We start from the raw sequence: 72,089 nt of genomic DNA, 5'->3' as shown, positions 1-72,089 counted from the left end.
AAGGATATTGACAAGCTGGGACATGTGCAAGCAAGATGATCAAGGATCTGGAGACCACGCCTTATGGAGTACAGTTGAGACAGTTGGGTATGTTTAGCCAGCAGAAGAGGAGACTCAGAGGAGAGATGATAGCCAGCTTCAAATATCTAAAGGGCTATCAACTGGAAGATGGAGCAAACTTGTTTTCTCATGCTCTGATGGGTAGCACTTGAACCAATGGATTCAAGTTACAATAAAGGAGAATCTATTTACTTCAGGAAGAACTATCTGACAGTAAGAGCTGTTAGACAGTGGAATGACTTCCCCCGGGAGGTTGTGGACTTTCTTTCCTTGGAGGTTTTTAAGCAGAGGTTGGATGACCGTCTCTCACAGATGCTTTACTTGAGATTCCTGCATTGCAGGGAGTTGGACTAGATGACGCTCTGGGTCCCTTCCAGCTCTACAATTCTATGATTCTATGTCTCCAGAAATAGCCTTGGGAATGGAACACAGTTCACTGCTCAACCCAGCTTGCTTCACTGGTCACTGGGTACAAAATCATTCCCTCTGGTTAGTTACGGAGATTGCAGTTCTCTGTTAAATCGCTAAAATATGAGGTGCAATCTGGGCCATCAGTCTCAGGTCATCTGGGCTCTGTCATACAGACTAGTCTGGGGATATCTATGGCAGCGTTCCCCACCCAACCTGGTGGCCCCCATGTATTTGGATTAGAATTCCCTTCAGCCCCAGCCAACATTGCAGATTGTAGAACTGTACTCCAAAATATCTGGAGAGTACACAATTGGGGAAGGCTGACCTATAGTATTAAAGAATTTCCACAGTAATTGCCTCTCCTGAGAGAAGCTATGTAACTATAGTTCTGTGAGTGGATCTTTAGCAAAGAATTTTCAGCTGTGACCAAAACATCAGCTACAATTCCCAGGATACTTGGCAGGGGAACTATGATGGTGGTAAGTTTGGTATAAAAGCATTGCAAATTCATAGCATAGGTGTATTCAATATTGTAAAGAGCTTCCACACAGGGGAAAAAATCTATATCAGCTAACAATGACCATGTTGGCTCTACTGTGCTAACAAGTACTAGTAACATTCATTTTCAGTTAAGAATAAAGCTTTGAAGGGCAGACAAGGAGCTAAAATATTGTGTCTGAAGGTGCTATTCTTCAATAGATATGCTTTCTCCAACCAACGGTGTAACTAATGTGGTTTTCTTTCTCATTCTCACAAACTTAGTTTTATCTCTCCCTTAGAGATCCAAGTCAGAAGTACAGTGGTACCTCGGGTTAAGTACTTAATTCGTTCCAGAGGTCTGTTCTTAACCTGAAACTGTTCTTAACCTGAAGCACCACTTTAGCTAATGAGGCCTCCTGCTGCCGCCACACCACCAGAGCATGATTTCTGTTCTCATCCTGAAGCAAAGTTCTTAACCTGAAGCACGTTTTCTGGGTTAGCGGAGTCTGTAACCTGATGCCTATGTAACCTGAAGCGTATGTAAACATGAAAAACAATGAGGTCTTTAAAAAAGAAAAAAAGAGCAAGGCTTCCAAATGCATGCTTGTAAAACTAGTCCCCCACCCCAATAGATTTTCAAATGTTTCTTGTTAGTCAGTAAACTCCATACTTGCTCCTTTTTAAGGCTAGAGGTACACCAAATGTTCTGTTTTCTGGTAGCAACTACAGAAATTGGTGGGGTAGACATCTCCTCTTGCAATTTTTTTTGGTCTGCTTTTTCAAGATTAAACTTTTTAAAAATTCTGCCCAGCGCAATAGTTTCTGGTCACTTCCATTTCTTTAGTTCCTCTGGCTGACATTTCTTCCTCTGCCTGGATTAGTCACATTGCAGATTCCACTCAATCAGGGACCATGTAGTGAAATGGATGATGCCACACTACTCTGTGGCCAATCAGACTTAGACAAAGCCCTATTCACACATTATACAGATGTGTACACGCCATGCTTGGTTAGTCCTCACGTTTTGGTATAAAACAAAGTGGATGCCCAAAGAAACCTGTTAAAGAAAAATAGGCTAAACTAAAACATTACAATCAATCTCACAATGAAAGCAGCAGCAATTGATACGTCAAAGAACGAAGATCTGAGAATAAATTACATGTTATCTCCAAGAGCAAGTGAGGGCAATGTAATTGTATCAGCAAAACATTTTCACAAAAGTGTTGGAAAGTCACTAAAAAGAGGTGGGGGCAAGGTTAGCAAAGCTGATGAAGCCAACCAAAACTCTGAGCAGCTTATTTCAGAAACCATAACATCAAGTCCATATTGGCTTCTTAGGACATTTTCACAAGGCTATTCCAGGCAGCTTTTGTTGGCAATGCTTAAAAGGCCTGTGGCAATAACTTCCCATGAGCTTGTTTGCTGCTTTGATGTGTAACTGACAGATACATTAAAAAAACAAACCCAACAACATATGGAGAAAAAAAAAACTCCTTAATTGAGGGACTGAAAGGTTTGGGGGATTGAGAATGAGCTATAGACAGCTAGATTCAAAACCTACTCAGAGTCCAGCTGACCAACTGAGTGCTATTGCTGTCTTATATGTGTTCTCTAACCTATGCAGAACGGATTAGTTTCCTTAGCCAAGAACCAGCGGGGAGGTCTTTATCACAATGATTGCTGGCATTAATTACATCTTATCACAGTGACAACTGACATTAATTGGTTTTAGTAGAGGGTGGTGTTTGAGCAACAAGTGAGACACTTCCCTTTTTAAAACATTTAGTTCTGGAAGCCGAATATGGATGGAACCAGTTTCTTCCCAAACATAAGCTTCATGACCTCCCCTTGTGAATGTAAATAATCAGGTGGTCAATGTGGATAATAAGGCAGTCAAATGAATTGCTGAATATTTATGGGATGTTTTATGCCAGTTTGGGACATCCCATGTGATTTCCCCCCCTCAGCTGAATATTGCTGTATATTTTCATGTGATATCCAAGGATGTTAAGTTTCACTATTTTGATTTTCATAACAGATAAGTGCTCAGATTTGGATGTGTTTCAGAGCCTGCATACAATGCTGTTTCCCATCTGATCATTGGCATGAGGCAAAAGCATTTTTAGAGAGTTTCTGAGAATCTGAGGGAATGTTTAAAGGACAGAAAAAGAGGGGGAAAAACACACAAAAACAGACACCCTTGGCCATCTTGCTGTCACAGGGCAAGATCAACACTGCACTGACAGCAATTATCTATTGAATTTTAGGGCACCCTGCAAATGAGACGGAAAAACAGAAGTCACTTTCGAATCAGAGCTGGAAGGGATCACAAGGGTCATCTAGTGACTAGTTCCACCTCCTGCAATGCAGGAATCTTTTTTGCCCAACATGGGCAAAAAGAGATTAAGAGTTTCATGCTTTACTGATCTCTCTCTCTCTCTCTCAAATAAGACAAAGGCTAACTGACAAAGGAATAGCAATGAAATAGGGTTGTAGGGAGAAGTCAACACTGTTCCTTGTTTCTCTTTTGCAATATGGTACTACTGGCACAGACAACCCAGAGACCAGGGTTCTGATGCCTATACGCACATAGCACGAAGGGGGAAAGACCTTCAAACACTCAGGAACACATTGTAGACATGTGCCAGAGAGCCATCACAGCTGCATGCTTCACATACCCTCCAACATTTCTCCAATGAAAATAGGGACAACCTATTCAAAAATACCAATAACAATATTACTATTTATATCCTGCACATCTCACTGGGTTTCCACTTTGGACGACTTCCAACATAACTAAAAACATAATAAAACATTAAACATTGAAAAACTTGCCTATACAAGGCTGCTTTGAGATAGCTCGGGGGTCAGCTAAATTCATACCCTCCAACACTTCTCCAATGAAAATAGGGATCTCCTACGGAAAAGCAGGATATTCTGGGGTCAAATCAGAAACTGGGACAGCTTCTGTAAGTCCGGGACTGCCCCTGGAAAATAGGGACACTTGGAGGGTCTGGTTGCAGATGCCCCACTCCCTTTTACTCCTTCTGTGAAGAGAAGCAAAACACAACTGCCACTCAAAATATGAATTAGTTCTGCGGTAATATATTCAGAGATCAGTTTTATCACTCCTGATACCCATAAAGTACACTAGTCCCCCTGTCCATATCTGAACTGCAGCAGGTGAGAGTATTAGGGCCAATACACTTGAAGCTGGTTGCCCAAGTTCAGGAGCAGGATTGGCTTAGGATTCTTCAGCACCCAGTAGCACTTGCTTTTAGGAGCAGGTACCTCTCCCCCCTCTGTTTCAACACTAAAGCAATAGTCTGGCAGCCTTGAGAACGGCCTCTGTAGAACCACTCCCTGAAGGAGTCTGCTAGGAAAATTTGGTAGCCTCTAAAGCTGAGGGGAGTTTGATAAGGCCTAGGGAACAAAATTCATTATTCTTCCTTCATTTATAACAGCACATTCTGCAACTGACTAGGCTTCCTCTAAAAGGAGAGCCAGCCTTGTTGCAGTAGTACATTAGGAAAATAGTGGCCAATGGCCAAAAATGTGCATTTGAGACTTAATAATGGGTGGATGCAAAGCTGCACAAACACCGTGAGAAGGTGAATTGACACTTTAAAACAACTCCTGGAGAAGAAACATTGTGAGAATTTGGAGGACATGGTTCCACACAGCATTACTTTCTATGGATAAGTGAAGCTTCTGACATCTGCACAGGTTGGTTTAGGAAAACACTCCTGGATACTCCTGGGCAGAAAATGTGATCCAGGTCTCATTTAAAACCACATCTATCAAATTTGCACTTTATGAAACAATATGCCACACAGCTAATTTTTGCAATTCGCACTTATCCAAATTTACTACCCAGCTTACCAACCGATGTTTACAAGAATGCATATATTAGGGGAAAGTGTGCATACAAATATATTGGTGAAAATAGCTCACAAAAATTAGGGGAAATTGCTTTTTAAAAAAATGAACTTTACCCAAAACTATAGAATGTGTTTATTAGAAGAAATTAGCAATAAAATGCTGGAGAATTTTCATATTTAAAAAATAATAAATAAATAAAGTCCACAAATTACTGCAAAATGGGGATAACTGAATTTAGGGTTGGAAAAATAAGAATTTGAAAGCACCCAAATTTACAAATCCTTCAGTGTCTACTCCTGAATTATTCTCAGTCAGTGCTGCATCTCTGAAGGTCTCTTTTCTACTTAAGTAAAGCATTCTGAGGGAAGCCAAAAGGGTTTTGCTAAGACTAAAACAATTTCTCAATGGAGTTCCACACATGAGATTTTCCATGTAATTTACAGTGCCTGAGAAGAAATGCAATATTTGTTTGTTGTTTACATCCAGAAATGACAGCCTCATAGCAAGAGGGTGAAATCTCTTTTTTCAAGGCCTGGCTTGATAAGCCTGGAAGGCATTAACTGCTGTCATTTCAGCTTTTGTTGTTGTTCTTATTTACACACACACACACACACACACACACACACACACTGTTCCACACTTCTAGAGCTTACCGTTTCATCTTGGGACACAAACTGTAACTTCACAAACTCGTTTTCTTAACTATACAAACTCATTCTGTTTGAGTGTGTGTGTTTGTGTAGCCTAGTAGGTAACCATAGACAAAATAGCCTTGAGCAGAGTTCATCTGGAGGGAATGATGGATGTGCATTTCAAAAGCAAATAGTGTCAAATAGTTTTGCACACTTGCCATAGCTTGACATTCATTTCAAGCCTAAGGAAGAACAATAAAAGCAAATAAATACAGACCTTGAAAATCATACGTAAAACCTGATTATCTTCCACAGCAGAAGCTGAGGGTTGGATTCTGTTTAATGTGTCATATTTTGCTACACACATCACATTCACATTTCTTGTCCGGATAGTGGCTTTGCTCTTTGCCAGATGCTTGGGAAAGGGCTAAATTCAACCTCCCAAATTCTCATCTTTGCTCCTTATCTTCCCTCCATACGTGTTTCTCTGTGTGTAACCATAGAGATAAGTCCCAGGCTACCACCATTCCACAAACATAAAAGAGAGTACTTCATGCTAAAGAATCCTCCAAATTAGCTCTGCTCTTTTTGGTGGGATGATTGAACTGCTTGGCAGATACTGGAATTACTTCTGAGCTGCCATTAAACTTTGCTAAAGCAGAATTTTAGACAAATTTGGAGGGCACTCCTGAGGCAACAAACAGGGATGAAGCAGCTGCAGTACACAACAACAACAATAATTGGTGATATACAAAAAACAACAACAGTATCCTTTGTTCCCAATGCATCTGAAAAGAGATGCAATCTTTGCAATACTAACAAGCCAGTTGACACTGCATGTTCCCTCAGGCATTGATGACCAATAACTATAAGGTAATACAGTGAATTTAAAGCAATGCAGTAAGATGTCATCGGTCGCTGTGATGTTTGGGCAGAAGAAAGCTTTTGAAACTCCCAAATGATCGACCAGGAGGGAGGGAACATGCCAGTCGGGCATGTGTCTCTGCCAGGGTCCTACTCGAGAGTAGGACGAGCTCCTGACAATACCATGGCCAATGGCATCAAAAGGCAATGTGAGATCAGGAAGCAGGAGCAAGGTCACAACTCACCTGTCCCACTCTCTGCAAAGGCAATCCAACAGGGCGGCCAAAGCAGGCTCAGTCCTGTAGCCAGGCTTGAACCCAGATTGGAATGAACCTAAATAATCTGTGTCTTTCAAGAATGGCTGCAGTTGCCCTGCTACAACTCTCTCTCCCATCTTCCCTTAAAGGGGGGTATTTGTGTCTAGTCAATAGCCATTCCAGTCTAAGAGGTCCAGTCTAAGGTTTCTTCAACAGTGGCTACACCAGCGCCACTTACAAGGCAGTAGGGGACATCCCCATGAGCAATGAATCATTAACCAAGCTCTGGACCCAACCATTCACCTGCTGGATTTAACAAGCCAAGGAGGACAGGGGTCATTAAGGCACATGGCCATCTGGCATGTGGTATTGCCACCACCTTCTCCACATCAGCTGAATGCATAGGGTGAAATGGACCCCACAACACATCCTCTGTTCTGATGCTGGGTACTTCAACCAGAGCTGCAACAAGAGCAGAGTCAAGATTATTCTGATACAGAGTGGCTTCATCTTCCAAGTGTGTAGCAACACTTTGGTCACAGTGGATCTCTGAAGGGATGGTGGGAGTTGCACACCAGCATCCTGTGGAGGGCACCATCCTGGCAATCTCTGATACACTTCAAGAGTAAGTCCTATTGAACCTGATGGGACTTTTAAGTAGGCATTACTGAATTGCACTAGTAGGCTGCAAGGCTCTATTCTTAATACACACTGAGTCTCGGTGACTTCAGCAATGATTTTCAAAGTATGATTGTGCGATAGTGTTGGATATGCTGGCTGCAAACCTACAGACACTTCGTTGAGAGAAACTTCCATTGAACTCAATGAGAGAATGGTGCGTTATGTGGGTGGAAAGCTTGGCTAAATATCTCCGCTGTCCCTTCCCGACTACTCAAGCATCTTTGTTCAGCAAATTCCATGTCTCTTGGAGCAGCTAACAACCCAAAAACAACCAGGCCAATTTTCCTTGCTAAATATTGAAAGCATAAATTTTGAAAGCCCTTACAGATAAATTATGGTATCTGTTTACAAGACCCAATGGACCGGAAAAGGAGGAATGTGACTGGTATTTTTTAAACAGAATATGTATTAAGACTTGTCAAGCAGTTTAAATTTCATTTTGTCCTGTGAGTGCTTCAGAGGTTAAAAAAAAAATCTGCAAGATAAGACAGTAATATCATTTTACTGTGTTAAAGACACCTATTAGTCATGTCCTGAGCAAATAGGGATTTATGACTCAGACATAATTCTTCCAAATATGCCGGCTGTTCATAAAAGGCAGAGATATATGACTCAAAAATAACATTGAGACAGGAATAATTTTACACTTCACTTTGCAACATTGACTTTCCTCCAAAATGTATGGCAAAATCTCCATCCTTTATGAATAGGTTTCTGTCAAGGCTGCAAATTTACAAGTCACACTTCTAAATCAAGTGAATCTCTTGAATAAGAGAGAGATCAGTGCAGATATGGATGAAAGACATACGTAATACATGATCGTTATTTCAAGTAGCTGTGCACGCCTCATAATTTGAAAACGATGACGTGGCTCTTGCATATAGGCTCAGATGTCCTTTGGTGCCAGGTGCAGAGAGTTGGGAATGCTGGAGATTTGAATGGTAAGCTTCATGACCTGGAACATGAAGCTTAGTGTATGACATGAGGTTCTACGTGTACCCAGGGCCCTCTTCAGACATCAGTATCTCTCCCTGCAATTGGCAGGCAGTATAAAGCCTCTGGATTAGTTCTGTGCCAAAATTCATCCTCAGATTTCTCAAAAGTTTTCTTCTTCTTCTTCTTCTTCTTCTTCTTCTTCTTCTTCTTCTTCTTCTTCTTTTTCTTCTTTGCCTCATTCTCAGGGCACTGTATAATTTTGATGGTGCAGGATTTCAAGCTCACTTCATCATTGTGAGGTGTCCAAGGGTGGTGTTTTTCTTTCAAGTAAATATTTTTTAAAAAGTAGAGACATCACCTTGCCAACAAAGGTCCGTATAGTTAAAGCTATGGTTTTCCCAGTAGTGATGTATGGAAGTGAGAGATGGACTATAAAGAAGGCTGGTCGCCGAAGAATTGATGCTTTTGAATTATGGTGCTGGAGGAGACTCTGGAGAGTCCCATGGATTGCAAGAAGATCAAACCTATCCATTCTGAAGGAAATCAGCTCACTGGAAGGACAGATCCTGAAGCTGAGGCTCCAATACTTTGGCCACCTCATGAGAAGAGAAGACTCCCTGGAAAAGACCCTGATGCTGGGAAAGATGGAGGGCACAAGGAGAAGGGGATGACAGAGGATGAGATGGTTGGACAGTGTTCTCAAAGCTACCAGCATGAGTTTGACCAAACTGTGGGAGGAAGTGCCTGGCGTGCTCTGGTCCATGGGGTCATGAAGAGTCGGACACGACTAAACGACTAAACAAGAACAACAACAAATATTTTTCAAGCATTCTGCAGCTTGCCTCGTGATCTGAAAAAGTTCCATGGGATGAGTTGCCTAATGATATCTTCCCCTGAATTTTAATTGAAGCACATAAACCTCAGTAGGCTGCAGAGTGGAGGCAACTGGTGAAATGATTTGTAGAATGGAACATCTCAAAAGCAACATAAACATAACAAAAGCCCCTCGACAATTTCACTGGGGAGAGGTGGTCCTTAAGGTTATGGGGGTCCTCAGCTGCATAAGGCTTTATATGTCAAAATGTATTATCACAGGTATCAATGAAACCAAAATAAAAACAAGACTCCTACAATCAAGACCTTTAAATATATATATATATATATGTATATATATGTATATATATATATATATATATATATATATATATATATGGATGGAGATACTTAACCATCCAGCATATAAACTAGAAAATACACTTAAGCTTTTTTTATTAGGTATAGGGGGTAGAGAGATACCGAGACAAGATAAAAAAAATGTTCTTATATGCAAATAACTGCAGCAAGAATTTTGTTAGCCCAAAGATGGAAACAACAGGAGCTACCAACAATAGAAGAGTGGCAGATGAAAATGATGGACTTTGCAGAACTGGCAAAACTGACGGGAAGAATCCGGAACCAGCAAGACCAAGCGTTCCAAAAGGACTGGAACAAATTTATATTATACAGTGGTACCTCAGGTTACATACGCTTCAGGTTACATACGCTTCAGGTTACAGACTCCGCTAACCCAGAAATAGTACTTCGGGTTAAGAACTTTGCTTCAGGATGAGAACAGAAATTGTGCTCTGGCGGCGCGGCAGCAGCAGGAGGCCCCATTAGCTAAAGTGGTGCTTCAGGTTAAGAACAGTTTCAGGTTAAGTACGGACCTCCGGAACAAATTAAGTACTTAACGTGAGGTACCACTGTATTTGAAAGACAACTGTAAGCAATTAACATCATTAGCAGGATTATCTGAAGATCTGTAAGGTGAAATTGCTACCTATTCAGGTTGAGTAATATAATATTTTAGGTAATGATGTAACAAGGATAGGAAACAAAGCGAAATGTAAAGATGTAAAGTTTACATTTGTAAACCATTAGATGAGAGGGAGGGAAGTCATTAGGCTCAGTCAAGCCAAAGAGATAAAACAAGAGGACACGATGTTACGTAATGTGATTATATGTAAAACCAATAAAAATCATTTATTTTTATTTATTTTTAAAGATTCATCCACACTATACATTTAAAGCACACTTAAAGCACACGGATATCCGAAAAAAATACTGGGAACTGTAGTTTGCCCATTACAGAACTATATTTTCCAGCGCCCTTAGCAAACTATAGTGTTCAGGATTCTTTGGAGGAAGCCATGTGCTTTCAATGAATGGCATGGTCTTTTTCTAGCAGCTTCTACCAGCAATTCTCACATGCAGTGATGCTGTAGTAACTACTGTTGCAAGAATTATCCAAAATGAAACTTTCTATATCAACTGGAGACAAGTGTCTTTGCAGTTCGATACTATGCAATTGCCTTCCAATTATTAGAAACATTCTCACTTTGGATAGTTATAATTGTACCCCTTGCATGTGAGAATTGTTGTTAGGAAAGGTTTGTCTACTTTCTTATAAACTCTCTTTATATATTTTCATAAAAAAAAAAAAAAAAAGATGGTGAAAGGCAGCCGCACTACAATCTGTAGCCAATGGCTGAGTGCTTGCTGCTTTTGTTAATTACCCACAATGTCTCAATGTAGAGCCGCTCTTAGATATTACAGTACATATATTTCAAAATGTGGCTTCCTGGCTGCATATTGCTGAAAAGGTAGGGGTGCTTGGAACAGGTGCCAGTACTGGTGGACTCTGTTGGTTTCCTGGGATCCTAAGGGTGTCAAGGGTTGGTGATGAGCCTGTATGGATGACTGCACTCTTACTGGAGAACCCCAAGTCAGGAAGTGAAATAGAGCAAAAAATGGAAAAGGAACCCAACACATTTAGAATATCATCTTTCACAGCAGAGTTTTGAAAGCAAAAAATGAAGTTGTTCATGTTAGGATAGATTTATTGCTTTATTCTTGGCGTCCGGCACGCTCCCCTGCACTCCTCTGCAGGTCGTAAAGCAATTAGCAGAATTGCACAGCGTCCGTGTAGAAAAGGGCAGTAAAACAGTCCCACACGTTTCTTCTTTCCTAGTAGCACTTTATTTGCTCAAAAGTAGCATATTTACAATCAGGAAACACCATCTGATTCAAGTTGCATTTTGCGTCCTTCTCTCTGCGTCTCTCAGCTTGCAGCTGCGTAACAAAGCCATGTTCACAGGGCTGAGCCATTGCCCCCTTCAGTTCATTCCTAGGAGAGCCTCTGAGGAACATGTTCAAAATGTGTGAGGCTCGATAAATACATTTCTCTGCAGCTTGGTGGGGGTCCCATCTGCAGTCCCCCACCCCAGCCCCAACTGCACTCTTACTGCCACATAATCTCAAAGTGATCTGGGAAGAAAGGATTTCAGACAGAACTGTTTGTGTTTCCCTGTATGTGGCTTTAGGAGGGTAATCAGAGTGTGGTCCTGTCTATTCTTCTTCTAATGCCACTCTGGGATTATTGCCTGAATCCATAGGTTCTTGCACATAGTTGGCTACATATTCACGACTGTAGAATAGATTATGGCCTATAGGTTGGGGGCTTCAAGAGGTAGCCCAAGTTTACAAGGGGGAGAATTCAAAAACTTGGGGGGAGGCTGTTTTATGAATGTAAAATCTCCCCGAGGAGCAATTTCCATGAGGACAATATCTTTATCAGGCCAACCAAAATGTGACAAAATGGTGTGTAAGCCTTTGAGTGCTTCAGAACTCCTCCTCAGATGAAGCAAAAGAAGAGACGGGGACTGGTTGAACCTGAGGCCACGGGGATCTTAACACATCCACACCACTTATTTTAAGAACATGGCTTCCCTCAAAGAATCCTGGGAATTCTCACAGAGCTACAGTTCTCAATGTCCTTAGTAAACTACAGGTCCTAGGATTCTTCAAAGTCAAAGGCTTTTAAAAATATGGTGTGACCTTAGCTACAGTCTTAGAATGAACTGCAGAATAGCTCTGGCTTTCTTGCCACTTTCATGCCCTGACATTTTTTGGCCCAGTTTTGCTACTGCTCATCTTTTTCTGTAAGTGTCATATGGCAAACACCACTACAGAATAAGGTTACTTTCTTCTTCTTCTTGGCATGGGTGATTTCCGCTTCTTGCTGCTTTCTGCAATTGTTGAGGACTGCAGAGAATCTGTCTGTCATATATCCCTGTTCTTTATTTTCCAATAGAAAAGGTACCAGCCTATTATATAAGTGTCATCTGAATTGCTGTCTTTCTCGCTTTTGTTCATTGAGAAGCATACTGGCGTCTACTCCATTTCCAGATGAATGAAATGCTTGACATCCTTTGCCAGTTACATAGCAACTTTTAGGGGGTGGCAGCAATGTGTTTACCTGTTCCCTAATTTTGCATTACTTTGATACTCTGACCATCACATTGGATTGTCCTCATGAACAATTATTCCATGTGGGTTTTAGTCCAACTCTGAACAAACACCTGCCTGTTATGCAAACCCTGATTACTGATACTTTTCAGGCTTAGCATCCTTGCATTTGTTCTGGTTACTCCTGGTTTCCATGCCCATAGAAATATCTTACATTTTATTTTGTAAAGTTTGCTGCTTGACAAAGCTTCCTCCTTTATCCATGCCATATTGCCGGGGTTGACAAATGGCAGATTCAGACATTTTTTCTTTTTCTTTCTCTGCTTTGAGATTGTTAACAGATGGTAACAATCTGTGTGCAATGTGGTCTTCGAATAGGCTTGTTGTTGTGTGCCTGGACAGCTTGCCAACTGCCTTATAACAAGTCAGACCCAATGGTCCATCTAGTACAGTGTCATCTATACCAGTCTTCACCAACCTGGTGTGCTCCAGAGGTTTTGAAATACAACTCTCAGCAGCAACAGAGGCTATTCAGACGCATCGGATAAGGCAGCTGGGTTGCTGGGCCTTGAGAATCTGCCAAGCATAATGCAAAGCCCTGGGAAAGCCAGTAGATGTTGGCCAAAGGTGCCAGTTATGAGGGCAGTTGGAGGGGGCAACATCACGCATATGACATCAGAAAGAGCCAGGGAGTGGAGCAGAACACAGCAGTTGCTGTGGGCAGCCCAATTGTGGGCAGCTCCTCCTTTGCCTCCTCGTGGCACTGCTATCACTGGGAGGCTGCTTTGACCCTCCTCCCCTCCGTGGCAGAAGGAGAAAGAGCCGCATGACACATGACTCCATGTTTCACCACCATGTTTTTTGGACCTTGGAGAGGCTCGGCCCCTACCCCAAAAATATTTGGGCCCCCTAAAGGGCAGGGCCCCCAGGAGTTGGTGCCCCCGATGTTGGCCTTGAAGCTCCTCTTATCTGTAAACAACAGATAAGGGGTTGCTAGCCTGTGTCTGAAGCTGTTGGGAAAGCTTCAGCATGCTATAGTAACTTATTGATACCTTGGTGTTCTTCCACAAGTTCCATTACGGTGGTCTGTTTATATGTGCGGACTGGGAGGAGAGATTCACTTGGGCCAAGAGAGATGTATAAGTGTGTGCCTCGTGTGTGTGAGAGAGAGATGTCTGTGATCTGTATTTGTAAGGCAAATGTGTGCATGTGCAAAAGTAGGTGTGATGGGGCTAGATATAGATATAGATATAGAGGTACTGGAGAAGGTTCCTTGTGGACTGCAACAATATTGATGATTGGGTGCCATCAATGTTGTGTGATCGCCACAACAAAAACCAGCATGACATAGATGACATACCTCAGCAAGTAGGCAGTTGTCCAGGGGCGGTGGCAAAGGGGACTGCTCTCTCTCTTATTTTGTGTTATGCCATGCCCCCTGCCCCAGCAGCCATTTGTGTTATGTCACATTCCCAAGGAAGACATTTTGTGACTGGTACACACAGCACTTTCTCAGAATGTGCCAACTGGTCCAAAAACGTTGGCAACCCCTGAAATTCAGGCTAACAACAAGAGACAACAAACAAACCCTCCCCCATTCAGCTTATCCTGAATCCCATTCAGCTTATCCTGAAAAGTATTTGGGCTTCTCACACACTCCTGTCAAAATCTTCTCTTGGAGTTTTTGGGGGTTTTTTAATGAAAAGCCCCACCATCTCCTCAAGAGGCACAGACCTAAATGTGCCCCTGGTAGGATCATCTTGGACACGAAGGTCTAGAAAACATCTAAAAGTTCTGCTTTGCTAGAGCAACAAGAGCTTCCCAAGCTCTAGCATGTTCCAGTGCTCCTAGATTTTGGCTTTCTCTGATCCTGCCTCCTGATTTGTTCTTTGGTGCTGACTACTGCCTAATTCCTCAGTCCAGCCTCCTAGTTTGTCTTTTACTTTCAACATGGAGCTCCTTGGTTCTGACTTCTGGTGTCCCTTTTCATCCTCACTTGACAGTCCTGATTACCAGCTTTGCCCCATAGTTATGGGTTCTTGACTCCCAATTCACTTTGGGTTACTCTCCATGGCTAATCTCTAAACAGAGACTCAGACGGGGTGAAGCCCAGTTTAAAATGTGCTGGACCTAACTCAAACTAGGGACAGATTTTGGAGTGGGGGAACTTTGCATTTTTAGTTTCCCCCACATCTGACATATCACACCATCATTAGAATTCACCATTTCTTTTTGTGGGCAAAGTAAGATAACAGAAAGTGAGGGAGTTTTGTTCAGGAACTGAAATATGTTGATTTCAGCAAACTCTTAGTAGTTCTTCTAAATACTATTTACTTTTAACTTCATGGTGTTGACAAGAATCAGTTATTCTGAAATCTTTTTAAACATAACACAAAAAGTGACCCAGCTTATCAAGACTCTTTATCTATTGCAAGATTCACCCTCCCATCTGTGGAAATTTATTGTGTGAAATAATTGAATGCCAAGAGGGGAAATCATTTTAAGTTGAATATTCTGATAGTTGCTCTTCTCCTCTAAAAATAAACTGTTAGGACAACTTAGTACAGTTTCATTAAAAAAACCCTCAGTTAATATAATTGTATTTTACTTCTGAAATTTATGCTCTCCTCTATAACTGAGAAAGATTATCATAGAAGCTTACAAAAAGCTTGTGAAAGATTCCATGCAATTCCAAATAATCAATAAATAAGTTTTACATTATTTAAAAAATGTTGTTATAACAGAAAACCAAAGGCTCCAAAAACAGTGGAAAGGAATTAATTATGCAACTCCATTTTTTAAAGTTAAAAAAAGAAAAGAAACCAGTCCACAAAATAAAGTGGTCAGCTTCTCTTGCAGTACCAAATGCCAACCTGAATAAAAAAATCTAAACAAACTTTTTTTGCAGAACTCAACAGGTGTGCTACTCTGGCCAAAGAGTTATATAAGGATGAAATCACTGTCAAGAAGGTATTGGATGTGGGAACCACCCAGTTTCATGGTGGGGCATCCGTAGCAGGACCTCTCTTGAAGATCTCACAGGGAAGAGAGATTCCATTGGATATCAAGAACGAGGAAATTTAGGGCTGTAATGGTCAACTCAAGCATTTTGAGTTGGGCACCAAAACTAAATGATAACCACAGCAGTACTCTAATAAACAGGCTAGTATGATTGTTCCCTACCTAGTACATATCAGTAATCCCTGCTGTTGTATTCTGGGTTGGCTTTGAAATTTTCTAAATACTTTTCATAGGCACTCCCAAATCGGATGCACACCCTTAGTTATAAGTCTGATATAGACCTATCTTTTTACACACCATTACATACCCTCCAACATTTGTCCAATGAAAATAGAGACATCCTAAGGAAAAGTGGGCCATTCCGGGATCAAATCAGAAATCGGGACAGCTTCTGTAAATCTGGGACTGTCCTTGGAAAATAGGGACACTTGGAGGGTCTGTGAAATCTAATGACTTTTTCAGTGCAATTAACGATCTGCACATTCCCCTAAAAATAACAGAGTAGCACCCAAGAGCAGAAAAATGAAAGTTATTCGGATTGCAACCTGAATAGTATGGCTATGTGAATGTAGCTGTAGTGTTATGATCCCCTAGGATTTCCTCACCCTACGATCAGTTAACATATGACCAAGGCCTTTGACCAGTTCCAGCACTTTTTTGATTTTCAAACTGCTATATTAGAGCGCTGGCTGTTTCTGTGCTGACAAAACAGCCTTTTTTTTAATACCCAGCTCTCCCACTGTTCGCCATTAGCCATATTTCTGCTGGAGTGTCTTTATCATCACACTTCTTTGCTAGCACTTAACAACCATCATTATTACCAGACACAATATAACCTCAGTAGAGTGGGAGGTACTGCATTTTAAAAATGCCCTGCCCGGTTTTAAAGAAAGCTGGGAGCATCTGACTCGGAGCTGACCTATTCCAACAACTGTTATTAATTCTTCAGGTGTCATAAGTAGCTTGAGGCTACACATAAAAATCATTTACTCTGTAAAGCTTATTAGTTGCATGGTGTTTTCAGTTACACAAGCAGAAGCAGACAGGGGTTTCATGGGATTAAAAAGCAAATATCTCCAAGGAGAATTAAGCTTGTTATGTATTGCTCGTTAATGTGTGTCTTTCACTCAGGCTATTGTGTTTTATCAGGATGATGTATTTTCAAAGCTGTTGATTTAGAAACTGCTAATGATTTCTCGGCTGCTATTACAACTTGCCAAATCACTCAGTTGTCTTTTCCCACAGACCCGTAGGAAGAATTTAGTTAACACCACAACAGAACCTAATGCCTTGACAAGAAACAGAATGCTAAGCACCCTAGAGATGCAGCAAGAGAATTGCAGGAGGGAAAAGACCTACCTGCATTATGAGAGCTTTCCGCACTAATTCAAACTGATGCATCAAGGTATAAGCCTTTCACACCTTGAATGAAAATGCAGACCTTCCAAAGGCAAGGCTGAGAAAGGATGCAAAGTCTGGGAGATCCCACTGGCATCAAGACTGGGAAGCAGAACAGAACAAATTGTACATACATCTGTACAAGCCAAGAGGATTTTAGCTCAATACTATTATATTATTCACTACTTTTCTGATCTTTCATCTTGTCCTTGACTTATTAGAAACACATTTACAATGTAGGTGCATTAGAAGGACTCAAATCAAGCTTTCCATTGCCTCAGCAGAATATTTTAGCTTTGGTTAGCAAAGAAATTTGGGTGGGATTGGTTAAAACACTGTTACACGCCAATCTCCATGTTTCTCGCCTCACCAAATTCGGCAGGCATGCAAGCCTTGTGTTTTTCCTCCTGCTGCACCCCTTTTCCTGGTTACCTCCCCAGGCACCAATTTAGCAGGAACACAAGGGACCACTGTGGGATGTAACATCACAAAAGCAGTCAGATACAACATTTCCTGTTTGACTAGAGTGGACACACAGGGGATTGTTGCTCCAGCCAGGAGGACTTCCTGTCACACCTGTCGGGAGCATCCTCCCCCTGTGTGTGACTAGGTAGATGGGTGTGACCCTGGGAGTGTTGGGATACTGCCAGGGAGACGGAGGGATCAGGCAGGCCTCCATGTCGCCTCCAGACGATCACCAGTCTCCCGTGGAACAGCATCAGTCAATTAGCGACACGAGCCTCAGAGACATTCCAAGACTCGTGCACACCCTTTTCAGCAGTCTCCACAACGGAAGATTCAGACAGGAGAGCATATTTACTGCTTTATTCAACGTAGATCAGGACAAAGGAAAAACATGACTGCTTGCCTCCGTGTCCAGGAAAACAGCCAGAACAAAAGCTATATACAAAACTGAAACTCCCAGTGAGCAGGAAGTAAATAGGCATGTGACACACAACAGCCTGTTCCCTTTTTAAGGTGGAATGGAACTGTTTCCCAACAGGGAGATCCTATAAAAGGGCTGGTCATGCTGCCATCTTTCTCTTGATGCCCTTTTCTCTTGACTCTCTCACTCTCTTGACTATATTGATGCCTTTTTGCTGTCTGCTGGTTATCAGCCAGCAGCACATGGGCTCTTTCCTCACAAGAGGATGAACCCATACATTTTCTCTGTAACTGTAACTACAAGCTAAAGCCTGCCTTCTGGATCACACTGTGGACTGGATGTAAGTAAACCTTATCATTACTTTAAAAGAAGATTACTGTGTCATTATTGTTTTAAAGGGGAATAATAATAATAATAATAATAATAATAATAATAATAATTTAATATTTATACCCCGCCCATGTAGCTGGGCTTCCCCAGCCACTCTGGGCAGCTTCCAAGAAAATATTAAAATACCGTATTGCATCAAACATTAAAAGCTTCCCTAAACAAAGGAGACTTACCAGGAACAAATCCAATATGGACAAGCCAGACTGGATTGCTTAACTCAAGTGATTCTCACAAATCCAATCAACTGGCTTCCTGCTATGTACATGGGAATGTGCTCTGCTACAAGCTCACTAACGTGAGTCAGGAAGGATAATATTAAACAATATATCCTCTCCTACTAGCCTCAACATTCCCACAACCACCACCTTTTCATTCAGGACTGATTCAATAAGGTGCCAGTTGCTCTCCTTGCATGCTCTCACACACTTCTAAGTCCCCTTTGCTCCATCTTTTACAGCAGGCTCCCCGTTTCTGTCCAACTCTGAGGTGCCATCTTCCTCTGGCCTTCAGCTATCGACTACAACTCTTTGCAGCCCAAGCGCTTCAACTGCTCATCCATGCTCTGGACCTCTCCAGCCACCCTTCCCTTTTGGATGCCTTAAGCGGCAAAACAGGATGTGCCGACCCAGCACTGGAGTGTGTTTGCTCCAGATACGCAGAGGCCTTACTGCTGAGTGATGCAAACATTTGTATAGACCCCCACATATGGTATAGCCTGAAAATACAGAAGCTAGTCACTGTTCATTTGAGGTATGATATAAATGAACACAAACACCATGAATGTTTGTCATTGGCTAGGATGATGGGGGGGGGGGGGGAATGGCATCTTCTACAGTCCTGGCAAGAAGGCAGAATGAAGATCACTCTCATGGCCACTCCTGCAGCTCTGGAAACACAAACATGCATGCAATGCTTGTTGCCCATTTAAAAAAACTACTCAGTACTACAGCAATAAAGCAGACAGAAAATGGGAGCTTTAGACCATTATGTAAAGCAAGGCCACAGCTCAAGTGCACCCTCTGGTACTGTAATTTAAACTTTCTTTGTTCACTGATGAAATTTCTACTATTTATTCATTAACTTATCCTGCCTGAAGGGAGATATATATATATATATATCCTGAGGTTACGAAGTACCTGGGTGTGGGGAGGTCTCTGTAAAGTACAACACGAAACAAATAAATAAAATACTCCTCACTTTGAGCACTGAACGCCAAAGGCAATGCAGAACCCAAAACTTCAGCTGGGAACTGATGCCAAACAAGTCAAACAGTGCCATTCAAAGCACAGAGCCCCAAGGACTTCAAATCCATACTGTGGACATATCAGATCCCTTGCAGTTGCTTATCTGAGTGAACAGCTTGAGATGTATAGTAGCAATAGGTCTCGGAGATAAACAGGGCGTTTAAAGATTAAAACGAGATTTTATAAGCTTGCAATGGAAATCTTGGCTTCGAGATGGTATTTACTAAGGGGCAAAGGGGAGACCTAAAAGTGGGAGCAGCAGCAAGATAGTACAGGCTAGGCCTAGAAATTGTATGAATCATCAGATTTTGGATCAAATCAAGGCTCTATAGGAGAGATGCATCTACAAAATGAGACAAGTTTAGAACTCAACCAGTGGCGGCTTATAAATCAGGCCAGATGTAAATAAATTACAACTATTCAGTGCTTTTTTTCCTTCTTCAGGGGGTACACAATGGTACGCAGTACTGGCACCCCTTTCTGGGGGGTCTTAAAAAGTTTGACACTTAGGTGCCAGTACTCACTGTGAAGTTGTTACACTATTTTTCTAGGGGGGGGGGGAAACACTGCTCCTATTCAATTGTACGAGCCACATTTCCCCCCAATATTTTATTAATGTATATTTTAAACAAATTATGCAACAAAATATACAATAGGCATTGTATTCCCCCCCCCCCGGCCTTATATTTAAATGCAACACAGTTCAACATTATAATGTAGCTAAAGCAGGGCTGTTCCTTACTTAGTTGCCAAGCCTGAGACTGAACATCAGTACAGTACACAAATCCATGTCCTTCGCCAGCAGTTGGGCTCTAGGAGAGCTTTGCAATAATGGAGGACATAGATTAAAACACAGCCTTGCATAGAAACCTGAATATTACTTGCAAAAGGAGTCACATGTTCTATGACATAAAATGTTTTGTCTTCTCTTCTGAGTAAAACTGTCAACAAAATGTTAATGTCTCCTGGTGAATATTCAGCAGGGACTCTAGGTAAATTGAGGCAAACCACTCACTCCCCTTCCCACTTGCAATATGGGGAATAATGACTTAGGTTTCAGGGTGCTTGTACCTGGAGGGCTCAGTTCAATGAATCCCAAGTTGTACAGACCTAGATTAAATGACCTCCAAGGCCGATTAGTGGCATAGGAGAGCTGAAAATAATGTCAATATATTTCACATTTGGCAATCAATGCTCCTTTTTGGTTTCAGATAGTACATGAGAAATCTAAATAGCCTGGGACACAAATTTTCATGGCCGTCTAGCAGCCTTGGTTGCTCATTTACCAGAAGCAATGTATTTCAGGTTAAGTCCAGAAGTGTATACTGTTGTTGTTTTCACCCCTCCCATTGACAGAATCTCCTGATCTGATGTTTTAAGAAAGGAGGGGGCGGAAACTGCTCTTCTACTCTTCCGCTCCTGACTGACTGCCTGACTCTGTGTGTAGAGAGAGTCTTATCTATGTAGTGACTAGATGGCTGAGTGGGAGATGTAGCACTCATGCAAGCCAGTAGTTCGTTAGTTTGTAGTACCTATTAGAAATAAAAGGAGTTATGTTTCACAGCTAGCTTCCGCGTTATTTATACTCTGCGTAAGTCTGGTGCTCACAATGGACAGCTGTGGGTCCAGTGCACTGGGACCTGCTTTCCAGGATTGGAAGATCTCTGAAAGTGCTCCAGTTGCCTAGCCAAGTCGGGGTAGAACCAGTTATTGAGCCCAGTCGCTGACATCGGTTGAAAGGCGTACTGACCAAACTAAGACTCCTGATGTATATTTTGCTCTAAGAGACTTAGTTTGGTCAGAAGCGAATATACACTTCTAATACTATCAATATATATATATATAAACCACATTCCAATACTATAAATGTAACAAGATTACTTAACATGCAGCATCCAATAACTAAAATAGCAAGGGGGTGTCACAGTTTCACCTTAGTCCTAGAAACACCCCTCCCTTTTTTCCTCTATAAGAGGATAGCGAGAAAGGCATAGAAAAGAATAACACCCAAATAAAATAATTATATTCCCAAAGTGGTTTATCTTGCAGTTCAGTTCAAACATTAGAACCCCCAACAGGTTTGTTTGTTTTTTAATTTAATTTCTTCAGGAACTTCTGTTTTCCCATAGTTTTGTTTACATTTTTAATGAGGTTGCATTCATAATGGATTCCCCAAGCCCTTTCAAACACTGATAATGTAGGGGCGTTGTGAGAAAGCCTGTGTTACTATTTCCATCTCTGCAAAAAATGGAAGAATACAATAGTACTGGAAGTCTCCCAAGAACAACCTCTCTTGGGGTTTCCATTTTAATTTCACAGAGCCAAGCTAGGCTGCTATTGATCTTCAAAGACAGCCTCTGAACTCGGGGATGGTAATTCAGAACAAAGTGAATACCAAACCCACTTTGATCCTCTCTCCGTAGTCAATATTTTAGGGATGTGTTAAAACAAAACACCTGGCAAGACCACGTGAGAAGCCCAGCAGCAATCTATGGACATCAGGCTTCTTAAAGGAGCAGCTTAAAATGCCACAACCCTTTTAACTTCACAGGCACTGCTGCTGCCACCAGCATCCGGCTGCTAATTATCTGAAGCACTGGCTGCAACTCCACAGTGGGGACCCCTGAATATGTTTTGCTTCCATTTAAGAAGTTTTATTTTGCAGAACCTAACTGCTGTTTTTTTAAAAAAATAAAAATAAAAAAGATTGATCACTGAGCAATAGTGCCTCTGTGCTCCTTGAAAAGCTCTGAGATAAAAGTGTAAGACACAACTTCTGAGTCTCCTGTCCCCGCTGGTCCCTTTGCTTATTCTCCATAGGCAGGAACAAAATGTGGGTGAAACAACCAGTGCCATTAGATGCATTAGAGGCACAGTGGCTCTGAGTTTGAAAAGCAGGGATAGGATATTGCAGATATTAATATTGTGTAGCTTGAAGCAACTGGATGCACAAAACAAAACAAAACAAAACAAAAAACCTGACTCCTTTTTGGAATAAGGCATTGTCCAGACCCATTTGATATTATCCAAAGCCTTTACTTGCAGAACCCCCTTCAAAACAGCACAAAAGATAAAAGAAGCATCCAAATAACTCCATACAATATCTTGGGCAAGTCCAGCACAGGTTCATCTTTTTAAAAATAAAATTAATTCCAAACACACCTAGAAGACAGCCTCCATTTTGCCTGTGGGTGTCTCCTCCTGGAGAGCTTCATTTACATCCTTACTTCCCCAGAGCCTGAGAACCAAGATCAAAGGCAACTCCTTTTCAAAATGGAGATTTGCAACCAAATACCTTTGTTACCTGATCTAAGGTTAAGCACTCATGTGTTAGCTGGCAGAAAACAACAATGGTTAATTATCAACCCATCAAGGAGTTCAGAGACCAGTGGATTTTCTCCATGTTAAACTTTTTCAGCATTACACATAGACATTCACTATTTTAGTGCCAATTAAACAATTATAGTTTACATAGAGAACTTCACACCCGGGGGCTCTTGGAAGGCCACATACCCTCCCAAGCCACACACTCACCTGTGCTGCCCCCCCCCCATTTTTACCTGTTGGGAATGTGCCCTTGAACTCTGATAATGGCTCTTGCTTGGCTAGATGAAGGACCAAGATTGCCTGGATGGGATTTAGAATGATGCAGTGCAGTAGTACCTAAAGGAGCGTCTCCACCCCCATTGTTCTACCCAGACACTGAGGTCCAGCGCCGAGGGCCTTCTGTCGGTTCCCTCACTGCGAGAAGCCAAGTTACAGGGAACCAGGCAGAGGACCTTCTCAGTAGTGGCACCCACCTTGTGGAAAGTCCTCCCATCAGATGTCAAGGAAATAAATAACTATCCAACTTTTAGAAAACATCTGAAGGCAGCCAGAGATGTTTTTAATGCTTGATGTTTTATTGAGTTTCTGTATATACTGGAAACTGCCCTGAGTGACTGGGGCAATCCAGTCAGAAGGGTGAGGTACAAATAATAAAGTTGTTGTTGTTGTTGTTGTTGTTGTTATTATTATTATTATTATTATTATTATTATGGCAAGAGGGGAAGCAGTGAGCCACACTTTCTGGGGTGGTCCTAGAGTGACACACTTTATCACCTAGCTCTGAAGTTTTTCTAGGAAGTGTAGACAGGGGAAGCAGGAACATAGAGGTCCATGCCATGGTGAATGGTGTGAATCTCTTATTTTTAAAAACACAGGTAAGAGTGGAACAACTAGGGTGGAGGTGAGTGGGCAAAGACCCGCCTCTGCCGCCCAACAACACCTGTAGTATCGACCTCCTCCCCAGTGTATCTGGCAGGAATTCTGGGCTCACATTGAACCAGGCCCTACTTGCGTCTCTCAAAAAAAAAACATGCACTTCCTGACAGCCAACAATCCACCAATGTAAAAACCTTCACTGTGATGAACAGATTAAGTGCTTCATGGAGCTGCTAATCACCATTTAACAAGCTATTTTCAACCCAAGTGAGAGGCTACTTGCTTAACATTCCATGGCAACCTTATTCATAATATTAAATGGCTCTATGGCTGGGCTGAAGAGGGTGAGGATTAATAGAGTGAGTTATCACATAAATAGAATCTTGGTCTGAAATATGCGATAGACAAATTCCTTTCCCACAGCCTGGAGACATTCATTGTTTCTCAGTAGGACAAGTGCAGGTCCGAAGAAATTCTAGTACCACTGCTATACTAAACAGATGTAACTAATCCTGTCTGCCTAAAACATGGAATTAAAAGCAGACTCATCAGTCATATGAAAACCACCACTGAAAGTTCTGGGGTTCCATCTGTAGACATTGCCCTTGCTGCCCTGTCCCAACACTCCCACAGCTGCTCTTTGATGTTAAAGAACTTCCTTAATATCACACTGCCTATTTGGAGACTTGTTTCCATCCCATCCCAAGCATGCTTTGGATTTATGCAAAATAAATCTGTTTGCTACACAGTGCACAAGAGTAATCCAACACAAGTCTAAAATGCCAGGGAACCTGCAATACCTATGTGAATATTTGCCATGTCCGCCATTATGGGAGTGTTAGTAATTTATACTCATGATGAATCACCCTTCTCACTTGGAATTAGTTGGACCCTTAGGCAGGAAAAAGATGCCTGTCGTACAGGAGGGAGAAGTAACAAGGCCTTTGTGACTTATTTGACCTTCCAGGTATGTATTACACAATCTTGTAGGGGGTTGAAGGGCTTCTGAAATATGCGCTTCCTTTTAGCATGCCATGACCCTTAACAGTTTGAACCATTTAAGTTGGGAATTCTCAAACCATAGAAAAGGCTTTAGGTAACCTACATTCTTTGGTCAACAAGATGCCTGCAAGCAGGACCTTTCCAGCAACTGGTGCTCAGAGGCATACTGCCTTCAACACTAATGATCACTACTGTATCCCTGAGTTTTCAGCCATTCCTAACATTTCCCACGGTTTATGAAGTGAAAGCTGACACCCCAATATCAGACGTTTTGGTTGCCCTATCAAGGTGCTTGTTAAATATTTCTGTGGAGGGGCCTTCTGTCCCACCACTTCCACCCTTGACCTTCCTGCGTTGAGTGGGAAGCTCCGAAGGAGGACTGTAGGCATGTTTGGCTACAATCCAGTCCGACCTACAGTCAGGAATCGTGTGCAGGGAATGTGTTTACAGCCTCTCTTCAGACTGTCCTATGTCTATTATAAAAGGTAAAGGTAAAGGGACCCCTGACCATTAGGTCCAGTCGCGGATGACTCTGGGGTTACGGTGCTCATCTCGCTTTACTGGCCGAGGGAGCTGGCGTACAGCTTCTGGGTCATGTGGCCAGCATGACTAAGCCGCTTCTGGAGAACCAGAGCAGCGCACGGAAACGCCATTTACCTGCCCGCCAGAGCGGTACCTATTTATCTACTTGCACTTTGATGTGCTTTTGAACTGCTAGGTTGGCAGGAGCAGGGACCAAGCAACGGGAGCTCACCCCGTCGCGGGGATTCGAACCACCGACCTTCTGATTGGCAAGCCCTAGGCTCTGTGGCTTAACCCACAGCACCACCCGTGTCCCTTTGTGTCTATTATAGATATAAGCAAATAATGCCTAAATAAAAGGTAAAGAGGTAAAGGACACCTGGACAGTTATGGGCTCCTTTATGGTGTATGGCACTCATCTCCACTTTCAGACCAAGGGAGCCGGCGTTTGTCCGCAGACAGCTTTCCAGGTCATGTGGCCAGTATGATGCTTCTGGCACAACGGAACACCATGATGGAAGCCAGAGCACACGGAAATGCCATTTACCTCCCCGCCGCAGCGGTACCTACTTCTCTACTGAATACGGCTACTGTAACACATGTACATTGCAATGGCATGCCACATTCCTGGCATTTAGATGAACTGCCGTTTTATACAGTTGCTGATGTGACAGTATTTTTTTGTTTACTGTTCGCAGGAAAATCTGCTACCTAACCTGAGACCTTGTACTTCTGATGATGTGCTGTGTTGTACATTTCAGATAAACACATTTGACAAAAGCCATCTCCTCTCCTGTCCTATCACCTGTGCTTTTTGTACATATAGCCGGCATGAAATAAATATTACAATCTCGCTGTCACAATCATTAACAACAAAAGTGGGGTGACAGCCAGGAAGGAAGCGCTTGCAAGAGGTAATGGGCAAATGTTTCATAGCACGGCATTTGACAATATAATGTTACAAGCACGTGGTGGAAGCTAATCTTACCCCTCCAAATCTAGCCTTCTCACAGCAGTTTTGAGAAGCCAAAGCTTATACCAGACACCTGGTAGCTGAGGTCTGGCCCTATATTTAGGCAGACTGAGGTGGCTTTTGTTGGGGCATGCACAGACTGCCCATCCTAATACCACTGCAATATACCAACAGGGAAACACCAAACAGTTCTAGGAAGAGTCAGTCACTTTACAGACATTATATTGCAGTTTCAGTACATACCATTGGAGATACAGCCTCCTTACAGCAACAGACTGGCCAAGAGTTAGCTTGCCTTAAGGACAACAGCATCTATACTGTAGATTGTGCTTAGTCACTCCTAACTACCTGCAGGTGCAGGACAAAACACACCCAAATTAAACAGCACACCAAAATTAACCCTTTCTTGTCATTTTTTTTTGCATGCACAAACCCTTACACATTAACAGCTTTTGCAGTCAGCTGATCTTAGTTGTCATGAAAAGGCAACAACCACAATGGGATTATTCTAGGACACTTACTGTCAGGAAAGGAGACTCACAGCATGTTTCTGAGCACAATTCAAAGTGTTAGTGCTGACCTTTAAAGCCCTAAACAGCCTTGGCCCCATATACCTGAAGGAATACCTCCACCCCCAGCGCTCAGCCTGGACACTGAGGTCCAGCTCTGAGGGCCTTGTGGTAGTTCCCTCACTGCGAGAAGTGAGATTACAGGGAACCAGGCAGAGGGCCTTTTCAGCAGTGGCACTCGCCCTTTGGAACGCCCTCCCATCAGATGTCAAGGAAATAAACAACTATCTGACTTTTAGAAAGCATGTGAAGGCAGCACTATTTAGGGAAGTTTTTAATGTTTGTTCTTTTATTGTGTTTTTAATTTTCTGTTGGGAGCCACCCAAAGGCCGGAAGGGTGGGGTATTAGTAATTTTTTTATATATTATTATTATTATTATTATTATTATTATTATTATATTTAGGGGCCAAACTAAGTTGACCAACACTTTAGCATTGAGAGACATGGAGAATTACTGTTCTCCCTCAGGATAGCCCAAGGCCACTGGAGGTGAAAAGAAAGATGGTGCCTCCTGACCATTCCACGTATAGAAGCTAACTGGACTGACAGCGAAATCGTATTTCAGCACTTGTAATGGGATAATGTTATGAATCTGGGAGTTGAAGACACCCTGAATTCTTAATTAAGGTTGGGATGTTAGAAGCAGGAAACAGCCAAGCTTGTGTGTATTTAAGATAGCTCCTAGTGTGTTTTAGGGTATAGTAAGAGGTGTGGTGGGCCCATCGATAAGCCTCTGATATTAGCATATGTGAATGCAAATTTAGTCAGTCTGAAGTCTTAAATTGTGACCCCTCCTTAATCTTCAGAAATTAACATGTGTTTGGCATTAATTAAATTAGGCAAGCTCCCTTGAGATTATAGCCTGGGAAGGGATAAACAATTAGGAAGTTCAGAGCATCAAAGGCACTAGGTGTGAAAATTGAATAGGCTTTGTCTCTCCCTCAGGAGATAAAAGCTGAGGGTTTAGACCAGTGGGTTGGAGTTAGCAGAGATGCAAGCTAGAGAGGAGGTCCATTTGAGTCAAGGCTATGGCTATTGAAGAAGCAGTGACCTTTTGGATGCCAATGCTGGAAGCCCCTCTGCCTAGGTTCAGGTTGTAGATATGTGTAAATAAACCAGATATCCTAAGGACCCCACAGTCACCGCCGTGCCTCATTTGTCCAAAAGGAAACACAGAACCTGGGTTAAGGTTGTTGAATGGTTTCTTTAAATGTAAAGGTTCATCATTGTTCCACCCAATGTGTATGTCTTTAAGGGGCCAGAGCAAGGGCCAGAGCAAAATAACGAGACCCAGCATTACAGCTGTGAAACATAGCAGGTGCTGCTGAGTTGTATTGATTAAGCTGTGTCAGCAACTGGGTGTAGTATATAAGGAGCAGCACCTAGCTCTCCCATTACCCTGGGGGATGGGTTGGTGGTTGGGTCATGTTTGTTGGCTGATGTATTTAGTGTAAATGGAGTTTTTGTTTTTGTAATTAAAACCTTGTTTAAGTACTTTTTGAGTCCCTTTTTAATGCATGGTCTCCCCAGCAAGCTCTCTGCAGCGCTACCATACTGCAAATAGCCAACAAAGGTATGCCTGGAACCCCGGAACCGTGGAGATTGGAGTGGCATGCAACAAAACCATACTCGGCTACATCTGAGGTTGTACACTAGTTCGGGGGATGCAAGACAGGCCATGTAGCATACATTTTGTCCTCCAATGGAATGGATTGGCCTGGAAGGAGTGCTCCAGAGGAAATGTCATGGGGCTGCTGTTCCAGTCCTCTCGCCTCCAACCCCAGGGTCTGCCTCCTGTGGTAAACCCCTCACTTTGCCTAATAAGAAGGTGAGTCTTGATTATCCAGCATCAGAGGTCTCCAGCATTCTTCCTACTGTGCCTCTTCATTGGACGAAGGCAAGCCTGGTGCAGTGCTGTTATGCAGAGATGCTAAATGCAACCTTTGCTGCTTTGGGACTGACTGAATGATCCAATCATACCTGAGGCAGAGAGATGGAAGATTTACCCAACCCCTGCGGAGGCTTACGGGAAGGAGACAAGACCACATGCAGAGACACAGCCAGCTGCCTCCATTGCGGGAACAAGGTGTCGATCGCACAGAAACCTTTAAATATTTATTTCATTTCTTTAGTGCTGCTCACTGACAGCTTGTCTCACATCACACCATTCTGCTCACAATTTAAAAACACCTGCCTTTTTACAGCGGGGCAAAATGTGCTCCTATCAATTTTGTGGCCCCATTTTCAGGCTGTGAAATGTGTGTGTGGGATTTTCAGGACTGGGGTGGAAGTTCCAGGGCCCAAACTCTCTAGGTTTTTCCTAGAGAGTTCCAAACTATCGGTGATGACACCCTCTTTGCCAAGGTAACTCCTTCCTATCGTCAGTTCAAATAGTTTCAAGAGCTTGTTTTCTGTGACAGAACGTGGAATTAATTCATTTCTCTTCAAAAGGGAGGTCTAACTTTCTGCCTCGGGAATGCATGTACATTTGGGTAGCTATTTTTGACTCAGTTTTCAATTCAGAGGACAAGTCGAATTATGAACAGCTAATGAGGCAAAACAACAATATGGCACAAAGGGGTTGGGGAGAGATAGCCAATGTTAACAATTCCCACTCAACCATTCTCATTATGTTCAGACCGCTGTAAAAAGTATTGATGTTTTTCTGGATTTTAGGTCTCCAAATTCCCTAATGAAGGAAGAAATGATTTCGCAAGCTGTACTTCATTACAAAAGCATTCCATTTCATCAGGAAATATAATTCAGGGCTGATGAATGTAATGGCAGCTGTGTTGAAGTGATGGAGTTGATGCTTGATGGAACTTAACACGATAGAGAGAGTAAACAGGAGAGAGAGAATATTTATACATAGGAACAACCAATGAGAAAAATATGCAAATGGAAATGTAGAACACTTAGTTTTTCCCCAAAAAACGTTTAAACTTGGAAGTTACGTAACTACAGAAAAAGGGTTCAGTGACAGATACGTGGATATACCAGTGATGACAACTTCTGGTTAATTCATCTGAATTCAGTATATGTTATAAAAGATAAAGTCCAAAGACCATCTAATATGAAACATTCTATAAATTGTATGAAGTGTCCCAGACCCTATGTTCATCATCTGAGGCCCCTCTTCGTGTACCCCCTCCATAAAAGGTCTAGAGGATGGCCACACAAGAACAGACTTTTTTCTGTAGTGGCTCCCCATTTGTGAAATGTTCTCCCCAGGAAGGCTCATCTGGCACTATCTTTATATATCATTAGGCATCACTTGGAAACACAGTTCAATAAAGGCATTTCTTAAAGGAACTGGTGAGAGTTTGGTGAGATAACCAGCTCTAAAATGTTTTGTTCTCAAGAATGGATACCATGGGATTTTGTGTTTCTAATAAGTTGTATGTCATTTCTGGATTCTATCAAGAAGAACCAATCCTTTAGTTGGCACTTATTGAAGGTCAAAGTAGAACTCAGCTCTGGAAAATAATAATGGTCCACAATATCTCAACAAGTTGCTTTCCAGAGCTGGTTATTACCCAATTCCATATAGCCAATCAAAGAAAACACCCAATATGCATTTTATATATATGTTTAGATTTTTTTTGAATTTCCCCTATTTAAGGCACAGATATATGAGTTTACACTTTTTGCTTTAGCTGCAACTTTCCTCCCTCCCTTCCTTTCACCTTACCACTGTGCTTTAACCAGATTCCCATTGCACAACATCCTGGTATATTAATCATTGGAGTTCCTCGTGTAACATGCTCACTGTCTCACAACTGTTCATCCAGTTCCCAGTGAAGCAGGTGTAGCAGTGAAATTGTGTTGCTCCATAAAAGCCCTTTCTCCATACAACGGAGAATGGCAATGATTGCTTTTGAATCCTATCCCACGTCTGTCTCTGTCCACCAGTGTATATCAGAAAGGTTAAGAAATAGCACAGCATCCTAGGCTGGGGAAAAACTGAGTTGTCTTTATTGCTTTCTGAGCCATTTTTATGTGAAGCAAGAGGACAACTAAGACATAAATGAATCATCATGTGAAGAAAATACCCCCCATTGAGTTGTCTGCTTCCAGATGTATGGGTAGTACACATTTTATAGATACTGAGGAGCTTTATATTGCTTCTACACCTCAAATTCTACATTGGTTACCACTTGCTATTAAAGTCAGATCTTATTAAGATAACAGAGCCATTACAGTCTGCTAGGTTATTTATGGCTAATAATGTTTCCTTAATGTTCTTTATGCTCTTACTAAGAATGAGGTCTTTTTATTAGTACATAATAAACTGAGAAGGCACCATAGAGTTGTGGCTTCCTTTCTTAAATGCAGAGGCCACAGACAGGCTTCTTGGGCATGTTTTGTTGTGTTCTTTGCCTGGGGATGAGCAAAACATTCATACATAACTGTGGGAGCAATAACATACCCTCCAACATTTCTCACATGGAAATTGGGATGTCCTCCTCCATAATAATAATAATTTTATTATTTACACCCCACCCATCTGACTGGGTTGCCCCAGCCACTTTGGATAGCTTCCAACAAATATAAAAACATAATAAAACACTAAACCTTAAGAAACCTCCCTACACAGGGCTGACTTCCGATGTCTTTTAAAGGTTGTATAGTTATTTATCTCCTTGGCTTGAGGGTTGCAAAACTCCATAGCCTCCAACATTTCTCCGATGAAAATAGGGATGTCCTAAGTAAAAGGAGGACATTCTGGGATCAAACCAGAAACTGGGACACCTTCTGTAAATCCGGGACTGTCTCTGGAAAATAGGGACACTTGGAAGGTCTGCAAGAAGCTGGCATAAATTAAGCCAGTGTGAAGTTATACAGTGGTGCCCCGCAAGACGAATGCCTCGCAAGACGGAAAACTCGCTAGACGAAAGGGTTTTCCGTTTTTTGAGCTGCTTCGCAAGACGAATTTCCCTATGGGCTTGCTTCGCAAGACAAAAACGTCTTGCAAGTTTGTTTCCTTTTTCTTAACACCGTTAATACAGTTGCGACTTGACTTAGAGGAGCAACTGATAGAACGCAGTGTACATAGTAGCCTTTTTTGAGGTTTTTAAAGACTCTGGTGATTTTTGAAGCTTTTCCAAAACTTCTTTTGCAGCCATTTGGTAAGTTAAGCTTTTAAAACTTTTTTTGGGGGGGTGGATTTTGGGTTGGGGTGTTTGGAATTCAAGGACTTGGTGTTGGGGAGGGGTTTGCAAGAATCTGGAAGCTGTGTGTTTTTTTTCTGCATTTTTATGATTTTCTGTGACCATTGGGCCACTCTGCTGTTTTTTTTAAAAAAAATCTGGATTTGAATTTCTGTGTGCTGGGTGGCTGGGGGAACAGTTGGGGAGGGGTTTGCAAGAATCTGGAAGCTTGTGTGTTTTTTTCTGCATTTTTATGATTTTCTGTGACCATTGGGCAAATCTGCTGTTTTTTTAAAAAAATTCTGGGTTTGAATTTTGAAATGCTCTTTACAGTATGTGTGACTTTAAAGAGCACTTAATAAACTCTTGTTGTACCAAATTTGGCTTTGTTTGGACTTTTTTTGACCATAGGAACGCATTAATTGATTTTCAATGCATTCCTATGGGATTTCGTGCTTCGCAAGACGAAAAATTCGCTAGACGAAAAAATTCATGGAATGAATTAATTTCGTCTTGCGAGGCACCACTGTACCAGCTCCAGCCCCTGTTCAGCAGCAGAGCTGCTACTCTGCCTTAGCCTGAGAGATGTAGAATAAGCTTTTTAAATTGTGTTCAATCTCCAGGTTATGTGATCAAGCTGAACACGCTTAGGATCCAGCCTAAATTCCACCTCTCTGGTCCTGCCATGCTAGAATGCTCCTTTATGGGGGTTTATATCAGCCTCAGCTCAGCCAGACCCACTGCAATCAACCTAGAAACAACATTGAAGCAAGGCTCACTAAAATTATCACACAGCGATGTTTGCCAGCGTATCTCTTGCAAAATTACAGCCCATTAATTGAAAAAGTTCTATCCATGGTGAAATGCATGTTATTTTTAAGCAGAATCTAAAATATTGATCTACATAAACTTGCGCGCCTTATCATCGCTCATGCCTAAAAGTAATGTTACACCCAACCAAATTAAATTTTAAAATCTACTCTAATGCATGCATCACTTATCGAAAATATAGCAATGGCTCTAATTTGGCTCCAGGAAAGAAAACAATTTAAGTCAATGTTATTACTATTAACATAAAAGATTTGCTGAGCATGCTCATGAGGGAAAAATCCAAGTAGTCAGTTGTTTGATGCGAAGCTATAGTTGTCCTATAGACGTGATTTATTTTTGTTTTAAATGATAAATACGGGAGAAGGAGGCCCTTAAATTGGATAATGGAGCAGAGCATGAGATCCAACTCCTTCGGCCCCCACAATAAAATATTTGTGGGGGCTGGGACCCCGCAAAGTTGATGGGCATTGCCATTCAAGTGGTGTGTGTGCCTCACGCCATGTGATTGATTATGTGGGGTGGGGCTCAGCTGGCCCCCTGCAATATCTTATTCCAGTTGGCCGCCCTGGAGCAGAGAAAGGGTAGCTAATCCTCACCCCCATACCACACCCATTACACTTGTGGTACAGTGAAACTCCTCTCCACACATGACACTGTACTCCTTCTGACATCCCTTGACAACTTTGCTTTTTCAAAAAAGCAACAAATCTCCGGATATGTTAAATGTGATTGCAAAATACTTTCTGACTCAGAAATACATATTACTATGTGTTTTAAAACAGTTTTTAATGTTTACATTGTTCATTATATTATTCATCTTGTTTATTAAATTAGTATACCACCCTTCATCTGAAGATCACAACTTAAAAATGCAAAGAGTACACAAAATATATAATAAAACAAAAACATACCAAACATCCAACAAACACATTTAAAAGACTATAGAATATTAATCAGCCAAAGGCCTGGGTATAAAGGATTTTGCCTGGTGCCATAAGATATATACAGTGGTGCCTCGCAAGACGAAAAGAATCCGTTCCACGAGTCTCTTCGTCTTGCGGTTTTTTCGTCTTGTGAAGCAAGCCCATTAGCGGCTTAGCGGATTAGCGCTATTAGCGGCTTAGCGAATCAGCTGATAAGTGGCTTAGCGGCTTAGCAGATCAGCTGTTAAGCGGCTTAGCAGATCAGCTGATAATCGGCTTAGCGGATCAGCTGTTAAGCGGCTTAGCGGCTTAGGATCAGCTGATAAGCGGCTTAGCGGCTTGGGAAAAGGGGGGGGAGGGAAAAAACCCAGCAGGAACTCGCAAGACATTTTCATCTTGCGAAGCAAGCCCATAGGAAATTCGTTTTGCGAAGCACCTCCAAAACGGAAAACCCTTTCGTCTAGCGGGTTTTCCGTCTTGCGAGGCATTCGTCTTGCGGGGCACCACTGTATTAAAGGTGCCAGCTGAGGCTCCCAATTTAAGATGAATGGGGAGCCACTGCAGAAAAGGCCTGTTCTTGTGTTTCCACCCTCTGGACCAGGCATAGGCAAACTCGGCCCTCCAGATATTTGGGACTACAATTCCCATCATCCCTGACCACTGGTCCTGTTAGCTAGGGAACATGGGAGTTGTAGTCCCAAAACATCTGGAGGACCGATTTTGCCTATGCCTGTGGACCTTTTGTGGACAAAAGAAGGGCCTCAGACGACGATTACAGGGTCCAGGTCGTTTCATATGTGGAAATGCGATCCTTGAGGTATCACAGTCCTGAGCCATCTAAAGCTTTAAAGGCCAAAACCAGCACTTTGAATTGGGCCTGGAAATTAAGGGCAAACAAGGGATGGGGAAAGAAGTACTCACAGGGTGACAGAGGATGGCGAGGCGATGGGGGTCAGTGCACAGGAGCCAGAGCAGCAGGGGCCCCTGTCTCCATGAACACGGTGGGCTCTGAGGCATACAGAGCTGCAGGAGGCATGGTCCAAGAGGCTGAGACAGACAAGGGCCATCAGTCCATCTCCTTAGCTGGCCAGGTGGAACTCGCTAGCTCTGAGAGGAAGTGTGTGATTCCTCAGCTGTTGTCAGCTTGGAACAGGTGAGAGTCACCTGCCTCATCAAGCCCAGATGCTACAATCAGCGAGGAAAGTATAAAAGGGCAGCAGCCAGTGCTGGATTTATGTATAAGCTAAACAAGCTATAGCTTAGGGCCCCACTCTCTTGGGGTCCCCAAAAAATTTTAAAGGAAAAAAAACTGGATGTACATTTCCAAAATATAAGATAATAAATAAAATAAAATAAAATAAAACCTACATACAGCAACAGTGTTTTGTGTTGTGTAGGCTCCTATGATGTAAGTAATGGGCCCCGCCTGCTAGCCTGCTCCCTAAAATATCACATATAAAGGACCCCATTACCTTCAGTAGCTTAGGGCCTCATCAAACCTACATCCAGTCCTGAGCAGAGCTGAGATGTTGGGTCTGCTCAACTGCCCATGTTGACTAGGGTTGTCAAATGTCTGGGAGAACCTGGACATGTCCTCTTGGGGGGGGGGGCGACAAAATGCTTATCCAGGTGAATTTTCACATTTACATATTTTTTAAGGGTGGGGGTGGGGCTGATGGAGAGTGTCTTGCAGTAAATACAAAGAATCACACAGAGTCAAATGATCTACAGTAAAAGGAAAAACTTTACTGAGGCAAAAACTTTGTTACATGCAATGTACAAGGAAAGAGAGAGAGAGTGCAGCTCACTGAGTGCAGGATTTTATCTTTCCTGGGTCAGCGTGACCTTGAGATAGTCAAAACAATATTTACATCAGAAGTGAACCTTCTAGAAGCTTCCAGAAGCTTCCAGCACACTTTCCAGTTTCTGTCCTCAAAGACCTTAGTCATGACAGGGGCTTGGGTGTCTTGGGCTTGGGCTGCCCTGCATTTCGTGGCTGCTGCCAGGCTGAACTGGGAGAAGAGGCATGCAGGTATGCCTTTGCTTCTCTTTCCCCAGCTCGGGCTGGCAGTGGCTTAGGCTGTCCATTTTTTTGCTCTTCAAGACACAGCAACCATAATGTTGATGGACCTTGACATGGATGCTCCTCCAAGGGACTGTGTTTTGGGCTTGACTCTGCACTGTATCCTGACTGCTGGTCTTCAGGCTGCATTTGCTATTGTTTAAGATAAATCAGTGGGTGGCGCTATGGTGTAAACCCCTGAGCCTCTTGGGCTTGCCGATCAAAAGGTCAGTGGTTCGAATCCCCACGGCGGGGTGAGCTCCTGTTGTTTAGTCACAGCTCCTGCCAACCTAGCAGTTCGAAAGCACATCAAAGTGCAAGTAGATAAATAGGTACCACTCCAGCGGGAAGGTAAATGGTGTTTCCATGCACTGCTCTGGTTCACCAGAAGCGGCTTAGTCATGCTGGCCACGCCGGCTCCCTCAGCCAATAAAGCAAGATGAGCGCTGCAACCCCAGAGTCGTTCATGACTGGACTTAACTGTCAGGGGTCCTTTACCTTTTTAAGATAAAACCTATTTGGGAAAGAAACTATTTTTGCCATTTTTATGGAGGCATTTTATGTTTGTTTACAGATTGTTGCCTTGGTGATATTACCTTGTGCCAATTGTGGACTTCAGACTTGGCTACTTGGATTGGCCCTGAACCTTGTTTCCTAACTTTCGGACTTTGAACCTAACTTATGTGGATCAACCCTCAGACTTTGGACTTGCCATACTGACCCGCTGCCAGGTAGGTTAGGGCTTCAGGACACAGACTAGGATCAGTGAAATGTGCTCAAACAGTCTTACCCTAGTGAACAGTTCATTAACTGGACAAAGAAATGTAGGGTGTTCCAGAGTTTGCATATTCAAAGATTATGCATCCTAGGTGCATGTAGAATACTACAGTGGTACCTTGGCTCTCAAACTTAATCCATTCCAGAAGTCCATTCCAAAACCAAAGCATTCCAAAACCAAGGCACACTTTCCCATAGAAAGTAATGCAAAACGGATTAATCCAGACTTTTAAAAACAACCCCTAAAACAGCAATGTAATATGAATTTTACTATCTAACAAGACCAATGAAAGCAATGATCAATGTCCTGTACTATAAAATAAATAAGACAGTATTGTAGATGATAAAATTTAAAAATAATTCTTTTTCTTACCTGCACTGATGACAGTCATTGTGTGGATGGGGGGCGTTTATCCATTTTCGCAGTCACACAATCAATCAATTAGTAGCTGAACTGGGTTCCACACAGTCACAAAAACAAATTAACCAAAAAAGTCTCAAAAACAAAAACACAAAATAAATAGCAAAAACAAATAGCAAAAACAAAAGCGCCAAACTTAATCTGTTCCGGAACTCCGTTTGACTTCTGAAATGTTCGAAAACCAAGGTGCAGCTTCTGATTGGTGCAGGCACCCCAGAAACAATAGCCGACAACTGCATCGGGAGTTCAGCTTCTGAAAAATGTTCAAAAACCGGAACACTTACTTTTGGGTTTTCGGCGTTTGAGTACCAAGGTACCACTGTACTTAGGTGTACACTTTTTTAAAAAAGCAATTTGCAATAAGTTTGTTAATACAAAATGAAGAGGTTTCAGACTTTTAGTGGCTGCCAATGGGCTTCCATATTCCCAGGACCATTCAAGCTACCATTTACAAAAAGCCATTCATGAGACTTTGAAGCCCTAGAGGAATCTCCCAGAGCAGAATGTCCTAATGGTGATGGCTTCTTTGCAAAGTGCATCTGATCTTCATATGAAGTCTAGAAATACTCAAGAGTAGCCAGAAATGATTCAGATGAAAGCTATCCCAAGGGCTGTAATTTATTCATGAGGACTAGGCTGCTTGCACTGGCCTTGTGTTAATTTTTTTTCGGGGGTTGCAGAAACTTCTCCATCTGGAAACTGTTCTGTTAGGCTGAGGATGAATGCACATGATTGCTTTCCAGCATCCTAATCTCATCGTAACAAGCACACTGGGAGATATGCATATCCAGTTCTTTAAAGAGGTGTTCAAACAAAGGCAATTATGAAAGGGGTGGGTTGTGTTTCTTTTTTTTAATGCTATGTTTGACACACTGAGTGTAATAGCCTTATGCCATTGAGAATGACAAAAGACATTTCGTAAAACATGTTCACTGGTTATTTCCACTTATGCTGAATTTAATTAGCATGTAAAATATTGTTTTTCAGCTGCTTATCTGTAAAAACCACCACCACCTAATGTGCATTCCCTCTTGGTGCCTATAACTTTTAAGAAAAGCTGTTTTTTAAACAGGGGCTGTACTTTAAACCAAGCAAATACTAAAGGACAAGTAACACTGGCTCTCTCCACCGATCCATTCACAGATAGGCTAAAGAACAAGTAAAATAGAGTTTGACTTTGACTCTGTCCCTGCTACCAGTGGCATAGCGAGGGGGCAGCTGGGGGGCATTGCCCCAGGTGCATTTTTTTTGAGGGGGTGCAACCAGGTGCCTGGGGCAAAGGGGATGGCAGCAGCAGCTTCTTCTCCTTAGGGCCACCCCTGGGCAAGCCACCAGCTGGTTGCAACTCCACTCCCACAACAGGCCTGACACAAGGGTGGAAGTGTCAAAGAGGTTGCAGCAGCTTCACTCATGGGTCAAGCCTAAACCAGGGGAGAAAGCATTGGAGAGGTGGCAGCAGCCCTCTCTGATGCTGGGATCTGGCACACAAGGCAGCAGTGGGCTCCAGTGTGTAAGAGCACTGCCCCATTTATTTGTACGTACAGATACAAATTGGGACGCGGGTGGTGCTGTGGGTTAAACCACAGAGCCTAGGACTTGCCGATCGGAAGGTCGTCAGTTTGAATCCCTGCAACAGGGTGAGCTCCCATTGTTCGGTCCCAGCTCCTGCCAATCTAGCAGTTCGAAAGCACAAAGTGCAAGTAGATAAATAGGTACCGCTCCAGCGGGAAGGTAAACGGTGTTTCCGTGTGCTGCTCTGGTTCACCAGAAGCGGCTTGGTCATGCTGGCCACATGACCCGGAAGCTGTCTGCGGACAAACGCCAGCTCCCTTGGCCAATAAAGCGAGATGAGCGCCGCAACCCCAGAGTCGGTCACAACTGGACCTAATGGTCAGGGGTCCCTTTACCTTTTTACAGATACAAATTATCTCTAGTAATAATAATAATAATAATAATAATAATAATAATTTTATTCTGTATATGCCACCCAACCACTCTGGGCGGCTCCCAACAGAGTATTAAAAACACAATAAAACATCAAACTAAGGCATAGTTCAGGCTATGTGGTTCAACTACAGCTGGACATGCCCCAAAAGTCATGGCTCTGGGAATAACAAGGCCTGATACCAAGAACAGGTTTCACATGTTGTACCCTGAAGAGTTTGGAAAGCAGGAGAAGCCATCTCTGCCCCTTTTCTCATGAACCCAGCTAGCAAATTGTGAGCTACCTGATAAATCAAGAGGAACAAGGCAGGTAACATAGGATGGCGAGAGGTGGCAGCATGCTGCAAATTAGAAGAGTGCAATTTTTTAATGCAAATCTGTGTTCTCTTTGATTCTCTCTTTTTTGGTAAGGTGTAGGGTTACCCTATTTCAAAAAGTAAAAAGCAGGACACCCCAAAAGTGATTGAGCTTTGTTTAGGAAGAACCCAAAATTGTTGAGTTCTTTTAAGGAAAACCCCAAATACGCCATAAAAACGTGATTTTTAAAAAATGGTTACTGACTTGCCTAAGATCCAAGCGCCACCTTTTGAAAATCCCCCCCGGATGTCAATTCTACCTTTGGAATCATGGTAATGTATGGACATGTGGCAGTCCTCTATGAGTGGCTACTTTACTATTATCCCTTGCCAAAGATGCCTAATGGACATCTGGGCCTATAACTTCGCAGCTGGGGGGCATATATGAGAGGTTTCCAAAGGTACAGAAGATACTATCCCCAGAATCTAACAACGGCGGCCCAGCCAAATGATCCGGACCATCACAGCCCCGCAATGGCTTTGGCTAAACTGCGGGCACAGTTCAGACCTGCTCTTGAACGAGGGCTCAACCCCAGCATATGTCCTCTGCAGCTTGCGCACTCCTTCTGGCTTCAGTGCCTGAGTGAACTGAGGGGGTGCATGTAGAGCCCTGCACAGTGCCTGCCTGTCTGCCTGCGTCTGCCCCTGCAATTATTGTATGAACAAAGCTGAACTGGCCTGTCACGGGTACTGGGGGAAAGAGGAATAGAGGAGATGGGTCCAGGGGCATCTTACCCATAGAGGCTAGTGGCGCAGGGTGCCAGAGCGCCAGGTTCTGGAGGGCACCAGGGCAGAGGTGGAGGCTGGACGCACCACCTCCCGGCATCAGCTTGCCACCCTCGCCCGCCTCTGCCATGCCGCGCCAAAGCAGCGCCTCACCCAGAGCTTCCGCCTACCGTGGCCACCATTGCAAGAAGCAGCCAGCTGAGCCGGGAGCCACCACGTCCAGCCTCCGCCTCTTCCCCACCGGGGGAGCTGCCCTCCAGCCACTGCCCACCTCCTCCAGCCCCACACCATGGTGCTGGATATGCTTAAGATGGCCCTGCATGGATCCCATCTCTGCCTTTATTTTTTGTAAATAACTTAGGTAAGAACAAGCCCAAAGAGCAATCAACATTTCAGCCACCGCCCCACTGTTTGATTCTTCCTGGCCCTTTTGTGATATTTGCAGTGGATCTGCTTGATATATGAGAGGTTAGAGATGGAGTGTTATGTTGAAAGTTGCCAGCTGTCAATCCCTGGTGCCTAAGGTCCTGGCCAGGAGTGCTTCTCACACCTCCAGTCCGCCTCCCCGCCCTCCCCCCAAAAAACTCCAGCTGCATTATGTGCTGTATTCAAACATCCTTCTCCTCTCAATGCCTGGCCCTAACTTTTAAAAATTAAAGGGGTCCCAGTGTCATTTGTGGCTGTTTGCTCGACCAAATAATGCATTCATATCCCAATTTCAATGTGCTAATTCATGTAACCGTAAGTGAATTTTTGGCTGTAGGTTGAATGATGGAGCAGATTATGTTTCTTATGATAAACACTTGCACATTATATGCATATAAAGGCATAATAAAATGATTACACATGAAGATCAGGCACATCTTTTTGATGCATAATCTACGCTGTGACACATATCCATTTACGCCACACAAAATTGCATGAAGCAGGATGCTGCTTTTTATGAGAATAAACTGTGTGGCATTTCACACATTAAAATGAAGGCTATTAATTTAGCAAAATAAACATGGGAGTATTGGTCTGAGGGATTTTTAATCATGTAAGTTATTCATCAGTGCCTTCAGCTGAAATACTGGGAGAACATCCAATATTCTGAATATTCAGAATTTGTACAGATTACGGAAGATTGGGAACATTTTTGAAGGAATCATGTGTCCATCAATGACTGGTTTGATTTTATGGGCCTATCTATCTAGTGTTAGGATTGTTACATAACTACATTACAATGTGCCAGTCCCATTAAAGAAAAGTTAGTCTGAAGAAGCACTTTTGTCTTTGGCTGAATGCCACCTACCTAGACTGGCAGTGTTCCTATAAATATTGGCAGGGCTCTCCCTTTGTCATTCTTCAGATCCCCTTGTCAAATGCTTCTCTGAGGTTTCTAAGAAGTTGGAGGAAAAGGAAGCAGCAGGAGCGCTGAAACTACCATTTATTATGCTGACAAGTCCCGGCTCATTGCTTCTTTTGTTCCCCGTGTCTCTCCATTGTTTTGTTGCCAGTCACCATGCATATGAATCACCAGAGCTTTGGATCCAAACGTGTGTGGTTTTTTTGTGTGTGTTTTAAAGTATGTTCCTAGCACACTGTACAATAGACTTCTGCCTCAGGACTAAGGTTTCAAACTGCAGCCCAAAGAACAGCAGACATGAGAGGATAATTGCCTGCATTCCCCAGCCCTTCCCCACTGCTCCATTAAAATGTGGAGCCCTTCCTCTCCACAAAAGTAAAACAGAAAATGAGATGGGGGAGATCTGATCCCAGTACAGTTTGGCCCCATATTCCAGGAAATCATGGTTCATTTGAGGGGGGTTTTGGAACTGAAAACTGGTAGGACAGGTCCTGGATTGGAACGTAAGTCTCCAGGCCTGTACATCTGGCTCCCACGACTCTCCTCAGGCCTCAAGAAGGTCACAGCCTTCACAGACCCTGCTAAGCCCCCTCTCCAAGTGCTTCTGCCTGGTCTAAATGTGATGATATCTCTTGTTTGCATGGATGGGAGGAGTTTGCATGGGTGCATGTGGATGTAGAAAGCATAGATTTATCCATATGGCTGCTGAGACCATATAACACCAGTCCTGAAAGGCCTACATTGGCTCCCAGTATGTTTCCGAGCACAATTCAAAGTGTTGGTGCTGACCTTTAAAGCCCTAAATGGCTTCGGCCCAGTATACCTGAAGGAGTGTCTCCACCTCCATCATTCAGCCCAGACACTGAGGTCCAGCTCCGAGGGTCTTTTGGCGGTTCCCTCACTGCGAGAAGTGAGGTTACAGGGAGCCAGGGAGAGGGACTTCTTGGTCGTGGTGCCTGCCCTGTGGAACGCCCTCCAATTAGATGTCAAGGAAATAAACAACTATCTGACTTTTAGAAGACATCTGAAGGCAACCCTGTTTAGGGAAGTTTTTAATGTTTGATGTTTTAATATCCTGTTGAGAGCCACCCAGAGTGGCTGGGGAGGTCTGGCCAGATAGGCAGGGTAATAATAATAATAAGCTGGAATGTCATCTACTACCCATCACCTTTTTTTCTTCTGGCCTCATGCACCAACTGGAATGTGATACCTAGAATGTAGCTCGCAAGGGATTTTTTATCTCTTTTTTTGAATAATATAATATAATATAATATAATATAATATAATATAATATACCGCCCTATACCCACAGGTGTCAGGGCGGTTCACAGAATAAATCTTGTTATATAAGCTTCCTCAGTGAGTAGATCAGTAATGGTGGGGAACTTTCTTGCACTGTGGGTAGCCAGGCTGTGGATGGGGAGATAGGTCCACTGCTTAGCAAAGTCATAGCAGTGATCGGACTACTCTGTTAGAAGGGGCTGTTGTTTCTGGATATTTGCAACCTCAGTTCCTTAGTTTGCCTCTATGACTGAACCAGCCCTGGACAGCTGAGATGAACCTTCCCAGGCTTGAAAGAATGGGTTGTGCTATTCTTGAGCTAATCCAAAAGGGCTGTGGCTGGGGAAGCTCTCTATATCAGGATGAGGTTATAGGTGTGTGCAGCGATAGTCAAATCTGGAATGAGTATAATCCAAGGAGGGGCAAATCTATGGATTTTGGGTTCTCTTTGTTTCTCATTTTCCCCCATCTTCAGTTCTTCAGGTCTTCATATTTCCACATGAGTTTGCATTTAAAAAAAGTCTGAATGAAAGCTCATCAGCATTTTATTGCAAATTTCTCCTAATATGCACATTTTTGTATGGAAAATGGCCTAATATACATATTTTTGCAAAGCATTTTCTCCTAACATGATGCATTTTTTGCATATTCCTTTCACTAACATGTACCTTTTCTGCAGACTTTACCCTGTCAATCAACTTTGAGATACCCTCTTGGGGCTATAAGATAGAACTTGAGTATTCTAACTAAATAGTCTTCAGAACTTCTAAACTGGAAAATTGTGAATATTAGATTCCGTACTTTTTGCTTGCCAAGTTCCCCACAACTTCCTCTGTTTTACACACCTGAAAAAAAGAAAGAAAGAAATAGGTCTTTTCTTTTCTCTTGAAAGGTTGTTACACTAGGGTTGCTTAAAGGAGTTTGTGTGGTAAGACTGCACATAATATACTAAGTGAGTTCCTGTTACTCCATATGACATATGTACAGGTAATGGGGTTTGAAGTGCTGACAGCCAAAAAGGATGGCTGCCTTTCTGAAAAGAACATTTGGAGAGGTTTAAGAATTACTCTAAATGAATAAATGGCATGTGCTCATTTTGTTCCACTTTGGGTTTAGCTGCTCTCTCTAATTGACAAACAGATTTCTAGGCCCATGTTAATGCTTCAAACAAATTCTGTGGCAGGGCTGAAAACGCTGTGCTATAAAAAAGGCACTTCACTTGCATCTGTAGCATCTTGGGGCTCTTTATAACCTCATGCTTAGAATAGATTAAAACAACGACAACCCAACTACAGACCTTACTTGTAAAGTGCAACTGCTTCAATGTGGAAAAGCTGAAAGTCTCGCTGAGCAACCTTTTCCCCAAGCCTGCAACAGTAAGTGTCCCCTTCAGGGTATCAGGTTGCTGTCAATGTTTGACCTATCAACCCACAAAGCTCTGGCCTGCATCTTCTAGCATTTTGTTATCTGGATCCATGGCAAAACATGAAGAACTCACAAGAGCAGAAGAACAGATCTGCTGAATCAGTCCAAAGGCCTGCCTAGTCCAAATCCCTGTTTTCAGTGGCCAGTCACAGAAGATTGTCAAGCAGAAGAGTGATGTCACAATCTCTTCCCAGGGAACTCTGAAAATTGTAGTTTGTGAGGGGATTAGGCATTTACAAACAACGCTCATCATTTTTAACAAACAACAGCCCTCATAAACCTTTGGGGAAGCCATGACTGCACAAAGTGGTATCATAGTTCTTGCCAAGTAGGGGCCTTTCCTGCTCATACTATGTTTTGTTTGGCTGAATTGGATTAACATAGGTTAATTGGTTTTCTTGGCATAGCCCCAAGTTTTCCTTAAAGCAGTGTCTTGATACTTACTTGGGGTAGGTGTGGCGGCAAATCTAAATTTCCAGAATACACTTGAATCCGTTCCACAAAATATTGTCAGACTGGAGTCAACCAAACACTTGTCCACGGCTATGATCTTGAATTCATTCTGATTTTGCTCCCCCTTCTGTGAGAGATCCTAATCACAGATCTCTTGCATCATATCAAGTTGTGTCAAATGTACAAGTGATGTGCAACAACAGCGGTTCAGATCTGTATCACTTTCTATACTTTCAAATAGGCAATATGACGTATGGTTTGTAGACAGTGAAAGGGACAGGTTTTGCAGATTGTTAATGAAATGAGTTATCGGGGGGAAATAAGAATGTTGGGGAAGAGAAGTGAATGTCAATACATGATAAAAGCCATTGTTTAAGAACCGAGAACTACAAAAAAGCTCCATTACAATTTTTCTTCTTCCACATAAATTCTGCAGTCAGCAAAGGATGGAAATATAGTGTTACAATTCAGGCTTCCCTACCAAAAGCTCTGCATCTTTGTCATGTGTGATTTCATTTGTGAGTCTGAGAACTGCAGATTTCACATTTTTCACAGGCAAATATAGGAAGGAGAATAAAGCAAGATTTATGCATGCGTCACCTTGTAAATAGGCAAATCCCAACAGAAGAAATGCAAGTTGGCACAGAAAATTGTCTTTCATTACATGTATATTTATTTTTCTAAGTTGATCTTCAGAAAGTAGGAAAACTTACTTATATGCCAGATGTGGTTTAATTCACCATCTCCAGGCACCACAATATTTTCCTTTTCCTTCAGAAAAGAAGATACATTCAGGGCTTCATTTGAGACAGGGCTCAACAGCATCCGTCTCAGCATCCGTATTGAGTATCAAGGCTCCATCCCAAAACACCCCTCTCTAAAGTACATTCCACAAATCTGAATTAGGAGCAGTTTCCAGGCTGTGTGCCTTTAGTTGTTACCACAGGGGGGCAGAAACCACTTTTTTCATGGATTTATCCCATTGAGCTGACATAACAACTGGGGCATATCATTTGGCCCTTGCAACCCTATCCTCACTGTATTGCTTATATGGAATAAATCCTTTGTGTGACACAGATTGGCCATGCACACATGTCGTTGAGTCTTTAAATGTCATAGTAGGAACATGGAATGAATCCCCAAAATCACCCACAAACAAGTGGCACCCCTGTATGCTGTATGTCTGAGTTACCTTTTGTGGCCACTCAGTTTCCCACTGCAAGAATGCTGGGGCTTGTACTCTCAATACCATCTGGATGCTCCACCAGAGAGCTGAAGTCCTGCCACTGCCACTTCTTCTGCTCTCCTTAACACTACAGGCTAAGGGAGGCACTATGGATTGAGAATATGCATGGAGGGGGCTCCAAGTATTTGAAACTGGAGGTACAGTCATACCTTGGGATAAATACGCTTCAGGATAAGTATTTTCGGGTTGTGCTCTGCAGCGACCCGGAAGTAACGGAGCATGCTACTTCCGGGTTTCTCTGCTCGCACATGCACAGACGGTCAAAATGACGTCATGCGCATGCACGGAAGCGGTGAAACGTGACCCATGCATGCGGAGACGCGCAGTCACATCTTAGGTTCTGTTCAGGATGCGAACAGGGCTCTGGAATGGACCCCGTTCGCATCCCGAGGTACCACTGTATACACAGCAGTGGTAGCCAGATGTTGCTGGACTCACTCAGCTCCACCCAGCATGGCTAATGGGCAGGAATTATGGGAGTTGTGGTGCAACAACGTCTAGATGGCAACACATTGGCAGGCCCTGCACTACAGAATAAACATGTGGGTCTGGTGGTATTTTCAGCTGTGGCTGGGGTCAGCTGCTGGTCCTACAGATGCCTTGGTCCACACAAATTGTTTTGAACCCCTGGCCTACCTGGCAGCAAGGTAGTATGTAAAGTTCAAAGTTTGGGGGTCAGTCCACACAAGCGAAGTCCAGAAGTCAAGAAGTACAGCCCAGGGTTAATCCAAGTAGCCAAGTCTGAAGTCCAGCAGTCAGGATATTGTCCAGAGTCAACCCCAAAGCACTGTCCTTGGTCCAGGAACATCCAAACCAATGTCCATCAACATGGGCAGCTGAGCCGACACAGCACTGCAGCTCTGCTTCCCTTTTGTAATTGTGTGCTGAGCATCTGGGATTGACAAGGCATGTCACCCTCACCTATTCCAAGCCTACTCCAGCTGAGGAATCACACACCTCCTCCCTGAGCTATCAAGCTCCATCTGTTCAGCTAGGGAGCTGTGCTGAGGCACCTTGCCTGCCTCAGCCTCCTGGAGCTCCCTGCCCACGATGTTCATGGAGACTGGGGCTCCTCTGGCTCTGGTGATGGGTCTTTCTGCTCTGGTTCCTGTGCATTGACCCCATCCCTTCAGCATCCTCTGTCACCCTGTGAGAACACATCCCCTGCTTGTCCTGGTGTGTCCCAGTCCTGGTTACACCCCTCACCAGGAACCCCTCCTCCTCTTCCTCCTCCTTGTACCAGTCTACCTTACACTTTAACTCTCTACAGAAGTTCTAAATTATGAGAGATTCAGTGCATGGAAATGAGATGGTCCATGATGCAGAGCCCAAGCAAGAATGGTTAGTGGATCAATGTCTGGAAATTAGGGATGGGACCAGGATGTGCAATCCAAACTCCCCTCTCCATCAATTGCTTCTGCCTAAACATAGAAGATCTGCTTGGGTTTCAATGACTGGTGTTTGATAGTGTGAACTGACTCCCATTGGAATGTGTTGTGTTTGAAGTGATGTAAGTTGATATGGAAATGCTATCTCTGGGATAAGTTCTCCGATGGCTCATTTATGTATGTAAGTTATTGCAGCAGAACTGCAGAAGTGATTGCAAAGGTCACAAACGCATTGGCTTATATTAAACAATATTGAGAACAGCATTCCTTCAGGATTTCTCTATTACCACTAAGACTAGAAGCATTTTTTTTTTTCAAGAGAAGCCCATATTCCCAAGATTTGAACAGGAATCAATGTCCTATTCTAAGGAAGCCCATTGTGTTGCATCATAAATTGAATACACCTTTCATGGCCTTCATTTATGAATGGATTACAAAACTATGGTGGACTTTTTAGTATGCGTCGTCATGCTGCCATTGGACCAGTTCTCTTGTCACCTTTAAATCCTCCCTCTTTTTATATTGTCCCTTCTTCAAATTCTTCCACCTCTTGTCATGTGAATTGAGCTATAAACTGCACAATACTGGTCATTTTCACCCAAGCTGGCTCACAGTATGCCATTTTGTGTGTGTCCAGGTTGCTACCTGAGGAAGAATCAGTATGTGAACTATTTGGTCAAGCTAGAGTTTATGCAGTGTAAAAAGAAGAAAAGAAAAGCTACCGATCACGATAACTCACAATGCATCTCCAAGTTACTACACTGGAAGGGTAATCACTTTGTTCTGATTGCCTTATTAGCAGAAAGCTATGTGTTTTTGAATAATGTATGTGACAGGCCTAAGATGACTGTCTCCGATGAGCCCAAACGAAATCCCACTGTGTAAAGTGAACACAAAGCACAGCTTCGGATTCCCAATTCCTTCAGAAAAATGACTTCTTTTTTTACTGTTCTGCTGAGTGCAGAAGTCATCACAAGACAATACAGAGCTACCTGCTGATTACAAGGAAAGCAGCTATTTCCATCCTGGAATATCTTCCCCCTCTCTCTTGCTCAGAATAAAAAAAATAGCATGGCCTCTGTTTCTTTGGAAGCAGCAGAGCTAGGGGCGGGGAGAGAATATTGGGTTTGTTACTGTTAGAATTGCTAAATGCCTTATTATTATTATTATTATTATTATTGTTGTTGTTGTTGTTGTTGTTGTTGTTTTAAAAAATGCCTGGTCTTGTCCCTTTCACTGCAGCTTGGAATATGGGTCTGGGCAAGTAAATAATCACAGCACAGGTTCAACATCATCACGTGTTAATGTCCAGAAATCAAGGCATAAATTGTGGCTATTGAACACTTGCCAGACTTGCATATTGTACAGTACTAGACTATGACAACTGAAAATACAGTATCTCACCTAATGAATCATATGCTTGGAATTAAAGTTCAGATCAGGTCTGTTTACGGATGACTCCAAATGACTGTAAGAACTAGTGGAGGCTCCCTAAAAATATTCCTCACTCTTCCATTTGCTCCTGTAGCTTTCAGTCACTATACAGTCATGTATAACATGGATTAATTTCTTGCTTCCTTAATAATTGTCTTTCCCCCTCTCACCAGACTTCTCACCAACCAAACTAGTTTTCCTGGAGTCACCTCTGCATATGAGATCTGCTTCAGAAGCCTAAGGAGAAACGATGTTGCTATACTATTAAAGCTAATAAAGTTTCAGAAAGGTCAGTGTTTCAACAGGAGATTGTATGGGAATTCTGAGATACCCATAGGCTAGGCTATATAAGTGTCACAGGCTCAACAAAGTATATACCAATAGGGATGTTTTTAAAAAACAACAACAACAACAATAATAATACACAAATAGCGATAAGTAACAACATAACTTTGAAAAGTGAAAAAAACAAATCCAGAATGTCTAGTGCGATATTCCACAGTTGATCATATAGCATATCATTATATTATGATATGAAGATATATTCTCACAGATGGAAAGGCTGGTGAGAAGAATAGAAGAAGACAACAACATTTTAAAATCATAACTCATTCAGACGTGTTAAAGGTGAAGCTACCTATTTTGCACATTACGAAACATTACGCAGATCAAAGCACAGCCACCCTTCAATACAGTAAGCCTGCAACTTACAGGCATTAATCTTGTGCACATTCAGTTTTACATGTATGGCAAAAAAAAAATAAAAAAAAAATTAAGCAGCAGAAAGGCGGTTCCTGGGGAAATGACTTTGGTAATATCACCGCCTACTGAAGTCAGTGGGTTTTGATTTTATGTGAATTTGACTTTAGGCGTGATTCATGGAATATAACACCCACCAAACTTGCGTGCTTACTGTATTCTCACATTTCTGCAGAAATCTCTGTTTTGTTTTTGTTCAGGTCCGCAGAGAAGTTAAGGCAATGGTGGGTCATTCTAAGCAAATGTTCAAATCCAAATGAAACTGGAGCCAGGCTTAGGGAGAAGCCTTGACTGATGTTCTCCTCATTCTGTTCTGATTGAATGAAATGTATGAGCTGCAACCCTCTGATGAACAGAGTCAAATTAAAAATGTCATCCGCTATGTTTGAGCATATAATGTTACCAGTCGCCAGGAAAAAAAGAAACATACTTGCCTAGATCAGTTTTGCAATGTAAATTTTACTGCTACAATTTAGTTATATTAAATGAAAAGTATTTCATGTTTAAAATTCTATTACCTGCCACAGGTCAATTAGAATATTTGTGCAGGTTTCTCTCCATTCCTGTTTTAGTGTAAGTTTATTTAATCTTCTAATACAACAATTCAGTAGTTTCAGTCTTTCCACCTTCAGGGAGCTATGTCTATTCTGCCTCTGCCAAGTTACATTGTACAGAGAAGTCTGGGTCATGATTTAAAGTGCATGTTCAATTCATGTGGTGTATGAGAGAGCATTATTTGGTATCACCAAAGCCTTATGTACTGACTAGGCACCTGCAACCCTGCTGTGGCTATATTACAGTGGAATATCAGTAGTGGCAGACAAACTTTGGAGAAGACTCCCCATCATTATTACCCTTCTCAATCAGGAACTCCTAAAATGTTTCTAGGGAACTTCAAGGATTTCTGCAACATATTTGAAAATGCTCTTATCTACAACCAGGCTGAATCAAATAAAAAACAACCTGGATAAATTCCCTCACTCTGTGGAAGCTATTCTTTCCAGCCAAAATGGCAAGGAGGACTTGGTGTCCATTGGGTGCAAAAGTGTGGTGATTATTAACAATTTGGGATTGATATCTCTGAATGATGCAAACTAAGCTAACACAAAACTGCTGTTATGAAACTGGTATTTGTGGATCCAAGCGCAGTGTGCTCTGGGGACAGAAAGGGGTGAGGCAGTAAGAGGTGAGAAAATTGACACAACAACGTTCTGGAATTGAAAATGGCCACAAATGTATTGATTACAAATGGAGGCAGGCTTAGGCTTAGGCACTGGTCCTGTATCATGATTCATACTTCCGCTTGTTGGCTGGAGTTTGCACAGAGCCATGCCTGGGTTAAGGGTCACCTCAAGATGGGGGTCAAGTAAGGTGGGTCCCCCCCAGGTCACCATCTGGAAGCTCTGTGGCCCATCTGCTTCACGCTTGGCATACTGGACAGAATTTCCATCCAGACTCTTTTACTCGGGCATCCTGAGATATAACACCTTTTAGAAGGAAATGCACCAATTCACCCCTTCACAGGAAATAAGCTAAATGGTTCAACCCAATGCCTTATCTGCCAAAAGTTGTGACGATTGCTATGAGGAAGGCGAAACCCCCAAATGGACCCGACTTGTCTGCAGGCAAATTCCTTCCTGGTCCCAAATATGGCAACTGATTATATCCACAGCAAGCTCTCAATAATACAGTACATCGAGTTACAAACGCCTCAGGTTACAAATGCTTCAAGTTACAAACTCCACTCACCTGGAAGAGTTACCTTGAGTTCAGAACTTTGCCCCAGGATGAGAATGGAAATCGTGTGCTGGCGGCACAACAGCAGCAAGAGGCTCCATTAGCGAAAGCATGCCTCTAGTTAAGAACAATTTCAGGTTAAGAACAGACCTCCAGAATGAATTAAGTTTGTAACTACAGGCACCACTGTATTCATGGACCTATGTATAGGGTGGATGAGTTGATCTGCCGCCAGCTGAGCCATCGGCTCCCAGGACAGGAAGCCTTTATACCACAACAGTAGGTCAGAGGGAAGCCTTGTTCCCTCTGGTCCACCTAGTTCCCTCTGCTCCGACCCCTCTGGTGGCCATGATTTGCCAACTCAAATTTGTATTTTTTTAGTGGGTGATCCCATCATCTCTGTTGGCCGAAGCCAACAACCAGCCACAAAGGAGGAGGGGAGTGTTCCCTCCCTTTCCACCCTCCTGCCCCAAAGAGTTGGGCTGGGTCACAACTGTTGCCCACCCCCAAAAGTGGGTAAGCCATCATTTATCATGAAAACATTTCCCCCCCTCTTAATTTATTTGAAGATTATATTGGAGGATTATATCTCAATTTGTTTGTTGGTCTGCTTAGAGTTATTTCCTTTTTGCTTAGCCTTCCAAAGTGCGGTAAAACACAAAGGGTGATATAATCTCCCAGAGCTGCCCATAATCACCATATAGATTTTGGTATTTAAAAAATCACTGTGAGCTTAAGTGTTTCAGTAGAGGGACCTAACAGAATAACCTCTCTTGAAATGAATGGAAGGATCAGCGTTAAGCTGTCTTCCTACCTCACGTCTCCTGTTAAATGTGTGCAGACAGTTACATGAGCAAAATTACTGTGTGCTACTTTCCAGAATAGGGAAGGACAAATTGGTAGATATGTGTGGAACCCAGATTTATTTATTTTTAAAAAGAAACAAACAAGGCTGTAATTCTATGCATACTGCATTTCACCGCATAATGGTCACATTTTTATGGGATTTTTTTAAAGGGGGTGAGACTATTCTGCGGTGGCGACTATTACGCGGTGAAATACAGTAAATGCATAGATTAGCTGAGGTATCTAACCCCACTCTGTGAGCCTCACATGGAGAAGCTGGAGGCCCGCTGCACAGGCCCTGCCTCAGGCATGCCCCCCCCCCCCCGTTGCTTGTTCCCCAGCGCAGGCAGTTACTGCGTGCTAGGCACATCCATGGGCCTCAACCACCTGCCTCCAGGCAGGACCTCACCATCACCTTCACTCCCCTCACTGGGCTGCCTCATTCTCTGCAGGCTGAAGGTAAGTCCCACAGGCAGTTCTGGGCCCATAGTGAGACACGAAGAGGCTGGGAAATGAATGCGCCAATAACCATTTAATTTACAAAAGCAGAGAAGTGCTGTTGAGCTGAAATATACTCGGAGTCGAGAGTAGATTTCATGCTCTTTATTCAGCTCATAGTGGTGAGGAGGAATGGAAGTTCCCCCAGAATGTCTGCTTTATATACATTATTTACACAATGGGCCCCACGTGATTGGCTAATTCTGGGATTCTCCTGTAGGCCAACCAGGTTGCGGATTCACTTCCACCTGGCGCTGGATTGGGTGGCTCCTGTGGACCAATCAGACTGCTGCATTCTGGATCCTATTGTTCTAGGACCAATCAGATTGCTGCATTTTGGATCCTATTCAACTCAGTACATAACACGAGCAAAACAAAATGTCTCACTGGGAAGGCATTTTCACCCTGTGACTATTACGCAGGGAATGTTCTGAGGACCAATTTTAGAGTTTGAAAGGGGTGGGGGTTACAACTATTATGCGGTGGTGACCATTACATGGTGAAATAAGGTGTTTAATACGGCTGCGAGCCAAACCGCCAATCTGCCCTGCAAGTCTGACACAGGACCTCCAGATCTGTGGAAACTCATGTACCAACCTGACTACCCTGGACACATCCTTGATGCAATTCAAAGGTTTGGGCTAAGGGTTTTTAAAACTTTAATTCAATATATGGATGGGAGTGGGGACAAAGGGATGCTGCATCTCCTTCTTCCCACTCCTGACGGAGAGCAGGAAGATTTGATCCTGCATGGTACTGCTCACTTGGTGAGTGCCTTCCCTGCAGGGAAACATCTCTCAAAGAAGCAGCAACCTGCACTACACAGGATCACATCTTTCACTTAGCAGCTGGTAAGCAGAAAATTCCACCCTTCTGTAAATCTGGGACTGTCTCTGGAAAATAGGGACACTTTGAGGGTCTGGCTTTTGCTTCTTCCCATGTGACACCTGCCTCTCCGTCCTCCCTGATGTCCTGCTACCTGTCTTCCCCAGATCACACTTGGCCTCCCTGTCCAATCTATGGTGCACTATGACTGTCTCAAACTGACTCAGGCAAAACAAGGATTCCCCCAAAGCAGCCTGATTTGGTCTAGGCCTTTGGCCTCAATTCAATTCAGTGTAAGCGCCAATATTTACCTGTGAGTAAGTTCCACTGAACTCAGTGGGAGGTACTTCTTAGTAGATATGCATAGGATTAGCCCAGTGTTTCCTAAATTCTCTAGCTGTTTCTGGACTACAACTACTATCATCCCTAGCTAGCAAGACCAGTGGTCAGGGATGATAAGAATTGTAGTCTGAAAACAGCTGGAGACCCAAGTTTGGGAAACCCTCGTTTAGTCTACTAGGATTAGGCAAATTTTACTGTTGTTCTTTAACTGACAAACTCTGGGAGATGGGAACTAAGACAGAGGAAAAAAAACCTCCAGCCATCTAGGAGCTTCTGCTATAGTACCAAAAGAAGGAAGGGGATTTATATATATTCTTCATGCAAAGGAGAATTTTACTTGCAGGTGCTACAGGCGAGTCCTCAGCAGTGATTCTGACCTTTACATTTCAGGCATAGGTTTTTCCCCCTGAATAACAATGGCATTCTAATCCCAGTCTCTCATTTAAATATGGATACTTTCTCCCCCTTCTCATGCAACCCTCCAGTAATAATGCAGCAAGGCACGTTCTTACTGATCAATCACACTTCCTGATTCTGCATAGCAGAAAGTTCAAACGTCATGGTACGATGAGTCCTGTGAGTTATTAGAATTGCGATGTGAATCCATATCCTCTTCTCGGCTCTGTGGGTACAATCACAAAGCGCTGAAGTTCTGCTGCAGATAAAATATGGCACTGACTTCTATATATTTTGGTTAAAGTCAATTATATTAAGTTACACCAGGATCTTGTATCACTCACGCTGCCAGCACTAAAGCCCACTACACTTACAAGCTGTTGATTTAATCAAATATGTGATATTTTATTGGTCAATTTAGTGCTGCATTCAGGCGGTACAATGGAGGAGATGGCTTTGCAGTATTACCCTGCCCCATCTTTGCTATGCTGAGCCAGTGCTACTTCCGTTGTAAAACATGAGCCAGTTAATTTATAGATCTGTATCTCTGAAGGATGCATCTAGTTTTTAGATGCCATTGGAGGACAGGTCGAAAACATTGTCCTGTAGACTTGGGCAGTAAAAACAAGGCAAACAAATCAAACACCTCTCTGCTTTTTCATGAGACAAATCTTCTTGCTTATAAAATGGCCTTTTTAGAATACTTTGGCTAATTGAATGCATTTTCTTTTCTTTTATTTCAAAACAAGCATAACAACAAAAATCTGTATTATTGAGTCCAGAATCATTTTGACAAAGTGATTGGATTTTGCCAGAAACAAAGAGATACTGTTTGAATAAATTTCTGGCCTTTGGCTTAATTATTCAGATTTGGCCAGGGATAATCACCCGCAGAAGCCATTGAGCAACACAGAAATTTATTATTTGTTGGGACTTGTCTTCTGCCTCTGCGGGATTTAAGCAGGTCATAATCAACCAGAGGTAGCTAATACGGTACTCTTCCACTCCCATCATTCCTGATAGTTAACCATATTGCCTAAGGGTGATAGAGCTGCCAATCTCATCTGGAGGGCCACAGGTTAGCCACCCCTATCCTATTAGGTTATTAATGTGACTGCTACTACATGCTTTCCAACATTCCTCAGGTGAAAATACACACACCGTTGAATAAAATTTGGAAAGGGGCAAGATTGGATGCAGATGCACAAAGCATTTCAAAAACAACAATGCCAAGACTCCTTGCGCCAGTGTGCTGTAGTGCCAGTGTGGTGTAGTGTTTAGGAGCGGTGGACTCTGGTGAACTGGGTTCGCTTCCCCGCTCCTCCACATGCAGCTGCTGGGTGACCTTGGGCTAGTCACATTTCTCTGAAGTCTCTCAGCCTCACTCACCCCACAGAGTGTTGTGGGGGAGGAAGGGAAAGGAGAATGTTAGCCGCTTTAAGACTCCTTAAGGGAAGTGATAAAGTGGGATATCAAATCCAAACTCTTCTTCTCTGCTCTGCGTCCCCTTTCTTCCCGCCCAGGGTGGCTCAGCCCTCTTCCTGCATCTCAGAGCTGGCACATCACACAAGGCTGAACCTCAGCGGTGGCAGCAACAGACTCTCCTCCTTCCCTGCTTGGCCAATGGTCAGAGTTGGTGGGAGTTGTAGGCTACTCCCCCTAGATTTCAGATCAGGGTCTTCCCCATCACTGCCTGGAGATAACAGGAACTGAACTGATTTTTTTTTCCTGCATGCAAATCATGTGCTGTTCCTCAAGGGCGTATGTACTGCACATAATGTCTGTGTGTAGCATACTAAAGCACAGTTTAGTATCCTATTTCATTTTCCTGGTTTCTCTTTTCTTTCCTACAGGAAAGCTACAGGGAGCTGACAATAACCTGAACTCAAGATAAGATAAGATAAAATCTCCCAAGGAAAACCAGTACAAACATTCATTTCCGGTGATTTCTTTTCTTTTTGGAATGAAGTGGGAATGAGTTGCCCAGCTTGCACTCAATTCAGATGCCCTTTTGGAGCACATCCAGTTTTGACTTGTCTCATGAAGCTCTCCTCCTTGGTCCCTGGCAGGCCTCCTTGAGTCTCACAGCCGATAAGTGACACATTAGAGAAGACCCTTGCTCCATGCTCCTGCAGACTTTATGAAATGGGCAGATGGCACTTGGCAGGTGTTAATTTGGTGAAGGGCTTCAAATGAAAAACAACAACCATAGGTTCCTTCTGGAGAGTCTCTGCAGAAGTGTCCGACACTGACTTTTTGATATTAGCACAGCTCATGACAGCCTGGCTTTAACAGGAATGCAAACCCTGTTTTCTGCACCCAATCTTTCACGCCCTCATCATGACGTAGCATCCTCGCTTGTACCATGTTCCAAAGAATTACTCCCTATGTTTGCACAAACATATGCACCATCCTTACTCATTGCTGATGGCTCTATCTTACCATAGGCACAATCAGACACAGTAAATATTGCATAAGTTTTCCTGCTCATAATGCTAGTTTTCTTCTATCCTTTTTACATTGCAGTATCTGCTGTGTTATGGAACTGTAACTTTCTGGCCCAGTGCCGAAGGCCTTCTGGTGGTTCCCTCATTGCAAGAAATAAGGTAACAGGGAACCAGGCAGAGGGCCTTCTTGGTAGTGGTGCCCTCCCTGTGGAACACCCTGCCATCAGATGTCAAGGAAATGAACAACTATTTGACTTTTAGAAGACATATGAAAGCAGCTCTGTTTAGGGAAGTTTTTAATGTTTGATGTTTTATCATGTTTTTTAAATCCTGTTGGGAGCCGACCAAAGTGGCTGGGGAGGCCTGGCCAGATGGGCAGGGTATAAGTAATAAATTATTATTATTATTATTAAATTATGATTGTATACCAGCAGGCAGCACTAAATTACATTCACACCAGTGAATTACATTCACACAACAATGAACATAATTTCCTACTCCCCAACCCTTTCTACACATGCGTATTTTTGCTTGCATGTGAAAACAACAGGAAAAAACTATGTATTGGTATACTGCCTCAAATTTTATCTTTGTACTCCCACAATTTTACGGGTTGAGCGGGTTGTAAACAGATTTTCTTTCTGGAATCAAACAACGTGGAAATGAGCACTAAAAATGCACTATATATCATTCGTTTCCCAGGAGTGGCTTTTATGTCACGTGAAAGCTCAAATACAATCCTGAAAGATGCACGTTTCTGCATTGCAGAGGGTTGGACAATCAGGCTTCCTCAACCTCAGCCCTCCAGATGTTTTTGGCCTACAACTCCCATGATCCCTAGCTAGAAGGACCAGTGGTCAGGGATGATGGGAATTGTAGTCTCAAAACATCTGGAGGGCCGAGGTTGAGTAAGGTCCCTTCCAACTCTATGATTCAAAGTAACCATTAAGAAAACATTGAGGAAGTAGAATAAACTGCTGTGCGAAAGCAGCCTATCTGTTGCTTTCTGAAGCAGCAGGGTCAGAAATGCTTCAGATCACTTTGTTTATTGTTAAGAAATTTTGATAGAAAGGCAAAATGCAATCAGCAATACTTGTTGCCTTGAACAGACAAATGGGTGTGGGGATGGAAGAGACCAAGGCATCCAAAGACTGGACTCAACTTCTTGCCCCATTTCACAATCTGACAAAGGCTGGATCTAGACACATCCAAGAAGCGTTTCAGTTAAACGCGTTGCAAACTTCGTATGAGAAATCGGGTTGGCAAAAACAGAACTCCACAGCCCCACCTGGTGTCACAGTGTTATAATGCATAAACAACGCATATAAAGCGCCTTTTCTCTGCCAGTGTAGATGAGTCCTAAGAGGCTGCAAAAGAAGGGGCGCAAGTTCAGTAATCTTTTGGACCGGGGGGGGGGCACATTTTTGAAAGGAGGAATGAGCAGAACTACTAGCAGCTCCAATTAGTTGATGCACTTTGTTAATTGTGCAATACTCCATTCTGAGAGATACGTTGTGGGGGACAACCCATCCATAATTGTCAGGGAAGAGCCAGAACACATGGTTTTGTCAGTAGCAGGGGAGGGTTCTGAGCAGGAACTGGCAGAAGAGGAAGACAGGGAACTGATGCACGAAGCAGAACAGGGGGCGGGGCATAGTCAGGGGGAGCAGGGGGTCAGGGATGGTGAAGAGCCCTACAACCCACCAGAGCCGGTAGGAGGAAGTTCAGACTCAGAAAAGGGCAGCACAGGCAAGGAGGGAAATGAAACGTAAAGAGCAAAGACATCTCACAAAGTTTCCACGCCTACTTTGTTGGCGCCGAAATCGAAGGAAGCCACTCGCCGAATCTGATTCGACAGGTTCAGATGCGTGATTTTGAACTGCAGCTGTTCTTTGTATATATGTAATAAAGACTGTAAATATCACGCTGTGGGTGCTGGAGTTTTACTGCGAAGAGGGAACACCACCTTTACAATAATTGTCCTTTGAGTTCAAGTGAACCTTTCCACTGGTAGCACATGCGTGAAGCCTGTTATGTACACATTTTCCCCCTTAAAGGGTACACCTAGAATCTAAGCAAAAGCAAATACTAGATAATGAGGTTTGCCAATCAAAAATCGGGACCACCAGAGACCTAAATCTGTTAGGAGAGTTTGAGGACTGGAGCTAGCAGCTCTGATGTGGAAATGTAATAATGGCTGTTCCCGTCCCCAAGTAGAAGGTAATGGTTTAACTCTTTGAAGGAAGATAGCTAAATCTAAGCAGCTGTTTTATTGTTAAGGCCTCTTATTTTGGCCCCGTTCCTGTTTCTGAATGGGATAGCTTCTGGCTGTTCAAATCACTTTCAAAATTAAGATCTATGACTAGATATCTAAATGAAAATATAAACTCCCCAAGTTGGCCATTTGTATCTGTAAATCTTTGTCAGGCTGACTCCTAGTGAGCATATATATCCTTCAGATGTCACAATGCAGTAAGAAATAAGAAGGATAACTTTAGTAACGGGCACTGACTGCATTTTCCAACTGTTTTGTTTTTTGTTTGTTTTTTTATAAAAAATTTTATTGCTTTTTTCAGATACAAGTGTACAATCAGCATAAGAAAATAACAGTAGTAGAAAAGAATAAGAAGAAAAAAAGAAAGAAAGACAAAAGAAAACCATCTTTCCAGAGTGTTTTCTCATAACCAACTGGACTTCCCCACATCTCCCTCACCCTGCATTCTTTACAATAAAGATATCAGCAAATTATTACCTTGTTTCATGCATTCCTTTGTACTTTCAAACAATTATACTTTATGTTTAAAATACTTATTATCTGATTACTTTGCCTTAAAAGAAATATGATGTTACTTTAAACATTAGTCCTTTCATAATTATAACTTAGTTTCCATATCACCGAATCTTATTGCTGAAGCTAAATTTTCTAAGTCATGCAAACTCTTAACATTCATGTAACTTATAATATTTTTGTAGATAGTCTTTGAATTTTTTCCAATCCTCTTCCATTGTTTCTTCTCCCAAGTCTCGGATTCTGCCAGTCATTTCGGCCAATTCCATATAGTCCATCAACTGCGTCTGCCACTCTTCCAGTGTGGGCAAATCTTGTGTCTTCCAGTATTTTGCAATTAATATTCTTGCTGCTGTTGTAGCATACATATAAAAAGTTCTGTCCTTCTTTAACACCTTCTGGCCGACAATGCCCAGGAGAAAGGCCTCTGGTTTCTTAGGAAAGGTGTATTTAAACACCTTTTTTAACTCATTATGTATCATTTCCCAGAAGACCTTCACTTTTGGGCAAGTCCACCAGAGGTGAAAGAATGTCCCTTCAGCCTCCTTACATTTCCAACATTTATTATCAGACAAATGATATATCTTAGCAAGCTTGACTGGGGTCATGTACCACCTATATATCATTTTCATAATATTCTCTTTCAAGGCATTACATGCCGTGAATTTCATACCAGTGGTCCATAACCTTTCCCAGTCTTCAAACATAATGTTGTACCCAATATCCTGAGCCCATTTTATCATTGCTGATTTGACTGTCTCATCCTGAGTGTTCCGTTTAAGCAGCAAATTATACATTCTCGAAAGTACTTTAGTCTTTGGTTCTAACAATTCTGTCTCTAGTTTCGATTTTTCCACCTGGAAGCCTGTTTTTTTATCCAACTTAAAAACCTCTTGTAATTGAGCATAATGGAACCAATTTTGCACCTTATTCTTTAATTTTTCATAACTCTGCAGCCTCCAATTTTCTCCAACTTTTTCTATGATTTCCCCATATTTCGGCCAACCAACCTCCATATTGGATTTTTTCCAGGCCTTGGCCTCTACTGGTGATAGCCACCTCGGGGTTTTACCTTCTAATAAGTCTTTATATTTTGTCCAGACCATAAATATTGATTTTCTGACAATATGGTTTTTGAACATTTTGTGAACCTTTGCCTTGTCGTACCACAAATATGCATGCCAACCAAAAGCATTGTCAAACCCTTCCAGATCTAGGACATCAGTGTTCTCAAGAAGTAACCAATCCTTCATCCAGCAGAAGGCCGCAGCTTCATAATATAATCTCAAGTCCGGCAGGGCAAACCCCCCTCTTTCTTTCGAATCAGTCAGTATTTTAAACTTTATCCGGGGCTTTTTGCCCTGCCATACAAACTTGGATATATCCTTCTGCCACTTCCCAAAACATTCCACTCTGTCCACAATCTGTAGGGCTTGGAACAGAAATAACATTTTCGGCAGTACATTCATTTTTATAGCTGCAATTCGACCCAACAAGGAAAATTTCAATCTCGACCAAATTTCCAAATCTTTTTTAATTTCCGACCAACATTTTTCATAATTGTCTTTAAATAAATTCAAATTTTTAGCAGACAAATGAACCCCTAGGTATTTCACTTTTTTTACCACATTTAATTCTGTCTCCTTCTGAAACCTATCTGTTTCTGAAGATGTCAAGTTTTTCCCCAAAACCTTGGTTTTTTGCTTGTTCAGCTTAAATCCCGCCACCCGACCAAACTCATGAATCAGTTCTAAAACTCTTTTTGTACTAGATTCTGGCTCCTGTAATGTTAAAACCAAATCATCTGCAAAAGCTTTCAGTTTATATTGTTTCATTCCGACCTGTATTCCTTGTACCAACCGGTCCTCCCTAATCATGTTCAAAAGCACCCCCAGAACTGAAATAAATAAAAGAGGGGATAGGGGGCACCCCTGTCGTGTTCCTTTTTCAATTCTAAACTCTTCTGTCACCACATTGTTCACTATCAATTTAGCTTTTTGCTCTGAATAAATTGCTTCTATACCATTTTCAAACCCCCGTCCCACTCCCATCCCTTCCAAATTTTTCTTCATAAACTTCCAGGATATATTGTCAAAGGCCTTCTCCGCATCAATGAAAATTAACACTGCTTTAGTATTAATGTTAGTTTGCAAAAGTTCCAAAATATCAATAATGTTCCTGGTATTATCAAACAAATGTCTACCTGGGAGAAAGCCTGCCTGGTCTTTGTGAATTACTTCATTTAGCACTTTTTTAAATCTACTTGCCAAAATATCTGCAAAAATTTTGTAATCCACATTTAGGAGTGAGATGGGACGGTAGTTCTTAAGTTGAGTCTTTTCAGTTTCCAGTTTAGGTATCAATGTGATGAAAGCTTCTTTCCACGTTTCCGGTGCCTTCCTCCCCTCCATAATCTGGTTACAAACCTCCATTAGCGGTTGTATCAAATAGTCTTTTAATATCTTATAGTACTTGGAGGTAAGTCCATCTGGGCCTGGAGATTTGCCAAGTTGCATATTCTGAATGGCACCCTCAATTTCCTGTTGTGTTATTCTGTGATTCAAGATTGTTGTCTTCTCCTGAGATAGTTTTGGTAGTCCGTTAACTTTTAAAAATTGATCTATCTCAGTCACTTCCTGAGGCCCTTGCGTATAAAGTTTTTTGAAATATCTCTGGAAACACTTTCTAATTTCTTCTGGTTTCTGGATATTTCTCCCTTCTACCTCTAGATTGGTAACAAAGTTCAATTTTTGTCTTTTTTTCAACTGCCATGCTAGCAGTTTTCCACATTTATTCGCCGATTCAAAAGATCTTTGTTTCATTTGTTTAATTTTCCATTCCACTTCTTGATTTATCAATTTCGCATACTGTGCTTGATGGAACTTAATTTCTCTTAAGATCTCTTTAGATTTTGGTTTTAGTCTCAAATTTTTCTCACCATCTCTTATCTTCTCTAATATCTTATCCTTTTTTCCATTCCAGAGTTTTTTCTTGATCGTATTCTGTTGTATTAGAAACCCTCTCATTACTGCTTTGCTTGCGCCCCAGATTGTTCTCTTTTCCACCGGAGTATTCAGATTGATTTCAAAGTAGTCTTTTAAATTTTTTTGGGCCTTCTTTACAATCTCCTGATCTCTTAGTAGGGCGTCATTCATTTTCCATCTGAAGGAACCGGTTGGAGTGAGTCTCAATTCCACTTTCAGAGCGTTATGGTCGGAGCAGGTTTTTGGGCAGATTTCCACTTTTCTAGTCTTAGGAGCCAGCCCTCTAGTTATCCATATTTGGTCGATTCGTGTCCATGACAGGTGGGCCTCAGAAAAGAATGTTCCTTCTTTGCCTAAGGGGTTCTTTGTCCTCCAAATGTCAATCAAATCCATACTGTCAGTCAGTTCAAAAAATGTCTTAGGTAGTCTGCCATCCTTGGTTAAATTTTGGTTCTGTGACTTATCCATATAGGTAGAGACCACCCCATTCATATCTCCCATCATGATGATGTTGGTATAGTCCAGATAATCCAGCATTGTGTCATGCAGCTTCCTGTAAAATTCCGATTTCCCCTCATTTGGTGCATAAATTCCCACTATTAAAAATTTTTCTCCTTGTGTTTGTATCTCAATTGCCAAAATTCTTCCTTGTTCATCTTTAAATAACAATTTCGGTGACAGGTTCTCCTTTGCATAAATCACTACGCCTCTTTTCTTAACTTTGTCTGATGAAATAAATTCTTGGCCTAATCTTTTGTTAATTAACACTTTCCTGTGGAGCCTAGTCACATGTGTTTCCTGCAAACAAATAATGTCCAATTGTTCTTTTTTCAATATATGAAAGATCCTTCTTCTTTTTTCCGGGGAATTCCCGCCATTTATGTTCCAACTAAGGAGCTGCAGAGACATCCTGGATCAATCTATAAGTCTTATAGAGATGTGTCTTCCTTTTCGTCCGGAGATGGCACAGGTGTTGGTTCAGGCGGAGGTGGTGGCCAAGCTCCTGCTACTCCCTTCTGAAGGTCCTCTCCGTAGTCGTTTAAAAACTTTTGTTGGTCCTCTGCTGTTCTAATTTTAACCTTCTTTCCTTTAAGGTTAAAGGATAATCCTTGGGGGAACTCCCACCTGTAGGGAATTGAGTTATTTCTCAGTAATCTTGCTAGATCTGTATATGTAGCTCTTAAATCCAAAAGTTGTTTCGGGATGTCTCTGTAGATTTCTGCTTTCTTGTCCTGAATCACCAGTGATTTTTTAAAATGTAGGCCTAAGATTTTGTCTCTTTCTTGCCTAGATCTCAAAATGATCAGGCAATCTCTAGATCTGTCCTTCCTCACCACTCTTCCCAATCTGAAAGCGGTGACAATTTTAAAGTCCTTATCTTCTTCTATGCCCCAGAACTTTGATAGTTCTGATGTCAAATAACCAATCAAATCTTCTTGTTCAAGTTCTGGAATTGCTCTTAATCTAAGATTATTTTCCCGATTTTTCAATTCCACCATAGACAGATAGGCCTGCTGTTCATTGATTTGCCTGCTTAATGGCCTTACTTCCCTTTGTACTTCCTCGGCCTTCTTGTTAGCTTGTTCTGCTTTTTGATTCGCTTGCTCAGCCAATTTACGGTTTTCTGAAATTGTTGTTTGAAGATTCCCAATTACTTGTGTATTTTGAGAGACCTGCTCAGTCAGTTTATTAATAGTAGTTGTAACTTGATCAAATTTTGTGTTTAAAGCTGCCAGCTGTTCCAGAATTTGTTTAGAAATTGGATCTGTCCCTCCTGAAGCCATATCTTCTGAAACTGGCTCTTGGGCTGGCTGAGCAGTTTCTCTTTCTTGCAGTGTTAAAACAGTAGGGACAGATGATCTACGTGGCTGAACAGTTAACGTTGTTTGTAACAGTTGCTGTACAGTTTGTTTTGCTTTCGTCTTGGCCGCCCTTGATTTCCCTGTGCCACTCATTCCACAGCTGTCTATGTGTCAAGGTCAAATTGTAGGTCCCATGGGAAAGACAATCCAAGATATAAACAACCACCAAATAGATAATCCAAATAATATACAGTTCCCAGAGACTTATTGGTCACAAATCCACTAGAGGGAGCTCCCCTGTAATTCAGAAGAAAGAAGAAGCTTTTTCCGCCATTAATCCAGCAATCCGAAAAAGAAAGTTACAGAGGAACCTTCATTGTCCCTTTAAGGTTGCAGAGTTTCCCCCAAATAAAACAAAGTTTCAGTAAAGATGCAGGTAACAGTTTCTTATTTGTATCCACCAGCGCTCAACAGTAACAGTTCCACCTAATACAGTTTCCGCAATTTGACAGTTCTTTTGTATCCTGGCAGCCCAGCGATTTGGATTTTAAACTTTTGTAATCCACTAAATAGAGGAGAGATTCCGGTTCAAATCCAGTCAATTTACCCCAAACTAATCCTCTTCCCTTCTAGATAACCAGTTCGAGCTTTGCACGAAAGAAAACAACCTCTTTTTAAACTCCCTTTCAGAGCGCTTCTCGCTTGTCAGAGTCTTTGCTTTGATCTTAAAGCAGAATCGGAAGACGGACTTCCTGTTTCTCGTCTCCCGTTTTCAGCCGAATTTAAAAATTTTAGTCCCAAAAAGATTCTTATAATCCTTACTCACGAGTATGAAGTTTTGGAGCTTGATGTTTCAAAAAGAAAGGACAGCGCTCATCAGCAGCAGCCGCGCGGCTTCGCTTCCGCGGAAAGAGTGATGAACTCACAGCACCGCTCCCCCTTCCACGTTCCGGGGCTCCTTACGGAGTCCCTTCACCGTTTTTGGGGTCGCTCCTGGTGCCCGCCAAGTCCCACGGCCACGGGCTCACTCTACCCGTGGTTTTTCTGGATGGGTCGTCGCTGTGCCGCAGCGCACGACCCTTTTCCGCGGAGCCCCTCCTCAGAGACTAAGGAGGACCGCCATTGCTGTTTCGCGCCGCCTCCGGAAGTCACATTTTCCAACTGTTGACTACCACAAAAATTCTAGGGCTAAAAGAAGTAAGGTTGTCACCCAAAGGTCAAAATAAAAAAATCCTTCCAGTAGCACCTTTAAGACCAACTAAGTTAGTTCTTGGTATGAGCTTTCGTGTGCAAGCACACTTCTTCAGATACACTGAAACAGAAGTTGCCAGATCCTTCTATATAGTGAGAAGTTGCCAGATCCTTCTATATAGTGCTTGCACACGAAAGCTCATACCAAGAACTAACTTAGTTGGTCTTAAAGGTGCTACTGGAAGGATTTTTTTTTTTGACTATGGCAGACCAACACGGCTACCTATCTGTAACTGGACCCAAAGGTCGTGATGGTTTGTGTAGTATTGTGGGTGCCCAGGGGGAAAGTCCCTCTGTGTTGTACAATGGAAAGGGCAAAGGGAGGCCTCAGCTCTTCTCCATGAGGTCAGGACATGTGATGGCAAATGTCTCTGGGCCTATGGAGAACGAATTTTCAATGCCTGGGATTCCTGTATGCCCAGGTTTCTGGACTGCAGCCTAGATGAACAATTCTCCCACATGTTATTTGCAATTGCATACAAATGAAATCAGTGGAACATAACACATGCCTCATAACTGTGGAATTGTTTTTGGGTTTTTTTCCGGAGGGCGGGGGGAAGGAAATGTTTCACTATCTATCTGGATTATATTCAGTCTGTTGAATTTTGGCTAGGGATGCTACAAATAGGCCTGGTTTTCCCCCACTTTTCTCTCCTCACAACAGAAGCAACATATTCAGTGGGACAAAGCCAGAGCCTTGACTTCCCAGATCTTCTTGAGCTACAACCCCATCATCCCCAGTTCTGTGATCAGGAATGAGTTGCAGTCCAGCAATGTCTGAAGACCGAAGGTTGAAGAACACTGATGTAGAGGCCTTCCTGCAGCCTTCCTTGCAACAGCTGCCTGTTCCCTAAGCTACTGATTGGTGACGGTAATGGAACCTTCTGAGACAGAGTAGCAACTGAGCTGATTCCTCCAAGCGATGTTGAATTCCAGTTCCAATCCAGTCAATTGTCAGGAACAAAGGGAGTTGGAGCCCAACAACATCTAGAGGGCCACATGTTGGACACCCTTGCCCCAGGTAAAAGGTAAGGTAAAGTACCCCAGATGATTAAGCCCAGTCAAAGGTGACTATGGGGTGCGGTGTTCATCTCACTTTTAGGCCAAGGGAGACGCCATTTGTCTACAGACAGCTTTCCAGGTCACATGGCCAGCATGACTAAACCGCTTCTAGCACAACGGGACACCGTGATGGAAACCATAGTGCACAGAAACGTTGTTTACCTTCCTGCCACAGCGGTATCTATTTATCTACTTGCACTGGCGTGCTTTCAAACTGCTAGGTTGGCAGGAGCTGGGACAGAGAAACAGGAGCTCACCCTGTTGCAGGGATTCGAACCGCCGACCTTCTGATCGGCAAGCCTGAGAGGCTCAGTGGTTTAGACCACAGTGCCACCTGCATCCCTTGCTCTACATGCTGCCAGCAGGATGCATGGGGAATGTAGTTTCAGGCATTTCTTTAAAAATCTTTTTAACTAAAAAAATGGGCATAAAATAAGAATTATACTAGTCTACCAAATAATAATATTTTTTTTAAATTCCCAAAAGATAAAAAATAAAAATAAAAAGCAGAAAGAGAGCGAAAATACCCATATGACCCTTTACCATAATTATATCATATCATATATATCCACATACAGAGAGGTAGACCGTCCACTCTCCCACCTGGAAGCCTACTTCTTCTCCCAGTCTCTCACCCTGGGAGACCCTTTCGACCCTGCCCTTCATACAGGGACACCACCACCCCACCTCTGATTATCCCTTCCTGTCTGTGTCCTTCTCAGTCCAAGGTAAAGGACTTTTCCTTCCCACACCATAGCTTCTGGCATTCCTGAAGCTATCATCCATGCTGCTAGCCATGGTCTTTAAGTCTAAGGGACTATGGTAGCAGTTTCAAAGAGCCCTCCTTGCTCCACACCAATAGCTTTGGGGAAAGATATGGAAATGAGGACTCTCTGAAACCAAAATAATCTGAAACTGATTCTTTTCAGATCAATTGAGAAAAGGTCCAATCTGAAACGGAGCCTGTGAAGAGACTCCAGAAATCTGAACGAAGGTTTCTCTGTGTGTGTGTCTGTGTTCCTCATCTTTCCACACATGATCATACAAGGAACTACCACTTCTCCTGGCATATAACACCACAAAGGATGAGCGGCTGTTTGATGGAAATTGCAATGATTCAAATGAAACTGATGCACTGATCCTTTGAATTAAGATATATCCTCCCCCTTTCTCTCTCTCTCTCTCTCTCTCTCTCTCTCTTTCTCTCTCTCTCTCAGAAAAAAGCTCCTTAGCCTTTCTCCAACACAAAAAGATGCGAGCAAAAACAAACCCCCATTCCCAAATCTCTAAAAGCAGCTGGGCTTTCTGAGCAGGCAGCAGACAAATTCATTGGCAATGCATAAGACTATAGTACCCCAGAAGGACCTATTCACCCAGCAGTAACCCACAGCAGTGGATTATAAAAGCCGCCAAGAAACGAGGAGCCAGAGAAGACTTCTCATCCATTCACTGTGCCTCTCCACTCCCATGGTTCTGCGCCTGTGAAAATGGATTCCCATCCAACTGGGGTGGCAGACGCCCAAAGAATCAAAGCACAAAGCACAGAACAGGCAAGTGGAAATTGCGGTGGCATGTGTAGCTCCTGCTGGCACTTAGGAAAACAAAGCTAGTTATAGATGTAAGAATTGAGTGATTAAGCCCAAGCACAATATCCATTGAACTGCAATAGGAAGCGTTCTGGGGGATGTCATCATACACCTGCTTTCCATTAGCACAGTCGGGGCTGGGAACATTATATATATATATATACTTCTGATGCACTTCAGAACATGAAATGCATCTATCACAAAGTATGGCGATTTCACAGTATTAAAATTACTTCTTAATTCATTTAAACTCCATGCTTAGTATTCAAGTCACACATTTTTTCGTAAAAATGTTTGTGTGTGTATGTATTTATATCTATTGATGAAAACAAAGATGCAGATATAGATTGGGGTGGATATGTGACTTTAGAGTTTCTCTCCATTTTTCATTTTTCTAATGTTCAATTCACCTCATTTTTGCATCTGTTTGTGATTAAAATCTGTGCCCACTTTCACGCACCTTCCTTTTCATATACAGTGGTACCTCGGGTTACATATGCTTCAGGTTACATACGCTTCAGGTTACAGACTCCGCTAACCCAGAAATAGTACCTCAGGTTAAGAATTTGCTTCAGGATGAGAACAGAAATCGTGCTCCGGCGGCACGGCAGCAGCAGGAGGCCCCATTAGCTAAAGTGGTGCTTCAGGTTAAGAACAGTTTCAGGTTAAGAACGGACCTCCAGAACGAATTAAGTACGTAACCCGAGGTACCACTGTACACGTATAGTGAGGAGTTTTGCCTCATACAATTTTGCAAGCCTGTCTCCCTAATACAATGCATTTTTTGCATTATATTTTACATTATTTTCGCTCATACATACCTTTTGGCATGCACTTTTTTGTAATATGTAAATTTGGGTATGCTTAAAAAAAAAGTTGGAATATTAGGTTGCACCTAATGCCAGTCCTATTCAGAGTAAATTAGGTTTAAATTAATGAACCTAAATTAGGAGGCAATACTCCGCAAGGTCCAGTGGGATGAGACACTTTGGATGCAGCAAATCTGTGGTTGAGCCAGACCGCAACCCCCATTCAGCCATAGATATATGAACGTAACTTGCTCATCCTGTGTCATGGGCCAGGAGTCAGCTTTGCCTGCCTGAAGGGGGGAAAGATGAGTGACTCCACCTGCAGCTGATCAGCCTACATTGAGGAGAAGGCACTGATGAAAAGCAGTTGGTTTCAGTCTTATTAAGCATAGCTTCCAGCAGCAGTTAAATGCTGATAACAACGCTTGCAGATCCTGGCTCTACTTTGCTGCTTCCTGCTCGTCTTGACCCATGACCCCATGATCATCAGATTCCCTGATCACTGGCCCATCTGACCATGTGGATTGTTGTTGCCCGACCCTAGGGCTGGACCTGACTTTGAATGCTGCCTCTGCCTCCAGGCAAGTCCACCTCAGAGACTCTTCTGGTTGGCTCGCTTTCCTACTCCACTGAGCTCCATTGTTGCTCAGCTGGAGCTCAGTTAGTTGAACCAAAGCTAGCTGAATGAAGTAAGTCCACAAATGGGCATTCTGGGGTTAGGGTCGTAGGTGGGACTAGAGCAGGGGATGGGGGTGGACAGGCTGCATCCTAAGTCCATTCAGCTTGCTCACATGACCTAGAAACCTGGTCTTACAAGGCTTCTTTCCCCTGTACCAGGCTTAGGTAGAGCACCAGCAGTAGCTGTCCTACTGCTGAATGGGGTTTTGATCTGATGGGACTTCAAGGTGTCTTAACTTAGGCAAGTTTAATGTAGACCAGCTTCTTGTGCATACAATTGTTCCCTTAGTCGTGTTCATTATCTTCAGTGGGTCTACTCTGAGTTGGAGCACCATGAGAGGCAATCCACTGCATCCCAAAATTCAGAGAAGTGTGAAGTTTAAGGGATTGGTTTGGGAAGTGCAAATCGGATAAGTTTACATCAAAGGATGAACTGAATGAATTTGAACCCATGATTTTTGAAATACAATTCTCCAGCCTAGTAAGGTGTACAGAAACACCTATATTAAGATAAAGTCTGCATAAAAGTACATCTATTAGTGAAAATAACATGAAAATGTGTTATATTAGGGGAAGTTGCATTTGTCTATTGAGATAAATTCACACAAAAATGCTAATGAATTTTTATGACTTTAAAAAAAACCAACAACTCATGGGAAATTCTGGAGTACTGAATTTAACGCTGGAAAATGAGAAACACAAAGAAACCAAAAAGTAGTGTTTTGCCCAGTCCTCGGTATAACTAATTGTGAATGGGGTCTGCAGGACTGGCCCTGACAGCTCCTGCTTCTCTTTCCCCTGACAACATGATTGTTTCATCCCACCCCAATCTCTGAATGGAGTGGAATTTCAGGGGTTCAGGGTGCTTACTGGGGGTTCATGTTTCCTTTTGGCAATGAGGAACAGGAAAGACTGTGGTATCTTTATGCTATAGGGCTTTTTTACACATACAGTGGTACCTTGGTAGTTGAATGGCTTGGCTCCCCAACAAATCAGCTCCCAAGTGCTGCAAATCCAGAAGTGAGTGTTCCGGTTTGCTAACGATTTTCGGAAGCCGAACGTCTGACGTGGTTTCTGTGGCTTCCGATTGAGTTCAGGAAGCTCCTGCAGCCAATCAGAAGCCATGCCTTGGTTTCTGAACCATTTTGGGAGTTGAACAGACTCCTGGAATGTATTAAATTCGAGAACCAAGGTACCACTGTATATGCAACCTGGTGGAGGGGTTCACAGCATTAACACCTCGAGAGGGTCGTGCTTCTCCCACAGCCACAGCTATGATTTCAAACATAAATCAGCCACTGTGCTGTGATCCTCTCTCCAGCTTGCAACCTCTCTCACCACCATCCCCGCCAAGTCATAGCACAACCAAATCTAAAATATCTACATTAAACTCTGCTTTTTTCTTCTAACTAATTCTGTGAGGGGAGAGACTCCATCAGGCAAGGCCTCCTTCCACCTGCCTTGCTCTACCCTCTGCTTCTCATTGTGTATTGTATTGTTTTATGTACTGTTGCTTGCCGTTGTTTTATTGATTATAGTTTAGATATTATTGTAACTGTTGAGTGGATTTCTGTTTAACTTTTATATGTTGATTATTATTTTATAATATTCTAATGATTGTTGAATGCTACTTTTTGATGGAGGTTGCCTATTTTAAAGTTATGCTTTATTATCACATTTTTGTATTGCATTAGATTGTTATAAGATGTACATTTTTTTGTTTCTTCAGCTTGTAAACTGCCTTGAGTATTGTAAGATAGAAAGGTGGTATACAAATTAAAAATGATGATGATGATGATGATGTGTCGATGGAGGGGCCCCTCCCATTTATTGTCTGGCACAGAGCCCCTTCTCTTTGGCATTCCTAATACCTCAGCCCCTTCCTGTTGTTCTCCTAGTGTCTTATTGCCCCATGTGATTTCCTTAACGTGGTAAGCTGCGTCCAGGAACTAGGAGTCTGGCATCCAGTTTAACCCCAAGCTCTGATTTAATTCTAACATGTGCTGGATCCAGGAATTTAGGGGAGTCTGGCACTAGAAGAATTCAAAACACAATGAAATAAAGCCTTAAGCGGCTCAGGACCGCAATACCTCAAGGACCACCTCTTCCATATGAACCTACCCAGATCCTGAGATCATCTTCTGAGGCCCTCCTTCATGTGCCTCCTCCGCGAGAGGTCAGGAGGATGTCAACACAAGAACAGGCCTTCTCTGCAGTGGCTCCCTGTCTGTGGAATGCTCTCCCCATGGAAGTTCACTTGGTGCCTTCATTATACACATTTAGGCGTCATACAAAAACATTCCTTTTTACCCAGGCCTTTGGTTGACCTGATCAACATCCTATACACTTTTACAATGTGCCTTTTTGGGGGGGGGGGGTTATTATTTTGTTATTGTTTTTATTATTATTTTATATATTGTGACCTTTTTTGTGAACTGCCCTGAGACCTCCGGGTATAGGGAAGTATATAAATTCAAAAAATAAAAATAAGAAATGAAAAATGAAATGGAACAAAAATCTGGACAGAAACCTGCAGTGAGGTGGGGTATAAATCATACTTATTATTACTACTACAGTCATACCTTGGGTCACAGACGCTTCAGGTTGCGCATTTTCGGGTTACGGACGCGCTGAAACCTGGAAGTACCAGAACGGGTTACTTCCAGGTTTCGGCGCTCATTCATACGCAGAAGCACTAAATCGCGCTTTGCGCATGCGCAAAAGTGCTGAATTGCAACCCGTGTGTGCGCAGACACGGCGCTGTGGGTTGCGGATGCTGTGGGTTGTGAACGTGCCTCCCGCATGGATCTTGTTC

The 72,089-nt window shown here is 42.6% G+C and overlaps 2 long non-coding RNA genes across 2 annotated transcripts; one reads left to right on the top strand and one right to left on the bottom strand.

Annotated features, from left to right (window-relative positions):
- Nucleotides 1-43,047: 43,047 nt before the first annotated feature.
- LOC308481712 lies at nucleotides 43,048-44,054 on the bottom strand. Its single transcript, XR_013988838.1, has 2 exons — nucleotides 43,821-44,054; nucleotides 43,048-43,363 (listed from the first exon to the last, which is right to left on the bottom strand). It is a non-coding gene; the product is annotated as an uncharacterized lncRNA (long non-coding RNA).
- Nucleotides 44,055-46,910: 2,856 nt separating this feature from the next.
- Nucleotides 46,911-49,559, top strand: LOC308482198. The gene is made up of 4 exons (XR_013989141.1): nucleotides 46,911-46,983; nucleotides 47,668-47,799; nucleotides 48,638-48,753; nucleotides 49,424-49,559. It is a non-coding gene; the product is annotated as an uncharacterized lncRNA (long non-coding RNA).
- The last annotated feature ends 22,530 nt before the right edge of the window (nucleotides 49,560-72,089 follow it).

This window comes from Podarcis pityusensis (assembly GCF_964106645.2).
Source record: "Podarcis pityusensis genome assembly, chromosome: 7".
NCBI lineage: Eukaryota > Metazoa > Chordata > Lepidosauria > Squamata > Lacertidae > Podarcis > Podarcis pityusensis.
The sequence above is the reverse complement of the archived record's forward strand: the minus strand, read 5'-3'. Positions and strand labels throughout refer to the sequence as shown.